This window comes from Coffea eugenioides, chromosome 9 (genome assembly GCF_003713205.1).
Source record: "Coffea eugenioides isolate CCC68of chromosome 9, Ceug_1.0, whole genome shotgun sequence".
In the NCBI taxonomy this organism is placed as follows: Eukaryota; Viridiplantae; Streptophyta; class Magnoliopsida; order Gentianales; family Rubiaceae; genus Coffea; species Coffea eugenioides.
Window position 1 is genome coordinate 36,411,059 of NC_040043.1, and position 57,751 is coordinate 36,468,809.

Consider the following 57,751-nt stretch of genomic DNA (forward strand, 5'->3'; position numbering starts at 1 on the left):
GTCCCTCGATCAAAAGCATTTTCGGGTCAGTCCCTCGATCAAAAGCTCATTCGGGTCAGTCCCACGATTCAAAAGCTCATTCGGGTCAGTCCCGCGATTAAAGCTTGTTCGGGCCAGTCCCATGATTTGAATTTCCTTCTCTAGTCAGTCCCAATTTTAAATTTCTGCTCGGGTCAGTCCCGTTTTAATTTCCTGTTTGGGTCAATTCCATTTAAAAAAAAAAAAATGTTAAAGAGGTCGATCCTCATTTCAGAAGCGTCCATTGCAGCCGAATAACACAGGTAAGTATTTGGTGTCTACTTCTTTGTCTCAAGTTTTTCAAAACTCAGACAAAGCAGGGGCAATTGTTAGCCCAATTTTGGTGTAATTTCATTTGCTGTTTATTTTTAATTTTTTCATTTTAGTGTTTATTCGATTTTTAGTTTAGTTTCTAGTTTTATTTTTATTTTTAAGCTGTTAGCATAGAATCTCTTGGAAATGAATGAAAATGAGAAAGTGAAAAGAAAAGAGGAGAGAAAAGAAAAAAAGAAGAAAATTGCCCACAAAATATGTTTTATGTCTTCTAAATTCAATCTTTTGGCATTTTGTTTATTTTTGTTAAGTTATTTTGAAAAAGAAAAGAAAAAAAAAAGAGAAAAACGATGAAAATAGGAAATGGAAAAGAAATGGAAATTGCACTTTATTGTTCTAGTTTATTTTTCATCAAATGTTAATTATTTTGTTTTGGTTATTTCTTTTTATTATTATCAATTTTGTTTGTTTCAAAAAATCAAAAAATCAAAAAATCACAATTCTATTTCTGCCGAATCCATTTCCATTTTACATTCCAGCACCTTCCATCTCTATGCCGACTTATAACCACTAATGCACTCCACTATATCACACACTAGTATATCAACTACCATCCACCACAATATATATTTTTTTTTCAATGGCTTTTCAGCCGTGAGTGAGCAAGGCTTCCTGGGCCAACTTTAAAACAAAAACATCTCCAATTCTGCCGGATGACATCTGAGTCTCCACTCACACCCCATTTCCCTTCATTCGTGACTGGTTTCCCATTTTGAGCAACTCCAACATTCCAAAACACTTCCTCTCCAGCCTCTGCCTTGGGACCATCGACAGAAAGTGCGAGAGAGAGAGAGCGGCAACCGTGCATCCGAGAGGGAAGAAAAGGATCCGCGAGCGGCAAAAATTTTTCTGGTTCCGTCCGTGAGTTGAAGTAAGACAGAGAGAAGCTGTGAGCGAGCTTCACCCTTTTGCACTTCTGTTCTACCAGCTGCAATCAAGTTTCCAGCCGCAACAACCACCATCTCCACCGACAACCACAGCCACACCAACCCAAAACAGAAAACCTGTCGCGTGCTTGTGAGCCGAGAGGAGGAAAACATTTTCCAGATTTTCGTGTGAAAGCTTGACTAGTTGTGAGGTAATTTATGGATCATTTTTAGGATAAATCTGAGGTAATTTGAGTTATCTAGTAACATGCATGTGATGTTAGAGCAGTCGGATGTTGAATTGAATCATTAGAAAATTCTGTTTTGAATATTGAGGTACCATCCGAAAGCTGAGATGATAATGCACTCTATTTCTGAATTCCTGTGATGACTTGAGCACTTAAGTGGATTTAGCCAAATGAAAATGTGATGATTTCCACCATGCATGTTGATTTGTACCTTCGGATGGCATAGTGAAAGCCTGCAGAAATTCTGGTTAGATATAAAGCTCCTGCCGTGAGCTTGATGCACTTGTTTTATTTTGGCTGCTGAATGGGTCTGAATTTGGACAATCTGAGCATGAAAGATGTTTATCTAACTGGATTTTGGATGATTATCAGGATTAGAGTCTTGCATGTGTTAAATTTCGCAATCAAATAGTGAAAACAAAGCTGTGGAAAATTCTGTCTTGGCTAGAAAATTTTGCCGTGAGCTTGCTTGGAGTAGTGCAGCTTAAATTGGTTTTGATTTTTGTAATTTGGGCTTATAATCATAAATATGCAGCTAATAATGAGTACTTAGGCCCTGCATGTAGCCAATCAGTTTGATAAAACAGAGGAATAAAAATTCAAAAGTGCAATCTGCCTTAAGGCAAGATCATCCGGACCAAACAGAAAAATTTCTGGAAATTTTGATGGTTATGGATATTATTTGAACTTGATTTCTGAGCTGGAAATATTCATATGCTAGCTTGATACGTGCATAAGGAATTTAAGAGTTTATAAGCATGTCCAAACCAGAAAATGAAATGAAAATAGAAAGCTCTTAACACAATGATTCAACCGAGGTAAATTCGGATTTAAGACCAACCAAGTGCTGGAAAATTTATGTGACTTGCCAAGGGAGTGAAACCAGAATTTGCAGTTGTTTCTGGAATTTTTCATTAGTAAATAATGCTTGGAAATGCATGAAAAATGTTGTTTTAAGTCTTGTATGACATTCAGTAGTAAACCATTTGAATTGTGGGCAGATTTGGCCAAAATTGTTGACACATAGCTGCGGCAATGTTGTAATTAGAAAATGCAGAAGTTTGCGACTTATTTTCCTGATTTGTTTGGGTCAGAGTTTAGTGTGAATGTAGATCATTTCTGATGTATTTTGAAACGGAAAGTTTGTTGGAAACTCATGGTATGAATTGCTGAAGTCACCAAGTTATTTAAAAGTTCCTCCTTTCAAAAACACAGCAAGCAAAAGCTGCTGCATTTTTTCGGTCTTTTCCCTGCCGCATTTCCTTTCCTTTGGTTGCTGGTTAAGTTTTGCCCTTCAGTTTCATGTTTGATCTTGTGTTGGAGGGAATCAATGGAAGGTTGGGTGTTGAGTTTGAGTGTTTAAACATCTAAAATATTTGAGCTGGAAAGTGGATTTCAGATTGCCAAAGTATTCTACATGAATGTCTGTCCAGATTTTCTGTAATGCATTAGCTCTTTCATTGTTTTTGTTTGTTTGGAGTTGAGTTAAGCAGCTTGTTGTTTAGTTAGAGTTAAGATGCTGGTTTGAGAAATATCTAATCAAAGCTTTGTATTTGAATTAAAAATCTGGTTTGCATGATGAAAAGAAATGCCGTGGCTGAAAAATTGTAGAATGCTGCAGAGAAAATTTTTCAGATTTGCATGCTCTCTTTCCTTGAATTGTTGTGTTTACACATAAGAGTTTTATGATTAAAAAGTGGAAAGAATGTTTGGTAATCTTGTCCAAACCTTTGTTGCCTAAGTTGTTCCTTGCGTTTGAACTGCATCAGAAACCCTGAAAGTTGCAATAAAAGAAAACGCAGCATAGCTTCAGCCGAGTTGCATGAGTTTTTGTGGGTGTTTTTCTGCCTTTTTTTTTTTTTTGTTGCATGTTCAGCTGTGTTGTGTTAATCAAAGTGTTTAGTTGTTAAATGGTGATTGAGTGAGGGTCTTTGGTGGCTTTTGTTTGAAGTTTTCTATGAAACCTGCAGTTGAGAGTTTAAAGTTGCAAAAAAGGAAAAATTCTGGATGAATGTTGCAGCAGAAAATTTGCTTCATCATTTTTGCAGGCTCTTTTTGTTTGATTGCTTGTTTTGTTGCATTATAAAGTGGGTAGATCAAGTGGTGTTTTGTTATTTTGTGCGAACTGCATTTGTTTTGGTCTAAAAGCCTAAGGAAGTTCACAAATTATGAAGAAGTGCAGCTGGTTTGGCATTGCAGAAATTGTTTGTTGCAGAAATTCTTCTTCCACGTGATTTGCATGCATGGAACTTTCAAAAATTTGCACTTTGGCCCCCAAGTCTCTCCTTGTTCCACTAGAACCCAATCAATTAAATAATTTCATCAATTTGGTCCTTGGCAATTTTAATTTGTGCAACTTCATGGCTTGTTTTGTTTCAATTAACTACCATGTTTTGTCAATTGCACTTAAGTCATGATTTTAGGGGTTTCATGACCGAATGAGCTTGTGTTTGCCTATTTTTTTAATTTCCCTAAAATAAATTGGTTGTTTGACCTTTTCTTGGCTCTTGAGACCTTTGGAGTGCTTAAATGTTTCGATTGAATTCGAATGGTTGACTAAGGTTTGCAATTGGGTCTTTAATTGGTAATTGGGTCCTTGGTGGGTCCTTTTTCTGAAACTTATGCATTATTTGATTTCATTTAAATTGCAATTAGGAGAGATTTGGTGACTTTGTTATACTTTACTATTTGAGGTACCTTGACTTTTTTATTGTTTTGAAGCCATTTTTCTTTCATTTGGACACCATTCAAAGGGGCGGTATAATTTCTTTTATCCCTTTTGTTTCTCTCCTATGTGACCCAACGTGTTAAGTGAATTGCATGCCTACTTTGCTTTCCTAGTTTTTCCTCAATTCCTTTTACTTATGTCATTTACTTTTATTTTCATGAAGTTATTCTTTAATGGGGTATGTGTACACCTCTTGGCTTGTAATAGATAGAGCTTTGGCGAGCAATTTGGTCCATTTTCCCTTTCCCCTTTTGTTTTAATTAGTGAATGTAATAAGTTCATTAGTTTGGTTGCATGCCTTTGTGTTACGTGTTACTTGCTTTATTAGGTTTTGCATCTAGTCGAGCATGTTAAGTGTTACGTGCTATGTGTTTATAAGTGTTTGGCATGTCTACTCGCTTTCCATAGCCTGAATGAATGTGATGAATGAATGTACGTTTCCACTAGTCCAACGCTAGTCGGAATTCATAGAATGGGCTAGTCCAACGCTAGACCCTTAGGGATTTCCCCTCGTTAGTACATGTTTGCATGTTCACTACATTTCATGCATTTTTTTAGTTTTTATGGCATTTGGCATGTCCCTCTAACCTTTTCCCTTTCATTTTAGGCCTTTGCATTTCATGCTAGTTATAGGGTCCATTTGCTTGAGAAACCCCCTTGGGTAAGGGAAACGAGCGAGTGTGGCTACTCGATAGCCTTAGCACGCTAGTCTTGCCTTCTAATCAAAGGGAAAATCGAAGTCGACAAGTTAGGAGTCATTCCCATACCCGACCTGATGCATTCCCTTAGGTTCATTCATTCTCATTTATCACTCACTCATTCTTTTCAATTCACATTTCCTTTCCTTATTGTTCATTTTGATTTCTACTTCACGAAATTGCATTTAATTACACCTATATGCACTTATCACTATATTTCATACACTTGCACACAAACACTTGGATTTTTAAATTTCTTTTCATACACTTCCACACTTGCACATTTGAGTCTCATTTGCATTAATCGACCTCTATGGGGTTTTCCTTTGTTGGCCGCCACAATTCATGTGGTTTGGGATCAAAAGCCTCACGAGAGACATCGTAGAATTTAGGATTGCATTTTTCTCTCCGTTTTGCATTCATATAGTCATATCCAACGTGCGAACATATATTGGGTAGAAAATTAGGAAAGGTAAGGTTAAGTCGCGCAACTAGCCTTGGCTAGGTCAAAGGGGTGCCTTGGATTCTATCCTTGCCTTCCCCTTTGTCAAACGTGACCCCCGAACCTTTTTCTTTGGCTTATGTGGACTAGGAGTCGTTTTAAAAAGGGTTTTACTACTTTGTCTTTAAAAAAACACTTTTTGGGTGACTTGGTACACCCCAAATCTATACCAAGTGGCGACTCCGTTTTCATATTTAAAAAACCCTTTTTAAAATTTCAATTGGCCAAATCGTCGCTTTCCAAAGTCCCATGGCCTTTTTACTTTTCATTTTGCACACGTTCACACCACACTTCACACACACATCACTCACACAATTCACACATTCAAAAGTGGGGCGCGACACATACCTCTATATTTTGGTAAGGAGTAAGTAACCATTTGGAATTTGAAACTAAAGAGGTATTATGTTTTCAAATGGTAGAATGGTCATGATATTCACCAAGCGGTAATATAAGAGTTCAAATAGAAAGTAGCTTCTCGAACACCTTTCGAGAGTACCAAATGTAGTTTTCCATGAAATACGCCCAACTCGACACAAAACACATTTCAAAAACCACTTTAACTCATTTACAAAACAAGAAAATAAACAGACAGCATTTCCCCTAATTTTCTTCACTTTCACCCTACAATCAAAAACCCATTTCTCATAGCAATTAACCACAATTACACATACAACTCATAAACAATAAAACACATCCAATTAGGCCACAAAACCCTTCAATCAAAGCCAATTAGAAGCTTAAGAGCCAACTATAAGAAAACCCCCAAATTGAAACCCTGAAACCGGAAATTATCCCCACAAGCGTAACTTTTCCGCAAACGATCGCAATTAACGCATAAAAGTTCCATTTACCACCATTTAGAGCTATCAAATCAAAACCAATCCATGACTATAATATAAAATCGGAAAAATCCACAATAAATCAGAAAATGGTCCAACTTGACCTAAAACCATGAAATCATCCACAATATAGCATCTTTAACCTTCACAAGCCACCAATATACCATTATTAAAACAAAACAAGAACTTCCTTAGCAACTCACCTTGCAACTCAAAAAAGGTAGGAACTTAAAGCTTCCCCTCCAAAAACAACTCCACTAACATCTTTAATCCCCTTAAGCTAGCACTTGTATGGAGGGGTTTGAAAATCCAACGGTGAAATCTCAAGATTCAAGCAAAAATTGAAACTAAGAAATGAAGAGCTTTTCTTTCTTCTCTCAAGGTGCACGGCTGAGCAAGGAGCAAAAATGCAGATATTTTGGGCTAAAAACAGTATAAAAAGAGAAGAAAACAAGCGGTCAAAGTTGGTGGCCGCCTGTGCCACATCACAATCCGGCCGGAATCTGGCCGGATTTCCGGCTGGATTCTTGGCCGGATTCAAGGCAGATGCAAAACATATTTTTTTTTCAAAACCCTTCAACAATCCGGCCGGCAATCCGGCCAAGAAATGGCCGGATTTGCGGCCGGATTTGGCCCTTCAGCTTTTTCACAAAAATTTTCCTCTTTCCGAGTTCGATTGCCGCGCTCAACCGCATTCCCAACACATACACATATATACATATCTCACACACAAATACACGAAATAACAAAACCTTCCTTTGTTTAGGGCTGTGAAGATATTAACCATGGTTTCTATTCATTGTTCAGCTACGTCCGGATTGGGCCCTCTAAGGAATTTTGGAGGAGCAAACTTCTGGAACCTTTCAAGAGCCTTATCCTCGCCCATCTCAGGGTTCCGGATTTGGTTTACGGGTATTTGGCCTTGTTGATCCACCAGTCTGGCCAAGATATCTGTCATTTGTTGCATTGCCGTCGCCATTTGGTCTCCAGTCACAACTCTCGGTCCCTGCTCTTGCTCGGCTAACGTTTCCCTTTCTGCTCTTGGTTCCGGGGTCCGCTTAGTTCCACGGCCTCAACCACGTCCACGACTACGTCTCCCCTCCATATTATTTTTTCCCCTCTCTTTTCTTTTCTTGTCCCCAAAAGTAATGTAGTGAATAAACGCAGTGAGTGGACTAGAATAACTAGCACACCAAATATACAAATAGACATATCCACACATAACACACCATATATACAAACATAACACACTATATATCAAGGAGGCGTATCACATGAAACAAATAATTAAATGCAGTCAATGGTACACGTGTAGATATTCACATAACCACAAACAAGGACCAGGAGTAACAGTATAAAGACAAGTCAAAAGAAAAGGGGGGTATATCATCCCAGTCCCAGTTAAAAGAACCCCGTCCGGTCTCTCACGTCACTTTCTATTCACTAGATGTCCATTAACCTCTTATACTCATTCTAGTCTGACAAAACCTGTTCATGTTCCCAAAATGCAAATCTCAAATACTAAGCATCGCCTCAACTCTAGAGTACTCGGACACGAGAATCCGAAATAAGACAATTCACATCTCGAGTTGGCCAGTCCCAAGAGTAAACCATCTACAATCGAAATTCCTACCAAACGTACCTATCTATGGTCCTCAAATACCACAAGAAAATGTAAGGCCTATAACATCCACAATTCATAGCTTATGCTCGAACGAGCACTTAATCCTTCATACCTATTCACCACTTCGTCCAGACTCACTCCGCGCAGAGACCACGCGAAGCAGACTCTGATACCAACTGTGACAGCCCCAAAGTGTGAGAACCTAAACCTTTCATATTTTCTCAGCCTTTTGGTTTATTCTCACTTCCCCTTTAAGTGAAAATTTGTTAACCAATTGTTTTAAACAAAGGAAGGTTTTGTTATTTCGTGTATTTGTGTGTGAGATATGTATATATGTGTATGTGTTAGGAATGCGGTTGAGCGTGGCAATTGAACTCGGAAAGAGGAAAATTTTTGTGAAAAAGCTGAAGGGCCAAATCCGGCCGCAAATCCGGCCATTTCTTGGCCGGATTGCCGGCCGGATTGTTGAAGGGTTTTGAAAAAAAAATATGTTTTACATCTGCCTTGAATCCGGCCAAGAATCCAGCCGGAAATCCGGCCAGATTCCGGCCGGATTGTGATGTGGCACAGGCGGCCACCAACTTTGACCGCTTGTTTTCTTCTCTTTTTATACTGTTTTTAGCCCAAAATATCTGCATTTTTGCTCCTTGCTCAGCCGTGCACCTTGAGAGAAGAAAGAAAAGCTCTTCATTTCTTAGTTTCAATTTTTGCTTGAATCTTGAGATTTCACCGTTGGATTTTCAAACCCCTCCATACAAGTGCTAGCTTAAGGGGATTAAAGATGTTAGTGGAGTTGTTTTTGGAGGGGAAGCTTTAAGTTCCTACCTTTTTGAGTTGCAAGGTGAGTTGCTAAGGAAGTTCTTGTTTTGTTTTAATAATGGTATATTGGTGGCTTGTGAAGGTTAAAGATGCTATATTGTGGATGATTTCATGGTTTTAGGTCAAGTTGGACCATTTTCTGATTTATTGGGGATTTTTCCGATTTTATATGATAGTCATGGATTGGTTTTGATTTGATAGCTCTAAATGGTGGTAAATGGAATTTTTATGCGTTAATTGCGATCGTTTGCGGAAAAGTTACGCTTGTGGGGATAATTTCCAGTTTTAGGGTTTCAATTTGGGGGTTTTCTTATAGTTGGCTCTTAAGCTTCTAATTGGCTTTGATTGAAGGGTTTTGTGGCCTAATTGGATGTGTTTTATTGTTTATGAGTTGTATGTGTAATTGTGGTTAATTGCTATGAGAAATGGGTTTTTGATTGTAGGGTGAAAGTGAAGAAAATTAGGGTAAATGCTGTCTGTTTATTTTCTTGTTTTGTAAATGAGTTAAAGTGGTTTTTGAAATGTGTTTTGTGTCGAGTTGGGCGTATTTCATGGAAAACTACATTTGGTACTCTCGAAGGGTGTTCGAGAAGCTACTTTCTATTTGAACTCTTATATTACCGCTTGGTGAATATCATGATCATTCTACCATTTGAAAACATGATACCTCTTTAGTTTCAAATTCCAAATGGTTACTTACTCCTTACCAAAATATAGAGGTATGATTTAGGGTTTTCTCGGCCACAAGTGAACCATTTTTAAGTGAGGGTTTAAGTGTGAAAGTAAGGTAGCGTTGTCCTCTTTTTCATATGATTTGTATCAAGACATTTAGTCTATACTAGCTACTTGAATACGAGTTGATTTTGAACTACATAAACGATCCCGAAAATAATATTTCTCCGCCTATCGAGTTGGATTCCGACTGGTCTTAGGTTCAAGTGTTTTCCGCTGGAAATTTTATACCCCGTTTGAGTTTAGGTTTACGTTTGGTTTGTGAAACTCTTAGTTATTTCCACCTTCCGATCCAAATGCCCTATCTTCACCTTTAAAGGCCTCTTTATACGTTTTACTTGTAATTGGTTGGGTTTCTTTGATTTCACTTCATTGTTTTGCTAATTGTTAGATGAACTATAATATTCTTTCTCGTTGAATCTTAGGTTTTCTCGGTGACTGAGGGCAATATCCGGAAGGATATTTTGCACGTTATTTTGCATAACTAGGTGAGTGTTCCTTGTTTGCTATATTTTTCTTGACTTCATGGCTTGTGTTATTGTTTGATAATGTGGTAAGTGCTTTCAAGGATTTCCAAAATGGGTTTTCTAGGCGAGTGTGTACTTTATCGCGCTCGACCTAAACGAAACGTGAAACTTTCCATGATTTAATGATTAAACGTTACATGTGCATGATGTAAGCCTTTTGGCTGGACTGGGCCCTGCCCTTCGTTACCGATCGACTCGAGCCAGAAACGGTCTCGGTCGAGCGATATGGTGACCCTGGGCGTGAACGTTTGGTATACTCGAGTATTACCTTGTATTCTGGTGGAGCCTGGCCAACGTCCGGGAAGGGGGTGAATGAAATGAACGAACGAACGAGGGTTTTACTTACAAAAATGCATTTTCAAATGAATGGAGGAATAAGGGTAATGACAGAAGAACGAACGAACGAACAAATGGCTCCTTGGAGCCCGTATCCTTTTAATGTATGTGTTAGTATCGCTTTCCATTGTAAATGTTACTTGAATTATTGATATTCTATATTTAATGTATTGGATGGATTGTTTCTTATGTGTTCGGAACCTCACTGAGTTTTAGCTCATTCCTTTAGTTTTGTTTTCCTTAACAGGGGAAGGCGAGCCAGGACGGGAGCTTTGTATAGACTAGCTTAAGCTAGATTTCTGTTTTTGTAATGGTTCTCACCCTAGTGCTTGGCATGGGCTGGATGTATGGCGAATTGAGAACCTTTATATATTCGATGTTGTATTTCCTTTTGAGATAGCGATGTATATAATTTTGCTTTAAGTTTTGGATCGTTGTTATGTTTTTTTTTTCTAGTGGGCTTAATCTGGTTTTGGTTGAGGTTGAGGTGAACGACTGAGTTCCGGAAAGAGTTGGGCAGGCGGTCCGCCGAACCCTTTGGTTCGCCTTAGGGGGAGGTGAGGCTGTCACATGGTTGCACAAATTACTCGATGAAAAACTAATCCTTGCTGCTTATTTGTGTCTTTTTTTTTTTTGCTAGCCCAAGGCTTCTTCACTAAAATCGAATTTTTTTGTTTCCTGACATGCTTTGAAATACCTTTGACTGCTAATCCATTGTGCATGAAGTAGATGCTAATCTTCTTTGTGGTAGTTTTGAGCTCAATGCCATCCAAAATAGAGCTTCTTAGTGATAGTTGATGATCATATTTCAGTTTTGTTCACTACCAAGCATTGTAAGGGATAGTATTTCCATATTTGTCTTTTACTTGCCAATGCATATTGTTGCTTCCCAATTAAGGTCTATTAGAGAAGTAATCACAAAAATTTATTATTATTCGGTAGTATCCGAGCTTGTGTTAAGACTACCCTTGCCAATTGTGGGTTTTACATGGTTTTACAGTCTGTATTCTCCTTAATTATCGCATTGTCTATAAGGCAATATAAGCTCTTCCCCTTTGACGGACTGCTACTTAAGCTTATAGCTTACCTCAAATAATTTTGCAAGTAGAATCATTTAGGAAATTTTTTTTCCATGATGTTGTTCTGTTGTAGATAGTTTATGGTATTCTTACCTTCATCTAAGACTCTGGTAAGATTAAAGTCTCAAAACTTGAGTGCTCTTGTAAATTATTTCACCTACTTATGTGCCTATAATTTGTTGAAGATAATGACCATTTGTTTTCTCCTATGATGTCTTACGTATTCAACTTAACCTAAGCTTTTGTCTTCTATATCATTTGCTTAACATTAAAATGTTCTAATGTTTTGCACTAATTTCTTTCCTATTTCACAGAATGTAGTGCATGGTGATATTACAACTGATAATCTCTTGGTAGCTGCTTCTGGGATTGTGAAGATTGGTGATTTTAGTGTTAATCAGGTTGTCAAGGTAATGAACTGCAGTTTTCGCAATATTTTTTCATTAAAATGGATCCTTACTTGGTAGAAGAACTATGTGTCTATGCCTGCACACTGACATCTGGATGTTGTTGTATATTCCTCTCTATAAGAGTTCTGTCTCACTAAATTGACTATAGCTTTTTCATCTTGTATATCATGCCCAGTTATCACCAGAAAGACAGAATTTGAAAAAGCTTATTTTTGTTGTGTGGTTGTTGAAGAATTTCCAGAATGTCTGATCATGATTTTGGGTATAATTAGGTTCAACCTATCATACCAAAATTGCTGACATGTCGGTAGTTGGGTTCATACGCATGATAATGTATTCCCACTGCCTCCTCACATAAAAATGTCCTGTAAAGAACAGGAATGCTTGTTATTCTTTTGTGCCTTGTTCATTTACTGGTTTCTATAGTCATTTGTAATTGGAGATTTGCACTTTTTGCAGATTGTTAATAACCCCTTGTATATCCCTAATGGGAGGAATCCCCTGCTAAATGACTTGATTGAGGGGCTTTTCTACAAAGGTTTGTCTCTAGATTATTAGTGCTCCATTTCTTTGATTAGCTAATGATGCTTAGCAGTTGATTTCCACACACATACTGCCATTCCATTCTTGTGTTCTCTTTTCCTTCTCATATGGTTTTGGTTCATGTGAATCATTGAAAAGGAGATTAGAAACTTCGAAAACAATCTTTTTTCTACAAAACTTTTAAAAGCTGATAGTTTTAATATTTGTCCCTGACCTTTTGGTGGTGTATGGTAAGGTTTGTACTTGATGGTTAGTTGAAATTTGGCCAAGACCCTTGAGAAAGAAAAAAAATAGGCTAGAGAAGGAAAAAAATATGAAATTAAAAAAGAAGGGGAAAAAACATAAAAGGCTAGAGAAGCTTTGGAAAAAAGAAGGAAAAATAGCAACTGATGGCAGGTTTTTCTTTTTAACCATTTCGTGTGTTTTCTTCCAAAAATGTTTGTTGAATTCGTAGCTCACAAAAAGCATTCTTTTTGGGTCCACGGATTTTTAAGAATCAGAGAAATGAAGCATTTTTTCATGATTGTTCATATAATCTCTTTTTTTTAGCTCTCAAAAGTTTCTTCCTTTTTTTCTGTGGTTTACCCTTGCATCGGAACTTATGATTTTTTCATTAGGTGAAATAGTTTAACTTGTTTTTTCATATTCTTGGAAAGTTTTATTTCCTTTTGATATTGCCAGCAACTTTTTACAATCAAGAAATTCAAAGTAAAAGGGTATGGATTGGCTATTTCTCTTAAATTGTTTTAGTTAGTTGGTAATGATTTTGACATTTTTTGTCTTTCTGCAACCAACTATTTTATACTTTTTGGGCAACATTTTTTGGCCATGTGGGTGAAATTTCATCTTGGGGCCTACTTTGTTGGATTTGGATCAATATTTTTTTAATGGGAATAGAATAGTTATCAAAAGTTTGATTAAACAAGTAGTAGCAAAAAATTCAGTAATTCATGTAATTGTTGTGAATATTAAATAGGAGCAACGCTGATACAAAATTTAAGACCAATTTTTAAGATGAATATCTGTGATTGCCTTTCAATTTACACTTGCTTATTATTTGCTTTCTTCTTGTTTCTCTCTTTGTCAGTGCCTATTGGTTGTTCTACTAAGTTTCTCTATGATGATTTGTTCTGCTAAGTTTCTCTATGCCCCTGGTCGTACTGTAAAACCCATGTAAATTGATTGAGTAAAGTGATGATTTTGGTTATATGCTGGTTTCATAAGGCTGAGGATGTAGAAATGGAAGAAGGTTAGTGATGTTGAATGCACATTAGTTTCTTTTGTGGGTATCTTTGATTAGAGCTCTATGTTGTTAGGATGTTTAAATACTTATAAAGCTAGCAATTTCAAAAAATTTGTGGAAATCAGCTAACATTGATACTGTATAAGTCTGTCACACACATCATAGATTTGTTGAGAATGGTCCTTACTGGAAGGCAAGGAATTTTTGACGGTTTCTTGATAATGAATGCTCAAATTTCTCAACTCCTGTTTAGTTGTTGCTTGGGTTTTTCAAAATAACTGAAATCATCAATTTCTTGGTTCTTGTTCATGTCTCTGCCTTTGTATTTTTCACTGGTATACAAAGAATAAAATTGCAGATGAAATAATGGTTATGAGGAAATAATTTTGAAGCGGTATAAAGTGGTATTGATTCTGTAACACTAACAACTTACAGTGAGGTCTGAACTAACATTATATGTTCTCAAGAGTACCAATGTCAACATTTTTTTTTTTAAACAACTTTCAAATTTTATTACCTTTTCTAAAACTTTTAACTCATATCTTAAACATCAATAACTTTTGCAGCATCATTTTGTTTTGGGAATTTTAGCTGTGCTTCAGTTCTACCGTTGGTTGCTCCTCTATACATAGAGGTTAGTTCTTCTAGCATTCTTTTCTTATCCTGCTACCCATTTTTTTAGTTGTTTTGCATATATTTTGTTACTTTATGCTTAGATGTAAATTTTGGGAGTTGAACTTCTTAGGAATTTCCATTTTAGGTTTTTGCTATGCTTGTTCCAATATGAAATCATCAGAAAACTTGTAGACCAAAATAAGTTCATGAAACTGAAATATAGCTAGGTAAAAGTCAAAGTTTCATGCAATTAATTGTGTCATTTGACTATTAGTTGCCGTTTAGTTTGAGCATCAAAGACTAGGTAAAAGGATAGTTGATAAATCAGTATTTTTTTATTTTTTTTTGCCAGATATCATGCAAAAAGTCCAGTCTAAATGGATGTGTAATCAACTACAATTCCTAATGTATTCTAACCTGCCATATAATACATGTACTGTTCAGCTGCTTATCTTTTAAGGTAAACAATTAAGTTAAAAATTACAAAGCATTAGCATATTAACAAACATTTTGTTGCTTTTGTACTCCATTAAATGCCTGCTGATTGGACATTGCCATGTGAGAGAGGCTTGTATCTGCAACAACTGCTGCTTTGAGCAATATTAAGCTTTTAAATAAACGTAAATCTGCATTGCCTGCTTGGCAATGGAAGCATTCCCTTTATTTTTGTCTCATATACAATAATTTCTACTCTGTGAGCAAATGTTACCAACTAGCAGTTGGGGAAATATTAGCTATTGGATTGTGGCCAGAGTTAATAAGGTTTCTAAGATTAAATTACTCCATTACTCCCAAGTACACAACAAAGTAGAACCTGTGAATGTCAGTTTGCAATTTTGAATTAGTATTATACACTTGGAGAGTGGATATGATTTACTTTGACATGAAACAGGTAACTTTTTGTTAAAAAATGACTCTATCACTTAGCCATCAAGCTAAGATTATGGAGCACGACTCCAAGTACATGAACACTCAATTGAACTTGTAATACACATTTGTCTTTTCCTGGAAGCAAATTGCAGGAAAACTTGTGATTGCAGCAGAAGCCAATAGTTCTTCAAAAGTTTGCCTTTGACTCGCTAAAAAGTTCGATGGTACAGATAATGTGGAAGGAAATGACTCTTAAAATATGGACAGCTACTCCACCAAGAAAACAAGATTAAGCTGAATTCATACTATTCAACTTTTGTACAACTCGAACTTGATACTTTTTGCCTTCTTGATTTGACATTCTAGATTTGACAGATTGCTTAGAACTTTTTGAAAGGATTATTGCTATATCTATGAATTGTGTACATCTGTGTGTGGTTATTCCTTAGGCAACTTTTGTGGCAGAGGCTGAACTATGTTTAGTCTCAACTTTGTATCAATTTTAGATCTCGTTCAGAAGACTTTGCTCCGCCTCGATTATATCTGTCTTTTTTGTTTGTTCTATTTTCATTGTATGCAAAAACATGTTGCATCTCACATTTTACGCACAAACAAGGAACATCTTACATTGTATGTAGAAACAAGGAACATCATAATGATCTCAGTAATTTTATTATATTGTCTTGCATTTTCTTAACAAATTACTTATTTTCATTGCTTAATAAAATTACAAAATCGCAAAGATATTACTGTACCTTTATGTAACTTTTCATACTTAATATCTAAATTTGAATAACTGGGCATTTTTTATCAAGCCTAACAATTACATCGCGCATCATGCAGTGTTTTCCTCCTTGTACATACCGAAAGCTGAAAAACAGGGAAACAAAGTATATTTAAAAAAAATAGAAACAGTCTACGAGCAGCATATGCATCATTAGCAGAAGTCGGCAAGAAAAAACAGCAGTACAAATTTATGCTAGGTAAAAAGAAAATTTGCACCATTAAAACACACAAGAACAGATTAAGCATTCTAATAGTTGAAGTCTCAACGAACATTTTTTTTCAAATCTAACTGCTGAATTCAAGAGAGGAACCACGTACACTCAAAATCCTCTCCAATAGTGAGAGCCTCTCTCTCTAGAAATGAGAGCTCCTCCCCTCGTTGTAGGAGAGTGAAACTGAAAACTCCCGCCCAATAATTAAACTCAAAGTTTTGAATCCCAAAACACAACCTCCAAAATTTCAGAAAGTGAGATTGATCGAGCAAAGATCTTTCAAAGATAGTACCTAACATCCCCAGTACCAAGTGAACAAAGTCCCTTTTTTTCCAATACCAAAAACTTTCACAGATTGTGTTACTCAAATCTACCAAGACCAGTTTTTTCCTCTTTGCAGCTGGAAACACAAGTACAGGACCATGAGCGGGAGGCAGAGCCCATGCGCACATAGTTCAGAACTTGCAATTCCTCACTCTGTGTAGAGGGGAAAGGGGGTTTTATTTTTTTCTGCTTTATTTTGGTTTTAGCTAGTTTTCTTCTCTCTTCCTTTTTGTTTGTTGATTTTGGCTGTTACTAGTTCTTTAAAATTAAAAAAATATATATTCCTTTTGGTTGTGTCTTAAGGTGGCATCTGTTTCTTTAACTGGTGGAGCAGGAGCTCCTAGCATCGAGAGATAGTTCTGGGAACATAGTGAGTATTCCTAAAGAAGATGGAGGAAGTCCTTGTTAGTGCACTGAAAAGGTTTGATCTGTCAGAAAAAGAGGTGGAAGGAATAGATCTAGATGATGAGGATGTGGAACTAAGTGTGTAGGACTGCAGGGGAAGTCTAGTGGGGCGAATAATGGGTGACAAGATTGCTAATTTCACAGGAGTTAAAAATTTCACTAATCATGTCTGGGGGTATCCCAGAAACTTAAGAGTGACGGAAATAGGACCCAATGTTTTTCAGTTTCAGTTTGAGAAGGAGGTTGAAAGGAAAAGAGTGCTAAGAGGAGGACCATGGATTCTGGACAATCAAGTGTTAGTGATCAGAGAATGGAGTGCAGGCTTTGAAAAGAAAATTGAGTGCTTCAGATTCTCACCACTATGGATTCAAATCTGGAACTTGCCAACCCACTGGATGAGCAGTGCAGTGGGAGTAAAGATTGGAAGGGTATTTCGAAATGTAAAGAAAGTCATTCTGCCTCCAGGAGGGGGGAAAGAGGGGAAGCACATGAAGATATTGGCAGAGATTGACCTATTACAACCTCTTATTAAAGGCACTACAGTAAAGCTTAATGGGGAAGTAGTTTGGGTAGAATTCAAGTATGAAAGATGCCCGAATTTCTGCTATAAATGTGGGATAATAGGTCATGGAGATAAGGTGTGTAAACTGGAAATGAATTTGAATTAGACGCATAAAGAGGCTCAGTTTGGACCGTGGATGAGAGCAGGAAACATTATGCTTTCTCCAATTAGGGAAGGTACTGGGAAGGAAATGGTGGTAAAAATCCATACCAAAGGACAAGGGGAGGGAAGAGTTGAATCATATAGGACAATGGGAGGCCTGGATACAGGAAAGCAAACTGAAAGGAAAGGAATAACAGAAGGGGGAGGAAAACGGGTTGGGGGAGAGAAAGAGGGAAAGATAGGAAATGAGAGGGACAAAGGGGAGGTGATAGTGAAAAGAAACGACAGAGAGGAAGGGAGGGGGGAAAATGAAGGTGGGACAGAAAGAGAGTCAACAACAGGTAGGTGTGAATGAGCTACTAAATAAGAAAATGGAGGAGGAGAATAAATCTAGCTTGATAGAGAACAAAATGGATATGGATGGGCAGGAACAGGAGGAGGGCACAGGAAACTCCTTGTCATCAGCTCAAATGGACAATACAAATGAGAGCATGGAAGAAGGAAACCATAGAAAGGTGGTATTGATGACTAGTCAAGGAATAGAAGAAAAAAGAAAACAACAAAGAGGATTCCACAGATCAAAAAGATTACCACTAAGAGAAATAAAGACAAACATCCAGGTTGTGGCAAAAGGAGAAAAAAGGAAGAAGAGTGGAGCAAAAGAGGAGGGGGAACCAATGGAGGAGGATGACTGGGAGGAACCATTACAAAAATTACTCAAGAAGGAGGTTCAAAAGCTCAAAGAGCAAGGGGAATCGGAGGCTATCCCTGGAATGCCTCCACTGTGCAAATGAAGGTACTAGTGTGGAATTGTCGAGGTGTGGGGGGACCCTTGACAATTTCCCAACTGAAGGAGATGATAAATCTCCACTTTCCAAGTATTGTGTTCCTGAGTGAGACAAGAAAAATAGTGATGGAAAAAGTTAAAAGGCAGCTGAATTTCGATCAATGTTATGTGGTAGATCCGGTTGGCAAGGCAGGAGGTCTAACTATGTTTTGGAAGGAGGAGGTGCAGGTAGAGAGTATCAATGATGATAATTTCTTTATAGAGGTAAAAATAAAGGATCTGGAGGCAAAGAGTGAATGGTGGTTAGTGGGAGTGTATGCTAGTACTGAGGAAAACATTAGGAAAGAGCAATGGAAAATGATAGAGCAAAAAAAGAAAGATTGGGGGGATCACTGGATCTTAGTGGGAGACTTCAATAATATAAGATCAGGGGAAGAAAAATGGGGAGGGAGAGTGACAGCTGAGGGTAGCTTTAGAGAGTTTAACAGGTTTATCAAGGAAAATGAATTGGTGGAAATAGCTTTTGAAGGAAAACCATGGACATGGTGTAACCAATGGGAAGGGGAGGGAGAGGTGAGAGAGAGATTAGACAGATGTTTAGGATCAGTGGACTGGTACCAACTTTTTGAAAAGGCAAGCTGTATTCACCAAGAAAACGAGGCCTCAGATCATAGCTTTATTATCCTGGACACTATCCCCAATCAGAGAAAAAAGAAAAGAAGATTTTATTTTGATCAAAGGTGGGCTAGAAATGAGGAAAGCAAAGATATCATAGAGGCAGCATGGGGTAGGGAACATAAGGGATCAAGAATGTTCAAAGTGATGAGGAAAATCAAAGAATGTCGAATGGCTCTGTTGTTATGGAATAGAAAGTTGAGGATGAACTCTGAGAAGAAAATAGAACAGATTAAAGAGAAAATGCAAGAATTAAAAGAGTCAAATGGAGATAGGATACGAGGGCAGCTAGTGGATATGAAACTTCAACTTAGCAAAGCTTACAAAGAGGAGGAACTTTACTGGAGTCAGAAAGCAAGATGTAGGTGGTTGCAGGAAGGGGATAAGAACACTGCTCATTTCCATGCAAGTGTGATGGCAACAAGGAAAAGGAACAAAATCACAACTTTACAGAGGAGTAATGGGGAATGGTGCGAAACTGAACAAGAAGTGACGAAGGAAATTTGCAGCTATTACCAACAGTTGCTTACAACAGCAAATTCTGATCAGGAGCAAGATGTAACTCAAGGTGTTCCCAATACTATCTCTAGACAGATGAATGAGCAACTGATACAACCAGTGAAGGAAGCAGAAATAAAAAAAGTTCTTTTTTCTATGCATCCAAATAAATCTCCGGGCACTGATGGTATGTCTCCACTATTTTTTTCAAAAGTATTGGGATACTATCTGCTTAGATGTGGTAAATGCAGTAACCAGTTTTTTCCATTCGGGTAATATGTTGAAGGCTGCTAATGAAACTCTTATCACTCTGATCCCTAAGGTTGATAACCCTTTAAATTTGACTCAGTATAGGCCTATCAGTTTGTGTAATACCATGTATAAAATCATATCCAAAGTGCTGGCTAATAGGCTTAAAATTGTGCTAAACAAGTGTATCAGTGAGTCTCAATCCGCTTTTGTTCCCGGTAGGCAGATTATGGATAATGTTCTTATTGCACAAGAAGTCATGCATTTTCTCAAAAACAAAAGAAAAGGGAGAGTAGGCTATATGGCTTTAAAGTTAGATATGTCTAAGGCTTACGATAGGGTGGAATGGAAATTTGTAGGGAGAATGATGATGCGCATGAGCTTCTGTCCTATTTTTGTTCGATGGATTATGGCTTGTGTTTCCTCTGTGTCCTATTCTTTTAACCTGAATGGAGAAAATGTGGGTTTCATCACAGCCAATATGGGGCTGAGACAAGAGGACCCCCTTTCTCCGTATCTTTTTCTGATTTGTGCAGAGGGACTCTCTTACATGATCAACAGGGAGATGAACCAAGGAAAAATCACAGGAATCAAAGTATGCAAAAACAGCCCCAAAATATCGCATTTATTTTTTGTTGATGATTGAGTAATCTGCTGCAAAGCAATAGTCCAAGAGGCAAAGCAATTAAAGGATATCTTACAGGCTTACTCAAAGGTGTCGGGGCAAGTGATCAATTTTGACAAATCAGCTGTGTACTTCAGCAGGAATACTACTAGACAGGTCAGAGGAGATGTATGTCAAGAGTTAGGGAATATGAGGGAAGCAAGCAGTGGTAGATACTTGGGTCTGCCTATGGCGATAGGAAGATCAAAAAATCAAGTTTTTGGGTATATCAAGAGCTCAATTATAAACAAATTGAAAGGTTGGAAAAACAAAATGTTGAGTTCAACTGGGAAAGAAGTTCTGATTAAGTCAGTGATACAAGCTATGTCAAATTACGCCATGGCATACTTTAAGCTGCCAAAAGGACTGTGCAAGGAAATATGCAAGTGCATAGCGAATTTCTGGTGGGGCAGAGAGGAGCAAGATTGGAAAGTGCATTGGTTAAGTTGGAAAAGATTATCAGAAGTTAAAGGAATGGGGGGATTGGGTTTCAGAGATCTGGAAGCTTTCAATGAAGCCTTACTTGCTAAGCAGCTTTGGAGAATTTTAACTTCCCCAAATCTGCTAATGAGTAAGGTGATCAGAGCAAAATACTTAAAAGATCCAAATGCTCTGGAAAACAACCCCCCTCAATCAGCATCATGGTCATGGAAAAGCATTCACAGTGCAGGAAGACTGATCCAGAGAGGCATGTGGAAAAGGATAGGAGATGGAAGCCAAGTGAACATATGGAAGGATAGGTGGATAATGGGATCAAGAACAGGTATAGTAACAACAAGTCGCTCTCCAAACTGTCAGATTCAGACCGGGAACCAGTTAATAAAAGATGGAAGATGGAAAGCAGAAATTATAAATCAAATCCTCAATCCAGAGGATAGTGTGAAGATAATCAGTATGCCACTCAGCTGCTTTAGAAGAAAAGACAGGTTTTTTTGGAACTTCTCCAAATCGGGGCAGTACACAGTGAAGACAGGATACGCAAATGTTATGCAGGAAAAGAGCAATGGAACGAGAAGAGAAAGGATAGGAGAGGAAACAAGCTGGGAAATTAGAAAGCATAGCATTTGGAAACGTCTCTGGAAACTGAACTTGAAACACAAGCTAAAACTCTTCATTTGGAGGAGTTTGCAAAACAGCTTAGCTACCAAGGAGACAATCTACAGCAGAACAGATAAAGGTTACAGGATATGTAGTGGGTGCGGGGAGGAAGTAGAAACTATGGAGCACATGTTTTTTCAATGTCCGATAGCTCAAATAGTTTGGAAAGTAGCACCAGTGAGATGGGAAGGACTGAATGATCTTCAAAATAATCTGTGGAGATGGTGGGAAGCAGTTTCACAAACTGAGAAAATGGAAAAAGGAAAGGAAAGAATCAGTCTAACAGCAAACATACTGTGGCAGATATGAAAATCACGGAACAAGGCCCAATTTGAAAATGAGAAAGGAGAAGCAAGGAATATAATTGGGAAGGCACAATAGGAGTGAATTGAATATGAGGAGGTGACAGGAAGAGCAAGGAAGGAAATGGAAGGTGAAGTAGGGTCTGATCAGCATAGAAAGGTTAGTGAACCTCCAAAAGAAGGTATCATCAGAATTCACACGGATGCGGCTATAAGTGCAAAGCTGATCAGAACTGGAAAGGGGATAATAGCAAGACACTGGACATGAGATATTATGAGAGCAAGAGGTGTAATGGAGATGAAAATGGAAGAGGCACTAATGGAAGAATCCTTAACCATTAGAATGGCACTCCAAATGGCAAGATAAACAGGCTGGGGAAAGATAGAAGTGATGTCAGATTGTAAAACAGCAGTCAACATGATCGCAAACAACAATGTGCGGGAGGGTCATATAGCAACCATCCTGGAAGACATTAAAGACCTAATTAAAGGGTTTGATTTTTGCAGTCTCTTTTGTACCTAGATCAGCTAATGTAGGAAGTCATAGGCTAGCACAATTTGCAACAAATCTAGTTAATGACATTGACTGGGAAAACAATTTCCCAACTTGGCTAATAGAAGCAGCCAACAAGTTAATCTATAAAATGACATCTAACGTTTGTTGAAAAAAAAAAAAAAAAACTGCTGAATTCAAGAGAATTACAAGAACGCAAGACAACTCTTATTAGAGCATATAAAGAAAACCAGCAGCAGCTCGAAAAGCAACAGCTAGCCACTCTTACATATTTTAAACCACTGGACCTTCCCTAGCTTCATCTAAAACACGATCCAGCCTCATACAAACATCACCAACTCAGGCCTACTGTATACATTGTTTTCTTCATCATCCAGCATCGGATAAGCAGCCACAAGGGCATCCTGAGCACCAATATACAGTGAATTGTAGATTTTCCAGTACACCTCTCTCACCTTCCTTGCTGGATGAAATAGCCCCTGAAGACAGTAATTAAGGACGATTGCTGCTCCAACAGCCACCCTCATTCCTTCAATGGCTTCCATAACCGCATTAATAACATGTGGTGATGTCTCAAAAATATTTGGCCAGACATAATTCATTAAATGAATCAAAGCATCCTCACACCCAAGTCCAGCAACTCCTAAAGCCATGTGCTTCACTGCTGAAGCAGCAGTTTGCCGGTGGACCAAGTCTCTATCCATGAGAGCATCCTCCAGCAATGGAGTAACTGCATAGATATAGTCTTTACCCATTTCACCAATATACTCAAAGAGGAAGGACAAGGACTTCAGAACACCATTCTGAACATTAAGCTCAGGTACACGATATTCATTCATCAGTGCAGGTAAAACTGTAAAGGGAGAACAAGTTTCAGCAACTATAGCAATTGCGACAGTTGTGCAGACACGGTTCTGACGTTCCTGAACTTTGAGATTATTCAACAGTGTTGCAAGGACGTCTTGTGGACCAATAGCTTTTGCAATATACCCAAAAGTGTTGACTGTTGCTCGACGAATACCCTTTTTGTGGGCTTTGAGCATCTCAAGAAGCTCAAAACAAATCCTCATCCATTCTCTGGCAGGAACAAATTCTGCTCCACGGTCAGCAATTCGACCAACAAGATCAATGCAGTTCTCCTGGACTTTCTCATGACGATTTTTCAAAATTGGAGTCAAGCGAGGAAGTAAATCCTTTATTGGAGGAGTCATTTTAGTCATACCAATGACATTAACAATAGCTTTCAGAGCACCCAATATTGATCCCAGAACTTCTGGGTACTCTTCCCCCAAATACTCATACAAAACGACACCAAGATGGCCCATCAGTTGTTCTTCTCCACACTGCTTCATCACCACAGCAATCCTTGATATAAGATCTGCAGCTTGTTGTCTGACCTTTGCACTCTTATTATTTAAACGCCATTTAATAGTCCCACATATTTGCGGAAGGTAAGGCTTCACTCTCTGCCCAAGAGCATTAACAACAGCTCCAAAACCATTCAACATCACATTTGCATCATCACTGGTTTGCTCTTGGAACGCGTAGAGAATCCCATCAATCAACAGCTCTTCTAAGCGAGCATCAATATCAGACGCGCCCAGATTTGCAACCACCTTTTCAATTGTCTCCATGACCATCCTCCTATAAGGCTCACTCTCATCCTTGAGATCTTCAACAATCCTACCCACTATATCAGCAACCCCAACTTTGTTTGCTATCTCAACAGTAGTATCAACAAGTTGCCTGTAATTTCTGCGGTCCAAAGCCATTCTTCTCACCCAGAAGTTGCGGAAGAACTCAGGGAGAATGTCATTCCTGATGTAGTCTGGCTCAACACCTTCAGTGCTCACACACTGCTTCACAACTTTTAAAACAATTTTCTTCATTTCTTCATCAGGCGACTGAAACTCACGGATCAGTATATGCATCACTTCCTTGGTATAGTAACTAGCATATATAGCATCCATGAGAGGGATGATGAAACCGATGGCTTTCAAAAAGGCTGCCAAAACCTTCCCTCGGTGAGATCTAATACCCTTCCAGAGAGGCTTCAACACTGAATCGAAGCTCTCAATACCATATGGGGCAGCTGCCTCAGCAAGAGCAGCAAGGGAAAGAGCTGTGATAGTTCTAACCTTCTGATTCTCATCATTAAGACCATGTTCTATGATTTCTACAAGAGACCTCAAGTGTGGAAGAACAGCACAACCAATCAAAATAGCAATCTGCTGAACAATTTTGATACCTGTGTGACGGGCTTGCCAAGACTTCTTACTCTGACACACTGCCTTCAGAAAAGGTAACAAAGCAGGAATTCCAAGTGCAGAGGCAACAACACTGAATGCTCTTGCAGTAGTGTTTCTTACATACTCATCGATATTGTCAATATCAGGGCGCATTGCAGCAATCATAGTTGCCAACCCAGCAGCCTTGCTGAGATTGGAGATAATTTCCCTACCTTCTACACGGGCATAATAATCCTCATCAATCAGCAACGGCTCGATCACCACAAGAATTTTGTGCACATATGGACGCACCAACTCATCCAATTTGTAAAGCACCCTATCAATGACCTTCACCAGTAAATGTCTTTCTTGGTCCTCCAATGTCGGTTGCATGAGCAACGGAAGAATCCGATTGAACAGTGGCCCAGCACCAAACTCTCTGGCCTTATCAGTTAATTGCCGCAGAGCTGTTTTCCTCTGAGGTGGCGTGCCATTCTTAACCTTGAGCAGCAGTTTCATTATCTTTCGTTCTTTCTGCTCTTCCAGAGACAATTCCTCTTCGTTTTCTTCATTCAAGAGTGCACCAAAATATTGATAGTCTTCAGGCTTCATGAAAGGCAGTCCACCAGGCATCTCTTTCGGCACATCAAACTGCTGACCTCGATTTTCTTCAGGGATATTATACAGAGGTGTGCCAATCGGCGTTGGGGTGGCAAGAAGCTTCCTAGCAGGAGTTCTAATTGGGACATAGGAAGCTGGGGGCTCCAAAATTTTGTAGCCCTCCTGGGGAAACATAGCATCCAACTCTTCATCGGTCAATGGACGATTCCTGTCCTCAATATCCTTCTCCCACCTCAGCAAATTATACTGCTCTGGCGTAATTGCACCCCGCAGATTAATAGCACTTGGAGTTGGCGTAGCAAGATCAGCTCCTCCAAAGGGGGTCACACCAGGGGTTGCTGCCGCAGCAGGGGTAGCATTGGACATCGGTGTTGCACTACCCATAGTAGCAGGAGTCTCATCCCACCTTGATCTCTGCCTTTTAGGTGTAGGGGTCGCTAGCCCAGCCAGCTTTGGAGTTGCATCCCAAGTCATCCCAGCAGGGGTAGCACCAGGAGTAACTCCCCCAGCAGGGGTGACATCCGAATCAGCCAATCTCCCAGGGGTTGGAGTCTCATCCCACCTATTCTTCCTCACAGAAGGAGTCGCATCCCCAATCCTCCCGGGTGTTGGAGTGGCATCCCACCTACCACTCCCAATTCCAGGAGTTGAATCCGGCAAATCCCAATCAGAACCTCCCTTAGCTTTCTTTGAACTAGTGTCATCCTGCGACTGATCCCACCGATTTCTCTTCTTGGGTTTCTCCGCTTCCTTCTCTTTGCTTACTGGCTTAACTGCTTCTTCCTCCTTCTTCTTCGCTATTGCTTTCAGCACATCGTCCTTCTGCCTCTTCAAAGCCTCCTCCTTCATGACATCAGCATACGACCTCACGTCCGGCCCTGGGGTTTTATCCAGGAAAGGGTCAACCCTCTCCGGAGATATCACCCGGTTCAACCTCCTCTTCCTATAATCATCCTCCCGGTCAATAATTCTGCTCGGCTGCTTAAACCCGAGGTCATCCTCATTCCCGGGCCTCGGAGCATCCTTGAAAAACTCTTTTGGAGCAGTATAAGAATTCAGCTTCCGAGCTATCTCGTTATCAGGACCGTCCGCTGTGTCGTCATCGTCATTCACCGGAATTGACCTCTCATAGCCCTCGAAACGGTCAGCGCTGTACAAGTCGGTATCAAACGTAACCGACGTGAGGGAAGCCAGGTCTTGCTCCATCTTCTTCCTCTCCTCTTGGGTTCTCTTAATCTCACTACCTTCTGAGTCCATCTCTTCAAGTTATACAGAAATTGGAGCTTCAACAATAAACCCTAACCCTAACCCTGATCGAAACCCTAACCTAATTCTCACAATGCGTCTCTCTAAACAAACAAATCTGGAAGTAATGGCGAAAATTAACCCACGATACGCACCTGAGAATAAAGAAATACAAAAGATTCAGCAAATTTAACAACGCAAGTGATGGTTAAATAAACATCAACTGAAAATGGAAGAATGGAAGAAAGGGCAGAGCTGTATGGAATTTTGCATCGACCAGAATAATAGAACCAGCTACAAGATAATCAAAAGGATTATAAACAAAACTAGAAAAAAAGAAATCAAAAAAAGGAGAAACCGAGCTTGAAAATGGAAAATGGGTGCAGAGGTAGAGTGCGGAGGGTGCAGAGGTAGAGTGCGGAACTATGGCTGATAAGACTCTTTCCACAGAAATGCACTTCTAACTTGCTACTAGACCAGAAATTCAGTTCACTTGCGATACCAACCCCTCCCCTCCAACCCACACAATCATGCGCAAGCTGCTGCAACTATTACGATCAGTAAGCAAGAAATATTAGCATTACAAACAAAAGACCTACTAGTCGTCACAGCAGCTAGCCACAGGCAAATGAAATGCGATAACCCCAATAATTCAAGTTAATTAGCCAGCCCAAAAGCTTTGATTTAACGAATATTGATTGGAAACTCAAAAACCTAGAACCAGAAACAGAGACAGACCCGTTCCCTCCTAATTATCAAACAATTTAAGCGCACAAGGAAAACAAAGACGAAGATATCAGCAAGAAAAAGATGAAGATTTACCTCCGATCACTTGCCGACGAAGATATCAGCTCGATCTGGGATTCTGGGTTGAGTAAAATTTTAGGAGGATTTAGACAGAGAGGATCGGTTTAGTTGAGTAGTCATTAGAACTGAGGGGATGGGAGGCAACGGCTGTGGCTGCGAAGGAAAAAACGGAGGAGGAAATAAGGGGTTTTGTTACTTTTTTGTATATATATATATATATATATATATATGTGTGTGTGTGTGTGTTTGTGTAATATGTATATTTTTTTTATACCCCGCCCCGTTTTAAGGCAGGGGTACATATTCCCCCCCCCAAACCCTGCGCGGGCATCCATCCCCGTTATCATCCCTAAATAAGAGGGTTGAAGCTAGTTTCGGAATTTTTCTAGCTCTTTTATTTATTGTTTAAACGCTCATAACCGACTGATTAAGTCGGTAATTAGTCGTTACCTGACACTAGGGGTGGCAATCGGGTCCAGATATAACAGAAACCCCGTTGACCCGAACCTGACCCGTCAACTCGAAACGGGTCAGGATACCTGACCCGAACCTGAAAATTTCAGGTTGGCGGGTCGATCCGAAATGACCCGAAACTTAATTTTAATTGATTAATTTATCACTGTAATTTCTAATAAAATCAATTTCGCACAAGACTAATTACATAATCAAGTAATAAAATTTTAAATAAATAATTCCAAACCAAATCTTAAATAAATTAAAACACTGTAAAAGTGTTTTATCCCAAACCAAATATAAATTAAATTAAAACAGTATAAAAGTAAAAAATAATATAATGCATTATTTGTCCAAATATAATAATTTCAACTTCACACAAGTAAAATAAATTCATTTAGGATTAAGTGATTAATGCCTTTGGAAAAAAAGAATAACTTAGTTTAGTTAGATAAATAAATTTTATGTTTATTAAATTATTTTTAATTCTTAAACGGGTTATCGGGTCATATCGGATCACCCACGGGTTGACCCGAATTCAACCCGTTTTCTTTTCGGGTTCATCGGATTCGAACCAATTCTGACCCGAACTCGCGAAATCTCAACCCAAATCCATTAATTTCGTGTTAGGTTTAGTGTCGCATCGAAAATTGCCACCCCTACCTGATACAAGGTGTTGGGCCTGATTTTTCTTTCCACAAACAAAAGGACATGGCCCCATTTCAGGCCCCAACCTTTATTCGAGTTATTGGGTTATTTCCCATTTTGGTTACAAGGCTCGAACACCGGATTTCAGGTATACTAACCCTTAGTGAGACCAACTCGGCTGCCTTGGAACGGCTAGGTGCTGGGCCTGATTGCTCAGAAAAGAATAGGTGCTGGCCCTAAGGCCCGGAACGGCGACCGTACAGTGCCCAATCTTGAGTCTCTTCAGATTGCTATTTTTTTGTGAAACAATTTTACGTTTCTATAAATATTCTTTTAAAATACGTATTTCTCGTTCACCTCTTATTTTATGTACATCATATTTTAGAAAAATACTATAGTAATTTTTTCTCTAAAAACTCTTGAAATAGGCCACTATTACTTTCTTTCTGTCTCTCTCTCTCTTCATTTTTTTTCTTGTATCATTTTGTTTATGAGGAGTAAAAATGCAATCTATATATATATATATATATATATATATATATATACACACACACATATATTGGCACACCGGCATGGGTGCTTGAAAAAGTGTGAAACACACACACACACACAGAGTGATGAATTTATCTTGAAACATCATAGCTAGTTACGGGTGTTACCCTTTTTTTTCCTTACAAGGGACAAAGTTTTGAGAACGTGATTTTGGGGAAAGAGTTGAGTTAGTTCTAGTTTTGTTTTGTTTAAGCTCCTCTGTATTTGTATGTTTCACATGTATTTGTGTAAGTTTGGATATTTTGGCTTATATTTTAAGTTGAATCTTTAGCGACTCCATTGTATATAGTTTTGGGTTGATGAATGGAAATTAAATTGCGCGTTTTAGTACTTTATGTGAATTTTGATTTAGTAGTTCTGGCGAGAGTTGGGCAGGCAATCCGCTAACCTTTGGGGTACGCCCTAAGGGAAGGTGGGGCTATCACACTAACTCCATTTGACTTCTATGATACCATTTTTTTCTAACACTGGCTTGTTCGGTTGTGTTCGGAAGGCAATTCCTTGCCTTGTAAGAACATCTAATTTCAGGAGTTTGGGTTCCAGGTGTATAGCACGTTTTAAATCTTATGATTTATTTTTCTAGTAGCCTTGATTTTGATCTATATTGCTACCCTAAACCTTGCAGATTCACCTTTGACGAAGCTGAACCAATAACACTTGATGGAAAATGAACATTATGCATATGGTGGGGAAACTTATGACGAATCGGATGAGAATTGTGATGACCCCACCTCCCCCTAGGGTGTACCCCAGGGTTTAGCGAACCGCCTGCCCATCTCTTGTCAGGACTCACTCACGCTTAACTCGAGAAAAGATATCACGACCATAGAAAAGAAATGAAACAACAATTTCAAACTTAACATATACATTGATACTCAAATCTAGCTACAAGACTTATACACGCCCAAATACGTTAAAGTGTTTACAACCCAAGTACAATCAACCCTAGCCGGGTGCTAGCGCGAGTACAATTGCAAAATCTAAAAACTAGACTACGCTAACCTGTACAAGTCTCACGCCTCGCTCGTACCCCCTGTAAAGAAAAAAATGGCGTGGAATGAGTTAAAAACTCAATGAGGTTCCAAATATCAAGTTGACCATTATTTAAAAGTACAATTATCAACGTAGCAAAATAGCGAGCATAACAAGTTCATAAAAGAGAGCGATAACACTTCAAGTAGCAAATCTCAAAATGAATGAGTGTAAAATTCTTTTCTAAAAGAAACAATAACACTATGAATAACAATCAAAGTATAAGGATATAAATGGCTCTCAGGAGCCAAATTCTCATTGCTTCACCAGAGCTTGATCAAGTATTAGTTGACACTCTGTCAACTTTCAAGTAAAGTAACCAATCCAGTAGTACTTCGCTTAACCCCAATCCATCCACTATTCAACCCCCTTATCGGGTCTGAACACCAACTAAACACTGGTAGTAATACTCGAGTATACCGATTAGTCAAGAAAATAATACTCCACTCGACAACACTAGATACCCATGGCTCGTTATCTAATCGACCAAACCCTTGCCGGCTCGACTCGATTAACTAGTCAGTGGGGTTTGGGTTCCCAAGAATTCGATGAGATAACATTTCCAATCGACTGACTCAAGATAAAAGTACGAAAACGGGAATGAGAGGCACCTCCCACTCGGATAGAGTGTGGTACATGCTGACGCTCAATACTTACAAGTCATGCACAAGTATATCAAGTCAATGACAATAATAAACGAGTACATATCACATTAGGGCAAGTGCGATAAAGTACACCCTTGCCCTACCATACCAATCACATATCATTCGATCACATTGGTCAAGTATTGAAAACAAGTGTCAAATTCAATTAGGTATTTGGAAGTACTCACCAAAAATTTAGTGCTTATCAAAATCATATTCAGGTGTAACTCCTTGGTCGGAGTCCAAATCTGCGATACAATATCATTTAAAAGCTTGAAATCAACTAGGGTTCGAAACATAGGAGTTTTGTTTCAAGAAGATCAAGTAAATGAAACTCATTTAGATAGGATTCATGTTACGTATCCAACTCTAGAAAATTCATGCTCGCTCTTTTGGTGTTGCTAAAGAAGCAACTAAAACTTTGGAATTCACATTTGGGTCTAAAAGACGAGGAAAACATATTTCGAGTGGTCACTACTTTCATTTTTTCCAAGGGTACGAGTTTCGGCCAAATTTCAGCTTATATACCTCTATGAAAGAAGACTCGAATACCATAAACAATCCAAATTCAATTCGATCTCAAATCTTTGCTCAAGTCGCGAGTACACGCGCCTAACCTACAAGTGAAAATTTGGGCGGCATGCCCTTTGTATTTAGCTATTTCTAACCATTTATGGTTTCATTGTTTTTCTCAATTCAGCCCAAAGTCACACATCAACAATGTTAACACAATAGCACTTCAACTAGGTTCAATGTCATCCAATTAAAACACAAGTCTAACAATGCAACCGGAAACCAAGTTTTAAGGACAAAAGTTAAATAGTAGGTTTGACGTCTCTTGGCATTTCAGTCACAACTGAAGTTACGTTTATCAGATTGGGGTACACTTTATACTTTTTCGAAGCTAAGACAAAGGGTTACAACTTTCATGAAGACAACTCAACCCAGTTCACAGTTGATCTAGGTCGAATTTGCAGATTACAGAACCAGAATTTGATTGTCAGTCTAGTTGTCAGCTCTGGATTTAAATGGCAATAACTCAAATTACAAAATTCCGATTGAGGCATTTTCAGATGCGTTGGAAAGCTAAAACATAGGACTAAAATTTTCATGTTTTGTCTAAAGGTTGATTTGATACGGATCAAAGTGAAAACTGAAGCCAGAAATGTGAAATCTCAAAACTGTTCGCGAAATAGGGCATTTGGCAGTCAGGGGTATTTTAGTCATATCACATGCTACTGTGCTCCGATTGAGCTGAAATTTTATAGACAGCTAGATAACCCCATTCCCTACAACTTTCATGTTTTAACTTAGATCTGATTAGGCCTCTAACATGGATGAATAAATAGGTCAAAAACAGGACAGATTCCTCTTTAAACCTGGAAATTTGATGATGCAATTCTTACAAATCACATTCATGTCTTTAATCACTACCCAAGTCCTTAACCAAACTCCTCTACATCATGTACTATGTAAATAACAATAAACACAAGAGTACATATAAATTTATCATCCAAAATTCAACACCTAAGTAAAACTTATAGATATACCAAACATCTTAAGCAAGTTTATCACCAAATCAACCCAAAGTTGAAGGAATCAAGTTGCCCCAAAAATTGGACAGCATTTTCCCTTAAATTCCTTTACTTTCCACCCTACAATCCATCACCAATCTCAACTCAAATCAACCACAATTACACACACAATACATAAGTTATAAAACACACCTAATTAAGGCCACAATACCCTTCAATTTGAGCCAATTGATAGCTCCAAAACCAACTACAATAAAGCCCTAAATTGAAACCCTAAAGCTGAAATTTAACCACACAAGCTGAAATTTTTCGTAAGCAATCAAAACTAGCATATCAAAGCTTTATTTTGCACATAACAAAGCTATCATTCCATGGCAATTACTCAAGCATCAAATAAGACCAGAAAATTCACCAAAAATTTGAAATTTCCCAAATCACCACTTTCTCCATGAAATTTTTCCATAAAACTACAAAACTCACAATTCTAAACTACTAATTGATAATTAATTGAAGAAAAGAAAAGATTCTAGCCAAGGTTACCTTGTTCCTCCAAGAAAATGGAAGCTTTGTGCTTTCTTCTCCAAAGTTACTCCACCAAAGCCTCTAAACCCTCTTAGTAAACAACTTTTATGGAGAAATTTGTAAACTTATTGGTTGGAACTCAAGATTGAGCAAGAAAATTGATTGGTGAAGATGAAGTTTCCCCTCTCTTTTCTCCCTCTATGGTTCGGCCAAGATGCAAGAAAGTGAGGATGATTTTTGGTCAAATTTGGAGTTTAGGAAAGTTAAGACAACTTTGGTCAAATCCAACTTCTAATCGGATCGCGACACTTGGCACCTTTAATGTTTAATCTCATCCTCTTGCTTACCAATGGTTAATTACCTAGCTAACCTCTAATTATCTCCTAACACCTGGTAAAATAATATCCCTTAATACAAAACTTTACCTAGTCGTCAAAATTTATCACACTTAACGCACTAGTGGGTCCCACGTCCAATATACGCTACTCATGTCACATGAACTAACTTATACCGAAAAAATGTCTTGAAAACTTAATTTTCTTATAAAAAATAGCTAGAAAATTAATATAATAAAGGAAAGTATAGAAAATGTATGCATAGAATTAAAATAATGGCTAGAAAATAAGAATATTTTCGGATTCTCACAAGGATGAGCTCATTTTGACCTTTGCCATGTTTGTTCTTCTAGGATTGGCCTTATTTGACCCGTACCTAAACCCTTTCTAGCGGCGACGAATCCGAAATGGTTCATTGTCAGGTGAACGATGGGTTGTAGAGCTAATAAACAACCATTGAGACAGAATATTCGACAACCTTAGCATGGAAGCTCCCCTTTTCCTGCAATTATGTGACTTGTTGCTCGAGCGTGGCTATTGGGAGCGCACCCTACATAACGGGTAGGAATTCATGAGTCTGTCACCATTACTCTTATGTGTTTGAGTCATAATGAGCGACATAGAATGCTAGTCGAGAGATTCCAACATTCATTCACGTATCAACTTGGTGTAGAGCCGAAGGCAGGGATCGTTACCGGAACATGCATGGCGGCTTATCACAAAATATTCTAGCCGTGTGTGACCATAATATGAGATTCACCTATGTCAGGGTAGGGTGAGAGGGTAGTGCCCATGACTTTAGGATCTTACGTAATGTTTTACTTGATCCTAATGTTGCCTTTCCAATGCCACTAGCAGGTGCATGAAAATTAAATCATAAATCACAGGCTATTGAGTTTTCTTCCTACTAAATTTGATTATGAATAATGAACATAGTTATCTGTACATGATATACAAGTAAATATTATGCGGTGGATGCGGCATACATAAATATGCCAGGATTTATGACTCCCTTTAGGGGTGGATGGGGAACCCCACAAGAACGGGCAGCAAAAGCACTTTTCAATAGACGTCATACATCATTAAGAAACATTATAGAACGCACATTTGGTGTCTTGAAAAAGTGATTTCTGATACTGAAGGGGCCCTTGCAGAAATATTTGATGGCAATGCAAAACAACATTGTCCTTGCTTGTTGTGCCTTGCACAACTTCATGAGGGATCATGTTCCCAATGACGCATATTTTGTTAAAGAAGAAGCTGTCGCAGCATTGGCAGATAATTTAGACCAGGGCAGCCAAATGTTTCTACCACAACCAGTCGATATGTCGGCACAGGGAATTGCTGACTGGAATGAAGATAGGAGAGCAATAGCCGATCACATGTACTATCATCAATATCAGTAGAACATGGTGATCTCTCTCCCTCGTGGGTCTTTCTAACTATAAGAGGGATTGTTGTTGCTTTTGTAATAATTAATGTTTCCACGGACAAATTAAATGGCATGTAGTCTTATGCAGCTATGTAATGCTTATCTTTAATTGTACCACGAACAAATTAAGTCGGGAGGAAGGATATGCAAAGTAGATTGATTACAAAATTTAACTGCTATTTTTCAAAAACAGTGAATCCAAGCACGTTTGTTTTTCAAAATCAATCTGTTTGTGAACGATAGTAATCCAAAACAACATTTGCTGTTTTCAAAAAACATGAATAGTAAATTTTTTTCAAAAATGTCCTAAAAAATAGCTAATCCAAACAGAGCCTATGTTGCATTTCTTTCTTCATATTTTTAATACCTTTCATCTCGTGATTCCCCCCATATGTAGTTGGGCATTTATCTCCAATTCTTTGTAGAGTTGTGAACGAGTCAAGTCGAATCGAATATCTCATGTTTGAGGTTTATTCATTAAGCTATTCGAACAAGATTTGTGTTCATTCGATAATATTCGAATTCCAAATCTGTGTTCGTGTTTGGCTCGTTAAGCTATTCGAACAAGACTTGTGTTCATTCGATAATATTCGAATTTCAAATCTGTGTTTGTGTTTGACTCATTAAGCAAAATTCTAGTTCGAATTCGAGCAAAAATATTATCAAAACTTTCATTTATTTGATAATAAATACTACATTTTTTGTATTATTTTTTAAGTTGGTGCAAAAAGATATTATCATGGTGGTAAATTATTGCAAGTAATTTTTAAGAGTATTGTAAATCATTCAAAATTTTAAGTAATTTAACATTTCTTGTCCGAACTAGTAGCACAAAAACTATTAAGGCGTATTTTGATCTTGTTATCTGCTTTTATATCTTCATTAAAGAAATATATCGATCAATTTACAAAAATTAAGAGATAAATTTGGTGTTATGGCGATTAAGAAATCATAAGAAAAGGACAAATTTGAAATGAAATTGTATTCTCTCTCTTAAAATGAATTTTTTAATATTATATTTTGAAATAAGTTTTAAATGTTATAAAAATTTAAAGTAAGGAGACAAGTGAAATTTTTTAAATTTTGAGAAGAGCCAAGTAGCAATGCTTCTGATACGTCTGATGAAGATGCTCCTGAAATGAGTCAAATGACTAAGAGAGTAAATGAAACGTTGAATGGAAAGCCACAAAATAAATAAATAAAAAAAAAAGGAAACTGCTGTATCAACACGACGGCCAGTTCTAATGTTAAAAAAAAATTTCATTTCTGACTCCTATGCGGAGTCAACTAGACACGCATAGTTCGGTACCCACTTCTTTTGCCAGCTACGATTGCCAGATTTTTTGTTTTCTCATCAAGGAATTTGCCAGTCAACTGGGCCCTATAATAAATTGCTCTAGTAGCACCGCAACAATAACATTCCAGTAAGAAACACATTACCAACTCTTGGAATTTCTATGCACAAATTATTAACATCTATATCTATATAAATTTGAGAAGGGATTTTTAGCAACAAGCCTCCACGTATCTTTCCACTACCAATTCCATTTTTCTAGCATTTCACATTTAATTTAATTCATAAAATATATTCCTCTCAACTTCCACATCTACTCTTCACATTTGAAATTGTTGGTTACTTTTTAAAATCATTTCATTTCAAATTATTGGTTAATGCATGTTATCCTATTTGAACTTCAATCCATCACGTTTCCGATTGCCTTGCGTTATTTATGATTCTACAACAATTAAAACTTCTATAAGACCATAAGAAGAGATAATAACAAATATAACATCCTTTCATACTTTCTTATTAATTTAAATAAGTAAGATTATTTACACTCCATTTTTGTTATTCACACTTCAATAATCATTTTGATCATATCATTTTCATTAATTAGACTATATGATCAAACAAATGGTGGAATTGCAAATAATAAAAAATGGAGTGCAAATAACATTTTCTTAAGTAAGAAGTGACTTCCATGCCTTTCTAATTTAAAAAGTAGTGGCTCCGCTTATATAAGAATTTGGTTTGAAGTTTATTAGCGGGAGGGTAAATAAAAAAAAACATTGCCAAACTTAGTAAAATTAAAAAAGTAAATGATAATATTTTATCTTTTAACTTAGTAATCCTAAGTAAAAGGGCAAAATTAAATAGAAAACAAAAAGGAAATAATGTTGTGGATTTAAAAAATCAAGAATGGTACTATTCATGAAATCCAAATTATGAAATCACTAAATAAAAAACAAAGTACTACTAGCCTTTTAACGTGGATTTTTTTTTTGAAATATTCATTTTTGATAAAAAAAAATAATGATAATAATAACACCAATTCTACCAAAAATTTTAAAAAAAGTAACATTATAGTTTAAGAGAAAGATATAGAACATTCAACCCTAAAATACTACTTAATTTGTATATATCTGGCCCAAATTTGACATTAGATTTGAATAAAAGTGCAAAACCCAAACACTAAGGATAAGTTTTGGTATCATTAATTATTTTATGTATTCTTATTACTGTCTTCATATGTAAATATGTATTTGCTATGTTAAATATATATATATATATATATATATATATATTGATTGTAGTACTTGAGGATATTATAGATGTTATCCGTTTTTCATTTCCATTTTTAGATACTAATAATTGCAACCATTGTAATTAATTTTTAATTTTATATTTTCATTATGATAGATAAAGTTAAATATATTGGGTCGCAGGGATATGAATTTAGAGGTTAGGTAAAGGAGGAGGAGAGAGGGAAAAAAATGGTGAGGAGTTGAAAAATAGCAGGAAAGGTTGAAGAAGAAATATGGGTTACAAAGATGGGCGGAGAAGGGACAAAAGAAAAAAGGGGATTGCAGGAATATGACAGATATGAAAAAATAATAATAATAGAGAGAGTGGTACCATGATAGAAGATATGAAAGGCATTTGATGACTATCTGGTATATAAGAGAAGAGGGAAATGATAGTGATTTTTAATAATTTTGAGAACTCTAAAAACACATATTACGGAGATTTTTTTTTAAAAATATACGTTAAAGTTTATGAAAAATGCTAATGTAAATGCAGTCAACAATTTTAGGGGCACAAGATAGGAGAAAGATTTTTTTCTAAAAATGGAAGAAAATAAATTGGTTATAGTTTATTTTTTTATATTATAAGTTTTGATATATGGGTATAACATAATATGTTTTGTAGGATATTGATAAATTGACCTTTTTTCAGAAAACTCTTCTCACCTTATCACCCAACCTAACCATCTCCTTAAATGCGTTAACAATGCTTTTATCACGTAAATCATTATAGATTAAATGTGAAATGAACATTTTTCTGAAAAGTGTATCGGTTCTACACTTTTACCGAGTATGGCAAAGGTAGTTCGAAGTCATAATACTCGTTAAAAATATAGATTGCAATTATAGAATTATAATGCAATTTCTGTATAATTTGCATAAAATGTCAGCCTAGTTGGACCGATCTTAAAATAATTTTGTTAAATTTCTTGTATACCAGCAAGTCTAGACTCTTTATATATACCAATAAAATGATGGTAGTATACAATTTCAATGAAAATCTACACAAACAGAAATTGATGAATTTGAGCAAACATAAATGGATGCTCATTTGCTAGTTTGAGCCGATGATAAATTTCAAAAAATTCATCAAAAGTCGAGCGAGACAAACAAGTGAATGAGGGAAAATTTTGAGTGTTCTATTATCATATTTATGTTGGAAGATATCATCAAAGTTTGATAATAGTGTTATTTGTCTTCATTTTGCCTCCAAAAAAGAATGCATGTCTATTCATACGTATGGGTGTGCAATGCTCATATACAAAAAAATAAAAATAAATGGTGTTCATCAAAACTTAAGTAAATACCTACAACATAAGATAATAAAAGTAATAATAAAGGCAATGACTATAGAAGATCAAGGAAATATCAGTAAAAAGAAAACAAGCAAAAAGGCGAATGATAAAGTTTAAAAAAAGGCAGTAAAATTATACATTGGAAAAATTACGGTGGGAAACCACAAGAAGAATACCGCATTGAAGCAAATGTTTTTTTAGAAAAGTAGCCGTAGTAAAACAGGATTTCTATAATAGACGGTTTTTGTGCATAGAAATCTCAAAGTGATTGCATGTACATATGCATAAAATTTTGAAGGGATAGCAAAATATCAACCATAATAGACATATTCAAGAGGACAAGATGAAGAGTACAAATATCTGCGTGAAAGCATTAACTGTTGTCTAACCATTTAAAAGATGCAAAGATAACGGTATCATTTTAAAGGAAATGCATGTATGCAGAATAGAAATGCATGGTCATAGAAAACAGGTAATAAAAGTGCAGGAAAAATCAATCATTGTTTATGATGGGAGCAACTGAGCAATTATTGTTCAAAAGCAAGAAAAAGCTGAAAGAAACTAAACAACTAAATCTACCATAATCACAAAAATATCACATAATCATCCGAATAAATAGACCAAGAGAGAGTTGGAGAAAGGGGAAAGAGAAGAAAATGATTTTTATTTCTTTTTTTTTTCAATCTTTTGAGATCTATTTATTTGATATGTATATTAGTCTTGAGGCAGGTAAATGATATTTTCAAAATTTTGAAGATCTTAAATGAAATTATGAGAAACCTGAGGAGAGGTTCTTGATATTATTGCTTTATCTTTTCTACTATACTGGACATGACAACTAATTTTAATTTTAGTTTCAACTTCAAACTTTGCACATGTAGCGTATGTCTAGTACTGTTAGTGCATATATTATACATAGTGTTGAAAAGACTAATCTGAAAGAGAAATTCTTTTATGGTTACTTGAAATTTTACCAAGGGGAACAATGTAGAGTCGACATAGCTCCAAGGCTCCAAGAAACAGAGGAAATTATTCAAAACTCAAAAAGCTCTTGGATTTATAATTTACTTCATTCCAATTCCCTACAAACACACTTTTTTCTTTTGCCCCTACAAGCACACTTATAAACAAAAAATGCTAATAAAACAGTGTTGCTGAGAAACATATTTGTCGAACTTTTTTATTAGGAATCTTCAAGTGCAAAAATGAGAAATCGCAACCATTTAAATGCCTTTTAGCTGTAGTGCAAATCTTATCACATTTTATTTCCAATTTAAGAATTATTGTGGAACCTGAAAAAAGTACAAAAAAAAGTGTGGATATTGCTTAACATTATTAAATCCAAGAAAACAAGAGAGGTCGACAGTTGCAAGAGTTAGTTGAGCTTAAAAGGCGGCCGAATGTTTCCTTTCAGTTTAGTGATGGGCCATCCGGTCCAAATTCAACCAAGTGGTAGTAGTCCTTTTTGAGGTGGGCTGATATCATATATTCGTGGGCCCCTACGGATTGAAATTAGCTTGACATTAATCTTTTAGACCTCCGGTAGCCGTAGATCTTTGACCCATCCTAAGTCAAACTAACCTAACGGCCAACATCTATTCCAGGGAGACTCAATGGCAGGACGGCTATTTAGTTATTGCTTTAGTTAAGGTCCTTAAGGATATGATTTTGGTTGCTTGGCTCCATCTCCCACTTTATTTATTATTAGTTATTGCCACTTATTAGAGTTCATAATTGCACTACACCTCCCTTTAAAGTCAATTATTTTCTGTATGTAATCCTAAATACCAATTATCTTACCTCGGTTTTTTATCTTTAACAATTTATTATTTATGGTAAATTATTCAAGGAATTTGGCTCCTCTCCAATGGATTCTCTCTCCATTTCTTGCAGTGCATATTTGGTGGATGTATAACACGTGTTTTTATTTATTGACAGAGGTTAGGATTAGTTAAATTTAAAATGATCATGTCCCTTCTTAATAAATGAAGATACATGTCATACACTCATATGTGTATTGTAAAAAATGAAAAGAGAATCCATAGTAAATGAATCAAATCCCATTTCTTAATATCAGCTAGAAAAAAAAAAAGAGAATGACTTTAGTACCTATCAACTAGATTTGTCTACTATAATTTTCCATTCATTTAGGGGTAAGCAAACTTTTCAACATGAAAATATTTGACTTGAACAATTTGTCAAAAATAGTGGTATGTGGTACTAAATGCTATTTTGTCCGTCTTAATTATGTGTCACCCTTGATCAACAAGATTTCTTTTTTTAAGTAATCAAAACTTCAAATTAAGACACTAGTTTTACCAACTTTTCCAACAAAAATTTTAAATTAATAATGTCTTAAATTAAATCTTGCAAATGAAAAGTAAAAAAAATACAAAAATTTTAAGCTTCAAAAATTTGTCAAACATTTTTTTTTGTTTTTGTTTTATGTAATTGTTTAAGATGAATGGAAGGTTGTTTGATTCCAAGGTCAGGGCAGCACTTGATGCATTTTAGTGACTAATAAAGTTCTTCTTGATTGTTTTCTACTTGATTGCTTACCAATAAGTGACTATTGGAAGTGAAATTTGAATCTGAGCTTCTATTAGCCTTACCAATTGAACCAAGTGTCATATTGCTTTTACATAATACGTATAGAATTAAGATTTCGTGGCATAAAATACAAGCCTGTGATATTTCAAGGGGTATATTACAATTAACTCATACTATAACTACGACTTCTTTCTTCTCGTTCTCTTGTTAGAAGTAGTAGTAGCCTTCCTCCAGCCTCGGACATCGGATCGTTCCATGCTCAACACGTTTCTTTCCTATCTTTGTTCCCTTGCTTTCTCTCTAATTAAACGCTACAAAAAGGCCTTCTCCTCCTTCCATAGCGTTCAGTGATCACAACAAGAAAGGTAGAGAACGAAAAGTTTGTTATTCTTTATTCAGATGATTAAGCAGTAAAGACATGGTACCATTTTTTGGCAGCTACAATTGGGTTTTTATTGGGTGTTCTGATATGGGTTTGCTCCGTTTTGTCTTTGTTCGTATGTGAAATTTTGTATTGTATTTGGGTTTCTGATGACAAAACGGGAAAAGGGGAACAGAATCTAGTCCTTAGTCGATATTGTTAATTTATTCTTTTCCACCAAATAAAGTCAGAATGGATTGATCGTTATGAGCTAGTTCTGTTAATTGATTTGTTTGTAATGTTTACTTGCAGATTGGCCTATGAAGATATGAATTTTTCGTTTGTTTGAATTTTTTTGTTTGGTTTTTGTCTTGATTGTTATTTGATGGTTGATGTTTTTATGCAATATATGTGGGTTTCTTGTTTTCTGTCGAATAAGTTGGTTATAGGATGATTTTGGAGAAGCCAATTTTATTTGCTTTGGTTAAGGAGTAAATTGGTGGGAACCTTTTTCCGTTTATAATCAAGAGCTTTTGATGCCATATTTTGCGGAAAGTTTGTCCTTTGACCATCCTTTTTTTTTTCAATTTTTTCTTTTCTTTTCGTTTTTATTCCTGTCCTTTACTGGTTTCGTCATTCTATTGAACAGTATTTGTGGTATGCTGATTCTTATATGACTTGCTTTTGTATTTGAGTGTCTATAATCATATGATCATTAATCATAATGGTGGTATTCTGTAATAAGCCACTTTTGTTTGTGTATTATGTGATATTTGACTGCAACTCTCTTTTTCCAGAAACTGCATGTATCTATTTGTATGAGGAAATTGAAGGTTGCTGTATGATTTCCATATCCGTGTTTTCTACAGGAATTTCTTGTGTTTAAGCTCTTCAATCAGTTTGGAGGAGCTCTTGCGTTTTGTATGTAAGTACTGTTAGTTGCTGTGTCGTTTTAATCTGTGCCTGTTGCTATAGTAAGGACAGATCTCCAGTGAGACTTTATGGTACCTGAACTCTGGCTTACCTTAATGGAAGATGGATTGCCTTGTTGTTTACGTACCTCATTTACATGCTGTGCCCTACTATCTGATCCTAGTGATGTGGAATGGCCTTCCCTCCCCATAGTTATTAGGCAGTAAAACCACAGCTAGGATGCAGTTTATGAGTTGAGTTTTCCTGCTCCTTTATGGTAATTTGATTGTTATTAATGTAGGAAAAGAATTTAGCTAATTAATGATAATTATCATTTCATGTCTGATTGGGGTCTTTATCTAGAACTTTCCTCTAGGTGCATATGAATACCGAAGAATGTTTTGTGACCTACAATAAATCATTGACTGAGCTGATTTCTTGGGCAAAAATACTATGTGGATTTTTCCCTCCACTGGCATTTCTGCCTGTCTTTTTTGTTTCAATGTTGCTTCCCTCTTGAAGATGAGTCACGCTTATTATTCTGTTTTCCCTTCTATTGAATATGACTTCTCGTGTTTATTATAACAGGAATTTCTGAGTGTATGTAATTACTCCCAGTTTGTTATATGAGATGCTTGCTTCCTGAATTTAATCTGGAATCTACTTGTATAGTACATTAGTTCTTGTTACTCGATAATTTGAAGCTTAACTTTGCTGGAATTAATTGCTGCTATATTTTTCATTGGTAAACCACGATTAATTGTTTTAATACTTGTCTAATTGCTGTTCAACTACAATTTTTTTTTTTTTTGGGAAAAGAATCTCTTTTCGCTTGTAAGGGAGAGCTGGTTTTATGTTGATTTAGATGTCAAACCTATATGAAGGTCTTGACTGCTTCAATATGTTATTGCTCATACAGGAATAAGGGTAGATAGTAAAGTAAGATGGATGAGTTTTCTGGTAAGAGACACAGAGTTGGGGTGGTTGTCCCCAGAAAAGGATCTAGACTTGTTTCCAGGGATACCATTGATAAAAGAGATCAAAATGCTGAATTTTGCAATCGTCTTGGATGCAATGGAAGACTTAAATATGGAAAGAGTAATCAAAGTGATTGTGCTGGCAAATCCAAAAATATAAGGCCTTCCTGTCATTCTTCAAATGGCAAGCAGATTACTAGGAGCTCCCCAGAGACTTGTTTTCCAATTAATAATGGAAGAAAATCACGACGTGATTCTGATTCTTTTAGGAAATCTTTGTCTAACTTAGACAATGATTCTGCAGAATCTTGTGGTGTTCGGTGTGAGCCAGATGTTACGGAACACATCCCTTTAGTAAATAGGAATAACACGGTACTTCAGCCTGATTTACAAGATTCAAGTGCTGGTAAAGTCACACTGACAGAAGTAGGGAGTTCAAGCACAGGATCAAGTAATAAATCTCATATAGTATTTCGTCACAAGCCTCCGTCTGGCTGTCAAAATCCTCTTCCTGGTCCCTCTGTTACATCTGTTATTTCTACATCAAATAGCATGGCTTCAGGGTCTAGGAACTACAATGGGAGTCGGTATGGTTTAAGAAATTTAAGATGCAACTCAATATCTGATGTTATCCCACGAGGTGGTTCAGCCTCAGAATCTAAGGTTAAGAGGGATGTTTTAAGAAAAAGAAGTCCTGAAGCACAAAGTAGTGCATCTTCTTCAGGAAGAAGAGGTAGCATGGCTCGTTCTGAAGATGGACATGTCTCCGCCTTCAATACAGGAATCTCTGTCACTGGCTCAAGACATGGTAGAAGCTGGGTTTCAAATAGTGATTCTCACACTGCACCTCTGAGGACTCGGAAGGCATTGAACTCAAATACTAGGATTGGGCTTTCAAATCTTGACAACAGAAATGCTTTATTAACTAGTGAATCCAGTAGCAGTATTGCACAATTATCTAGACCTGAAACTCCTAATAGTGCTAATTTACATAGTTTATCTTATCAATCTTCCATGGAAGGTTCTTCAAATGCTTCAAGCTCCTGTAGACTATCTGCGAGAACTGGTATAATGTCCTTGACGCCCACAGAACATGGTATTACTCATGCTTTGCGGCGACGTAACCTGAATGGAGTTGCTGAGGTACTTCTCTGGTTCATCCGAAGAAGCACACTCCTTTGTTTCTTTTGTGCTTAACAGAGAACTCAATACTCCAGTTCTGTTTTCTTGATCTTGCCTTGGCAATTTTTAGTAAATTGTATTATTTCATTCTGGCGCAGGTACTACTAGCTCTTGAGAGAATTGGACAAGATGAAGAGTATGAGGTACTCAATCTTTGGCAACTTTATGATTTGTGCAGATTGGCACTTGTATGTTGACTTTACTTCTTATCCATTTTGACTCAGCAGTTACTTGCTTTGGAGAACGATTTATTTCTTGGCCACCTCAACTTCTACGACCAGCACAGAGATATGAGATTAGACATTGATAACATGTCGTATGAGGTAGGTTATCATAAGATGCAATAGATTGGAATCACTAAGTACAATATTGTTCTAACTACTTTTTATTCCTTTTCTGGCTAACCAGATTGTACTAACTTGAATTTATAACAATTGTCTTTTAAATCAGCATTTTTTTGTTAATCACGAAAGTTTTCTTATTTGTTTCTTGGCTATAAATTGGTGCCGCTGATGTACAATGCCCTCTTTTCGTACTTCTTGACTGTTTTTGTACTCCTTTTTGACAGGAATTACTTGCTTTAGAGGAGAGGATGGGTACTGTGAGCACAGCACTCTCAGAAGAGGCATTTGCTAAATGCATCACGAAAAGCATATACCAGACTGCTACGGCAGATGTTGGGGCTGCTGGATGTAGTGAGGATGAAGCTGATATTAGATGCAGTATTTGCCAGGTGGTGTCCTCATTACCAAATATATGCTCTTGAAATAACGCTTTTGTTTGGATGTGCTTTGAGTAGTTACTGTTAAAAAAGTTTTTGGCCCTCAAGATAGAAGCAGCCTAACTGTAGCATAGAATTACCATCAGTGGTCATCCTAGATGAGAGATTTTGAGGTAAGCTTGGATTAAGTTGGCAATGTTGGCCAGTATTTCTAAAAGAGCTCCAGTGGAAGTAGGTTTTTTTTTTTTTTTTTTTTAAAAATGAATTCCCTAAGAAACGGACCAGAATATAAATCTGCTGTATGCAGAACCCCATCCCTCCCCCCAACCCCCCCCCCCCCTCTTGAAAAAAAAAGGAAGAAAAGAAAGGAAGGCCGAAGATGGATGAATAAAGAGAACGTTTATTGTGAAGACTTAAATGTGTGTGCATGTTTGCCTGTGTCTCTTCTGGCTGAACCTCAGTCGGTTTTGCTTCAAATTCAACTTAGCTGATGATGATGATGAGCCTTTTGTTTCAGCTGCATCAATTTGCTTGTGCAAAATTATGTATAATTTATTGAGATTGGAACTGCGGGAAACCAGTTGACTCTGTGATGCATGATTCTCGTTTGTTCCAACAATGATGCATTTGTAGCTTGCAACAAATTTGATAATGCTACAAGTTTCCTGGTTTAGAATTAGGCCCTATTTGAATGCTTGCAGAATTTCTGACACCTCATCCATGTTTTCCTATGGTGGATGATTTTCTCTAATTGGAGAAACTGATTTGCCAGTTATACTTGAATTCTTTCCATGCACACTCAAACATTGATGAAAAGCACCTACTTTGCAGGAAGAGTATGTAGCAGGTGATGAAATTGGGAAGCTGGGATGTGAACATGGTTATCACTTGGTATGTATACACCAGTGGTTACGGTTGAAGAATTGGTGTCCCATTTGCAAGGCTTCAGCTGCACCATCCCAGTCTTCTTTGTCGTCCTAAGCTCAACTGCCAAGCTATACAAGGACACTAAATAACATACCCATGTACAAATTACAGAGTCTGGTCATGCTTTTGCACCGCCTTCCTTTTCTCATTGTAAATAGTTTCTTAGCTACATTCAGTTTAGTAAGCAATAACTGATTTCTAAGTGGAAATTTAGGTGGCAGGGTAAAAGATAGGATAGGAGAGTTAAGATGTTGATACTCCTTGGAAAATTGTTTACATCTAAAATAATGTAACATTTGTGTCTTTCTAAAACTCTATAAAGTAAACATGATTTCTATTCCGTTGAACAAATTTTAGATGTTGGAAAGTTTTCAAGGTATGTAAGATGTTACCGGTTGACTGTACATTTCACTTGTATTGATAAAACAAATTGGTAACAAGATTATAAGCATCTCAAAAACTAAAAAGTCTTCTACATAAAAAGAAATAAATAATTTACACTTCAATCCCTTTGTCTAGTTGGAAAGAATTTCGAACGAAATGGAGTTCAAGTATTTGTTCACTTCATCTATTTATTTTTTATGATTCACATGCTGTTAAACCTGTTAAATAATTTCTTTTAGATCGTTTAGAAATCTTTTTACCATTCTTTTTTATTTTTGACCGAACCCGGGTTGGTACGAATGCTTAAATTCTTTTGCAATATTAACCAAAATTTGGTTGGCAGTACAATACTAATCATAACAGCCCTGTCATCTAGTTGCCAAGCCTTAGGCCCAAGAATAAGGAACTGCTGATGTTAGTTTGCTTCATCCTTTTTATTCTTCCCGCGTTTAATGTGGTTTCCATCTAGGATTTCTTTGTAAAGGCCCTCTATGTTTCCATGCAAAGAACCTTTAATGAAGTGAAAAAAATATTACCAAGACAATCAAAACCAACAACTTATGATGGATAGTTCAACCAATAATTGAGCAACCACATATAAGAGTTCAAGATAAATCTTCAGTACTTCAGCCCAAACACAGAAAGCTACTCATTTGCGGTTGAAGTACGACAAATTTTTCACTGCAATTGACCCATTTCTATTCGCCAGCCTTCCCATGGTTTCATGTACCAAGTCCCCACCAAGAGATTTCCTTATCCGTCCAAAATAAATAAAAAAACAAGTCTACGCCTAAAATCACTAGCCACCCAAAAGGCCAAAACAAACAAGACTGCCTGGACCAACTCAAAATCTCCAAGCATTTGAGTTGGAGCTGATAAACATAGAATTTAACTAAAATCAGTACAATCAATGCATTCAAAGATCGACACGGTCACAATAGCCAACCTTCTCGTGGTTTTGCCTAAACAAGCCCTTTTACGAAGCTTCCCCTACTTGTCCCACGAGGGGGGATTTTTTTTGTTGGAAGACGTGGGTGTTGGGGGGGTAGGGGGGGGGGAGGATAAAACATTTCTACACGACAAAAAGGACTGCCAGCACCAAGCTGAAAATCTCCAAAACTTGCATTAGAGCTGATAAATAACCAATGTGGATACACAATTTGTAAACTCAATATCTCATACCTAACCTGAGCTGGAGATCTAATAAGACCTAAGCTCACAGATCCTCACAGGAAGCTACACTTTTAACTTGTTCTTAACCTGAAACTAAAACCTATTTACCCAGTAGGACAACATTTCTCTCACAAGAAAAATCTTCTGCGACTAGTATCCATTTCCGGCTGGTATTCAAAAGATAAACAAAGCAGAGCAGAAAAATGAATTAGCTCAATGCAGGCAAAAAAGATAAATATCTGTATAAGTAATGAAGACCTATAGCTAAATCAAGCATTATTGCAGAATAAAAAATAAGCGGGAATCACCTTGTGAACCCACTCATATTCCCCACCCTTTGAATCAAATGTTCCATGTTGCAGACTGATTAACTTTAATGTGAAACGAGGACCGCATTCCTGCAAGATTTCCATCTGATGTTACAAAAGGCATCATAGGCAGAGAATATATTAAGTGAACTACATGAGGACTATCAACATTAACACAATACCTGGCAGCTGTAAAACTTTTTTCCTAAAAACTTCAATGGCAAACACATATAATAATAAACTTAAAATAGTCAGGCACAACAATCCACTTTTTGTTTTTTTGCAAAGTTTGCCGATTAACTACCCTAAAAAGCTGGCATTTGGAGGCAAATGCAGACATCTGAATAAGATAACAATAGCATCAAGCTCCATCTCATTAACTCTCATTAAAAGAAGTTGAATAGCATCATTCAAACAGCTTTATCTTGTTGGAAAACTCGTCACTTTTTTTTTCTCTTTTTGGTAATGAGAAAAAACTCATCACTGTCCATAGGTTTTCAAGCTCATAGACAAGAAATCATGAAATTTTCCTCAAAAAGATTTTTGATCTCATGAGAAACTTAGATCAATTTAAAACACATATGTAATTCCATATCAACTCCCTCCCAGCAAGGGAAGTGACAGTTTTGCATCATTACACAGACTCAAACTTTGCTTTCTGCCCTCTTCATACTATATATACTTCATATCTTCAAAGTATTCGACTTCACGAGGAGAGTTCTCTTGCAATAAGAAAATCAATAGGTGGAAAAAACAGATAACATATGAAAGTCAAACAAACAGATTACCAATAGTCTCTTTCTCTGCTTCTGTTTTGCCTTTTATGTGTTGTTGTTTTGTAGTAATAAATATTTCTTTGATGAACAGTTAAAACAAACTGGAAGGAAATTTTAAGCATTGTTCACGAATGTTCAGATCTCTATAGCACATACACTTACCAGACCAGCTAGAAGCCAAGTTCTTGGTGTAGTTTCAGCTTTACTAGGTAAAGTTTCTAATTCATATTCTGACTCAGATAGCTATTTCCTTTCGTGTTGCATTTTTTTGCCCCTTGTTTCTTATCCTTCTCTACATTTTTTAAGTGGATAATATGAATGTGAGTTTTTTTTCAGCCACTAAATCGATTCCAAACCTTAAAAAGAACTGCCGTAAAGCATGAAAAGAATTGGCCATCAGTATAAACAGCAATTAAAAAGAAAGACGAAAAATGCTAAAGCATAAAAGACCTGTATGACAGGAATATTATAAGGGGCTATAGAAGTGTCAAGAGGGGTTTTCTCCATTCCTTAACCAGTTAACCCAAAGAAACATGTATGACTGGCATTGACTCAATTACCAGTTAACAATAGACATTCCGGTCAAAACATGGCCTGTATGATGTGCATCTTCATATACCGAAACTAAGGGTGCTGCAGATGGCAAATATGAGGACAAGGCCATTCATGGGAAGATTCAAACTTACTATAGAGTTCCTTGCAGGCAAATTTGTGCAGATCCAAGTGCATTACTAATTGCCATTTTAAGGCTTAGTCTCCTTAAAACAGCAACAAATTAATTCCCCTTATCTTGGGATTAGGACAAATAGCATTTTTAACAAAACTAAAACTTATTCTTGAATTCTAAATGTGCTAGAAGTACTTATCACAAAAGAAAGAATATACATCTCAAGACAAGAATGAACTAAATCAGAAACACAAACCTGAAGTCGTGCAATAAGTTTCTGCTCGCTTTTCTCATCGTTATTATCCTTGCTCTTTTTGCCACTGGATGCAGCCTGCTTACTTTCTTTGGTTTCAAAAATGTAACTTCACATTCAAAAGATAAGGTTGCCATCACAAAGCTTTATTACAAGTCTAAGATCAATATGTGGAATAGAACAAACTCCTTAAAAGAAAGAACACACACCGGTGATGGCGAAAGAATACAAAATCACGTTGATTGTGAAACGTTACAACTCGACGACCATGAAAATTAGGATCTTGTGGGAAAAGCGATTGTATCAACCTATTAACCAAAATAATGCATAGAAAGAGTCATAAACAAAAATATAGATCCTAAAGTGCACGAGACAGAAATTATCTAGCAAAATACTTCATAAATATTCTAGGTTTAAGAGTACATGACATTCACAAACACATACAGGAGAGAGAGAGAGAGAGAGAGATCTTAAAGTGCACGAGACAGAAATTATCTAGCAAAATACTTCATAAATATTCTAGGTTTAAGAGTACAAGACATTCACAAACACATACAGGCGAGAGAGAGAGAGAGAGAGATGATCTGTGCAAATCCAGAGAAAACAACATAAATTAACTGTGCCACCACACTAAATATAATCAATGTTTTAAACACACATCCACTTTCCTGTAACTCTCTTGAAAAAATCACATATAAAACAAGAAGTCACCTCCCGATACGATGTCCCAAGCGTGTTGTGAAGTTATTCAAGACTAGCTCAGGCTTGTGACTAGTTGGATTCCCATGATTCTGCAAGTGAAGGAGAGTAAAGCATCATCATCTATCTGGAACTACAAGACATCCAAAATCCAACATGCAATACCTAAGTATGGAATACACATACACATATACAGACCCAGATATCCATGAAAACAACAGCCATTTCAAGAAAACACACGCAGAAGAAAGCACATGATAATTAAAATTACACTATTGAGAATGAGGGAAAATATTGAGGAAGGAATAGCAGGATACTGAAACAAAGCTATCAAAGGAAAACTTTGGGGATAGGTATCTAACTAAAGGACCATCAGAAATTGCAATACTAAAATCATCATGAGTACTAGAGTGCAACGTAAAACCATGACAACATTCAGCACCCTTATCAAACTAATATAGCTACTTCTCTTAAGGGAAAATCATTCCTAATTAAAAAGCTTAGCAGCTTAGACAAGATTCTGAAAAAGAAGACGGAGGACCAACAAACCTTAATATCCTTGCGCAGAAGCAGCTTTGATAATTTGAAATGGGCAGTAGGTCCATCAGGTAATGCAATTATCAATAAAGCATCTAAAAGAAGATTCCATCATTAGTATTCTACATTAACTCATGAGGAGAGAAAAAAGGCCAGACGCAATGGTTGTGTGCAAATGCTAGATAAAGGCTGCATAATTTAACCTGGTTCCCGGCGATTAGTGTGGACAACGATAACAGAAGTGAATTCCTTATTTTCTGCATATTCTACAATCTGCATAGGCAAAATATGCCAAAATAAAAACTATTTTGTAGTTTTTTGAAAAAAAAAGGAATTAACAGAAATTAATATTAAAACCTTTTTAAGATCATAGGTTCCTCTCTTGAAATAGTGTGCATTTGGGATCACAGAGAGTAGATCTGATATAAAAGCAGGTCCCCTCTGTAGAGAAAGAAATAAATAAGACATAAAATCTACACACAAAAAAAGCAAGTCTTTGACAACAGGGAAAAACAATAATAATGATCTGAAACTAAAGGCAACGCTGTACAGTCAAATAGGTACATATACTCAAATTAACACATACAGTTGAATTGAAGCGGCAAGTTGTTATGAGTATCTTTGGAGTGCGGTCCTGCTTCAGAATCGAACTAAATTCATCTACATCATTTGCAGCAAATAGCTGTAGATGAAGAAGGCAAGAGCAGCACATATGAGACACACAGGATAATCTGTCATGTTATCAAATTTTCCAAGTATTCTTTCCAAATATGCAGCTTGGGAAAACATTGAAGATTCAAGATGGATAACAGGATACCTCTTCATCGTCAGGCTTGCAGATAGTCTCGTCAAGCTCCCTGGTATTTTCAATTGTGCGAGGGATTTTCCTCGGCGGAGGCTGCTTGTCGACAGAAAAATGTCCATCAGAATACAATTAGATAGTCAAATATTGTTTTAATCAATTGCTTGCTTGTTGGATCAAAAATTACTAATTGCAAATTATTAGCATATATTAGACATATCGGATTGGACATACCAAACACTAAAGCCTCAAGATTAACAAACAGCATTCGTTTGATGAGAAAGATATGGAAAAAGAATGTCTTTAAAATAAATGAATTTAAAAAAGAAAAAGGATGAAAGGCAAACCTCCTCGCCAAGCTCAAGAGCTCTCTGCTCAGCCGCTTCACGAGCCTTGGCCCTCTTACGTTTCTCAAGCCTTTTCTGCTGCTTAAGCTTGGCATGGACGGCAGACCTCTTCTCCTTATTCTTTATTGTCGATGGAAGCAATCCATCCGCCGCCAGTTTCTCCTTCTTCTTCTTCTTTACCTTTTGTTCTCCTCCTTCCTCGGTACCCTGGACATCGGTGGTGCTGGCGAAATCCTTTCTCTTTCCTCCCATTTTTCTCCGACTAGCTCTTCTTCTGCACTAATGAACCAAGAAGAACAACAATTTACGAGGTCAACAAGAGCGATAAACTCTTCCAAAAACCCTTCAAATTATTAAGAGGTTGTATTTTAGGATTTGGGAAAAATTGCACTTTTCATCCCTAATGTTTAGAGTATTTGAACAATTTTGTCCCTAAAGTTTCAGTCAAAATGCATTTTGTTCTCGTAGTTTATAATTTCGATCAATTTCATCTCGAAAGTTTTATACAAACACATTTCATCATCATAATTTCATAAATTTGACCAATTGAAGACAACTAAATGATTGTTAACCAATTTGGACAGAATATCATCACATGATTAGCATGTCCTGTTAATAATTGTATTTTTAATACTTAATTCAATCATCAATTAAATTATAGAAATAATAATGAGTGTGTTCGATTAAGAGATTATCTTTTTTAATTTATGATATGCAGTATGTGAGTTAAAAAAATAAATTGGATAAATAGACAATTTGAAAAGCATGTATATGATACAACAAACCATAATTTTGCAAATAAATGACAATCTAAACAATTCTTTTGTTCACACTAATATTTTTCTCTAATTGGTTGTAATGGGATTGTTTGAAAATTTTCTCCTATTGACTACAATAGGGTTTTTTCCTCTCCCCAACTTCGTTTCCTCTCAATCTTTTTGTTTAATTTGTGATTAATAGGAGATTAATGGTGGGCGAAATTTTTTAATTTTTTCTTAAATAAGAAAGTGAATTAAAAAACAATTTCTGAGGTTTTCGTTGATCTAATATTTTTTTTTATTTTATTAACGGGCATGCTATAGTCAAGTGATGATATTTCATTCAAATCACCTGGCAATCCATCAATTGTCCTTAATTAGTCAAATTTATGAAATTATGATGATGAAATTGTGTTTGTATGAATCTTTAGAAACGAAATTTGTCAAAATTATAAAATTATAAGGATGAAACATGTTTTGACTAAAACTTTAGGGACAAAATTGTCCAATACCCCAAACAAAGGGATGAAAGTGCATTTTTGCTTTTAGGATTTGGGAACCAATCTTTATTGGAAGCCATCAAGGAATCAATCCAAGGCTATTAGACTATGCGCTGATTCAATATTAACCCATGAGTTGGAAGCCATCAAGGAAGCATTGGTGTTTGCTAAACTCAAGAGAAGGAAACGTATTGAGATCCACACTAATTCAAAACTTGTTGTAAATATCTTAAACAGCAAAAGTGACTGTCCTTGGAGGGCTCTAGTTGCATATTCTAATATAAAGGATTTAATCTCATGCTTCAAGGAGCTGACTATATATTTTGTATATCGCCAATATAATCAAACTGCTGACTTTATGGCTAGTTATCTCAATAGGGTGAATAAAGTTATTTTGAGTCAAATTTCCCCCTTAATCTTAGAATTATAGAGGAAGATAAGAGGGGAAAATTGATGGTTAGAGTGTAAATTCTTATTTTTATATAAAACTCGCTAATTCTTCAAAAAAAAAAAAAATGCAATCTGTGTTATTAAGGAAGAAAACAAAAACATGAGTGTTTGCCCTCACACTATGCATGAGGTATATGTTTTTCGAATAATTCACAAACCAACAAACATTGTACTAACCAACAAGTTTTAGCTCTGTGGCCATTAAAAGTAGGATTAAATTCCTTCTTTGGACTATAGATCTTGGGTTCAAACTCCACCTGCAATGAAAAAATTCAAAAGAGATACCAAAGCACCATTTGATCTAGTCAGGTCTATATACATGCCACACTTATACGGTCTTTTTATGTTCTCCCTCCTTGTAGAATAGGAATGCCAGAGCACCCCTTTAGTCTAATCGAATCTGTATAAATGCTAACCATCTTTAGGTTCTCCATCCCTATAGAATAGGAATGTCAGACTACCCCTCTATAGAATAAGAATGCCAGAGCATCCCTTTTGGTCTAATCGAGTCTATATACCCGTTAGTCCTTTATATTGCCTCTTTAGACTCCCCTCATTGTAGGATAGAATATATTAGATTAGAGAAATGTTATTGTAGTCAATGGAAAAAGAAGGACAAATAGTCGATAAAAAAAAGGACAAATACTATACTAAATTCATTATTTAAAAGGTCATCGAGCACATGACACAAACATACCAGATTTCAAAGACTAAATTTTCAAAACCAAAAAAGAAAAAAAGAAGTTGTCAAATAGAATCAAGAACATCAAGTTAGTGTTTCAGTTTAGTAAATAATATCAAGTAATATCTATCAAATCTATTGCTATTCCAGTGTAAAAACACTTCTTTTGAAATCGTATTTAGAGATTTTAATAAGAAGATATTTTGGTGAAAGAATTTGTTCTTATAATCATCCAAGAGCAAAAAGTACAACTTTATACACGATACAATACCAATTAGATCCTATTCTAATGCCTATAAATTAGCTTTGACTTTTATTAGGATAGCAACTAACTAATCAAATTAATATACAAAATATTCTCTTTCCTATTTTATTTGATTGTTTTTAACACACCCCCTCAAGTTGGAGTTTATGTTAATAACACCCAGCTTACTAAGTAATATCTCAAATGACAGTGTACTCATCGCCTTGGTGAATAAGTCCGCGATTTGATCATTGGTCCTCACATGTGCTGTTTTAATCAAGCCTTCTTGAATTTTGTCACGAACTAAGTCGTAGTCAATTTCAATGTGTTTCGTTCGTTCATGAAAGACCAGATTCGAGGCAATGTGTAAAGCAGCTTGATTATCACAAAATAATATGACTGGTTGGGGATGTTTGATTCCTAAGTCTCTCAAGACATTCTTCAACCAAGTAACTTCGCAACAAGTAGTAGCCATAGAATGGTATTTTGCCTCTGCAGTTGATCGAGCCACCGTAGTTTGCTTCTTTGTCTTCTAAGAAATGGGTGATTGTCCAAGAAATATGCAGTACCCTGTTATAGACCTTCTTGTATCTTTGCAACATGGCCAATCCGCATCACAAAAGGCCTTTAATTGAAGTGTGCTTGTAGAGGATAGTAAAATGCCTTATCCTAGTGTTTGCTTTATGTATCTAAGAACTCTATGTATTGCTTCAAGATATTACACACGTGGTTTGCCCATAAAGTGACTTAAAACATGAATTGCATAGACCAAATCTGACCTAGTGATAGTCAAATTGATCAACCTTCCTACAAGATGCTTATACATTGAAGGGTCATTCAGAAGATCTCCATCAGATTGTGTAAAAGCCAAGTTTTGTTCCATGGGAAACCTTACTGGTTTAGCTCCTAGAAATCCAACATCTTCTAATATCTCTAATGCATATTTTCTTTGAGAGAGAGAAATACCTTTCGAAGACCTTGCCACCTCTATTCCCAAAAAATATTTGAGCTGACCAAGATCCTTGATTTTGAATTGTTCGGATAAAATTCTTTCGAGTCTTGAATATGTTGCATATCATTACTTGTTAAGATCACATCATCAACATATACAAGAATTACTACGAAACTACCTTTGTGAAATCGGACGAATAATGAATAATCTGCCTTTAATTATTGAAAATTAGCAAGTTTAAGAGCTGAAGATAATTTCAGAAACCATTGTCGAGAAACTTGTTTCAAGCCATAGAGTGACTTGTTAAGTTTACATATTCGAGTCTCTCCCTTTCGTCCGAATCCCGGTGGTAGGGACATGTATACGTCTTCATCAAGATCGCCATGCAAAAAGGCATTGTTGACATCAAATTGGTGGAGATTCCATCCTTGAATTGCAACAACACTAAGAGGACACGCATAATAACAAACTTAGCAATCGGGGCAAAAGTCTCTCGGTAATCAAGTCCTTCAATCTAATTGTATCCTTTGGCAACCAAACGAGTCTTATAACGCTCTATGGTTCCATCGGATTTGAGTTTCATTTTGTACACCTATTTACATCCTATTGATTTCTTGTCAAGTGGGAGAGACATAAGTGTCCATGTATTGTTTGATTGGCGGGCATCGATTTCATTGCGCGTGGCTATGTGCCACAGAGGATCCTTCAGAGCCTGTAAAAAATTAGTTGGTTTTTTTACAATGATTAAAGAAGTGGTAAAAATTTTATGAGAGATAGATAATTGGTCATATGAAAGGACTTGAGAAAGATTGTGTGGCATACATGAAGTGGTGACCATGCTAGAGGTTGATGAGGGGTCAGGCCGAGACGAGAGGACTGCTTCCACATGATAATTCTGAAGAAAGGGAAGACATTTGGTTGGTCTTGTGAAATAACAGTGTACAGAAGCAGGTATGGAAGAAGTCGGAATAATATGATGAGAATTATTGACAGCATTCTTAGGGTAAGTGTCTCGATGGAGTTTTGTAATATGACAAGATCATCATAGAAAATGAATTTATCATGAGTAGATGTAGCGGATTTCTCAATAGCAACGAAAGCATTTTTGAAGGAAAATTCTTGTTCAAAGAAGGTAACATTACGAGACACAAAAACTTGTGGAGTCCAAGATCATATACTCGATATCTTTTTTTTTCATAAGGATAGCCAAGAAAAATACATTGGGTTGCACGTTTATCAAATTTAGATGGCCTTTGGGCATGAGTGGAGGCGAAACATAAACATCCAAATACTCTTAAATGTGAGTAATTGGGTGTTGAATTAAAAAACCATTCATAAGATATTTTTCCTTGCAAAATGGACATAGGTGTGTGATTTATAAGGTATGTAGAAATCAGAATGGCATTCCCCCGGAAGATTTTAAAAAGGTGGGTTTGGAAAAACAAAACTGGTGTCATAGTTACCAAATATCTATATTTCCATTCAATCACCCCATTTTGTTATGGAATGTCAACGCAACTGTGTGATGGATGATCTTTTTGGACATATAATATTCTTTGAGTATGAACTCATGGCCATTGTCACTGTGCACAACCTTAACCTTGCAAGAAAATTAAGTTTCAACTATATTAATGAAATTGATTAGGTGGGTTTGAGTTTCAGATTTATAACGTATCAAGTAAACCCAAGTGCACCAAGTAAAGTCATCAATGATGGTGAGAAAGCATCAAACTCCAGGATCAGATGAAACGCAGTATCCATTCCAAATGTCAATATGCAATTTCTCAAAAGGTATTTGACTAGAAAGTTTACTCAAGAGAAAAGGCAATCTGGTTTGTTTTGCTAAGAGACAAACCGAACAATTATGTGTACAACAAAACTTATTATCCAAACTAGAAAATAAAACAGACACTTTATTTGAAGAGTGTTCAAGGCGTTGATGCCAAATAATGGAGGAAGAGGGAATGGCCGAATTACACGAGGGTGTCTGTGCTTCATCAAGATAGTAGAGTTCCCTGTGTTCAGTTCCCAACCCAATCATCTTCTTTGAGCGTAGGTCCTATCTCGCACAAAGATAAGTAAGAAATGTGATGGTACAAAAGGAGTAGCGGGCAAGCTGTGTTATGGAGATGAGGTTTAATTAAAAATTTGAGACACATAAAACATCATCAAGAACCAAACTAGATGAGAACATAACTCGACCAACATGTGTAACATCAGCAATAGATCCATCTAACAGTTTTACTGTCTTATTTCTAATAATTTTTTAAGTGATAAACAATTCAAGATTGCAGATGATATGATCAATTGCTCCACTATCAAGAATCCATGTGATTTTCCTGCCTTGAGATGAAAAACAAAGAATTTTACCTGAAAGTTCATCATGAACTAAAGAATTACTAACTTGATTTGCCATGGAAGACTTATTATTCTTTAAGCATTT

The 57,751-nt window shown here is 36.7% G+C and overlaps 3 protein-coding genes across 6 annotated transcripts; 1 reads left to right on the forward strand and 2 right to left on the reverse strand.

Moving 5' to 3' along the window:
- Window positions 1-22,270: 22,270 nt before the first annotated feature.
- On the reverse strand, window positions 22,271-27,274 carry LOC113783135 (splicing factor 3B subunit 1-like). The gene is made up of 2 exons (XM_027329195.1): window positions 27,128-27,274; window positions 22,271-26,460 (listed from the first exon to the last, which is right to left on the reverse strand). Exon 2 carries the CDS (start codon window positions 26,315-26,317, stop codon window positions 22,532-22,534), a length of 3,786 nt encoding a protein of 1,261 aa, XP_027184996.1. The 5' UTR covers window positions 26,318-26,460; window positions 27,128-27,274; the 3' UTR covers window positions 22,271-22,531.
- Window positions 27,275-40,924: 13,650 nt separating this feature from the next.
- Window positions 40,925-46,116, forward strand: LOC113781983 (probable E3 ubiquitin-protein ligase RHG1A). Of its 4 annotated transcripts, XM_027327886.1 has the most exons (7): window positions 40,925-41,061; window positions 41,927-41,982; window positions 42,889-44,089; window positions 44,227-44,271; window positions 44,353-44,451; window positions 44,697-44,861; window positions 45,681-46,116. In XM_027327886.1, the coding sequence occupies exons 3-7, from the start codon at window positions 42,914-42,916 to the stop codon at window positions 45,828-45,830; spliced, it is 1,635 nt and encodes a 544-aa protein (XP_027183687.1). In that variant the 5' UTR covers window positions 40,925-41,061; window positions 41,927-41,982; window positions 42,889-42,913; the 3' UTR covers window positions 45,831-46,116. The 4 variants fall into 4 exon arrangements, with proteins under 4 accessions (XP_027183687.1, XP_027183686.1, XP_027183689.1 ...); XM_027327885.1 differs by lacking the exon at window positions 41,927-41,982; XM_027327888.1 differs by lacking the exon at window positions 41,927-41,982 and having other exon boundaries at window positions 44,356-44,451.
- Window positions 46,117-47,250: 1,134 nt separating this feature from the next.
- LOC113781969 (ribosome production factor 1-like) lies at window positions 47,251-52,034 on the reverse strand. Its single transcript, XM_027327867.1, has 11 exons — window positions 51,723-52,034; window positions 51,391-51,471; window positions 51,160-51,255; window positions 50,931-51,014; window positions 50,777-50,846; window positions 50,586-50,668; window positions 50,049-50,128; window positions 49,547-49,645; window positions 49,341-49,446; window positions 47,642-47,731; window positions 47,251-47,500 (listed from the first exon to the last, which is right to left on the reverse strand). The coding sequence occupies exons 1-11, from the start codon at window positions 51,972-51,974 to the stop codon at window positions 47,462-47,464; spliced, it is 1,080 nt and encodes a 359-aa protein (XP_027183668.1). The 5' UTR covers window positions 51,975-52,034; the 3' UTR covers window positions 47,251-47,461.
- Window positions 52,035-57,751: the final 5,717 nt, after the last annotated feature.

Excerpts from the sequence above, each read along its gene's own strand:
- LOC113783135 (XM_027329195.1), bottom strand. The coding sequence starts at position 26,317 with ATGGACTCAGAAGGTAGTGAGATTAAGAGAACCCAAGAGGAGAGGAAG.
- LOC113781983 (XM_027327886.1), top strand. The coding sequence starts at position 42,914 with ATGGATGAGTTTTCTGGTAAGAGACACAGAGTTGGGGTGGTTGTCCCC. Across the intron at positions 44,090-44,226 it reads ACCTGAATGGAGTTGCTGAG|GTACTACTAGCTCTTGAGAG; the intron begins GTACTTCTCTGG and ends ATTCTGGCGCAG. Across the intron at positions 44,862-45,680 it reads TTAGATGCAGTATTTGCCAG|GAAGAGTATGTAGCAGGTGA; the intron begins GTGGTGTCCTCA and ends CCTACTTTGCAG.
- LOC113781969 (XM_027327867.1), bottom strand. The coding sequence starts at position 51,974 with ATGGGAGGAAAGAGAAAGGATTTCGCCAGCACCACCGATGTCCAGGGT. Across the intron at positions 51,256-51,390 it reads GCAAGCCTGACGATGAAGAG|CTATTTGCTGCAAATGATGT; the intron begins GTATCCTGTTAT and ends CTTCATCTACAG. Across the intron at positions 47,501-47,641 it reads AATATGAGTGGGTTCACAAG|CCGGAAATGGATACTAGTCG; the intron begins GTGATTCCCGCT and ends TTTGAATACCAG.